At 46.5% G+C, this 60,948-nt stretch overlaps 3 protein-coding genes across 4 annotated transcripts in view; 1 reads left to right on the plus strand and 2 right to left on the minus strand.

The window, feature by feature from the left end:
• LOC136963796 (insulin-like growth factor-binding protein 2-B) overlaps positions 1–1,099 on the minus strand; it is an 11,335-nt gene extending 10,236 nt beyond the window's left edge. Inside the window, exon 1 of the mRNA XM_067257843.1 lies at positions 739–1,099. Coding sequence (XP_067113944.1) covers positions 739–1,099 — 361 coding nt within the window. The remainder of the gene's footprint in view (positions 1–738) is intronic.
• A 6,321-nt stretch (positions 1,100–7,420) lies between these two features.
• On the plus strand, positions 7,421–10,608 carry LOC136932971 (receptor activity-modifying protein 1-like). Its single transcript, XM_067228304.1, has 4 exons — positions 7,421–7,539; positions 8,252–8,312; positions 8,547–8,688; positions 9,481–10,608. Exons 2-4 carry the CDS (start codon positions 8,252–8,254, stop codon positions 9,734–9,736), a joined length of 459 nt encoding a protein of 152 aa, XP_067084405.1. The 5' UTR covers positions 7,421–7,539; the 3' UTR covers positions 9,737–10,608.
• A 3,018-nt stretch (positions 10,609–13,626) lies between these two features.
• slc4a3 (solute carrier family 4 member 3) lies at positions 13,627–39,387 on the minus strand. 2 transcript variants are annotated; one of them, XM_067228291.1, is made up of 22 exons: positions 39,334–39,387; positions 35,016–35,166; positions 34,246–34,490; positions 33,157–33,311; positions 31,570–31,796; positions 26,875–27,020; positions 24,434–24,614; positions 23,014–23,149; positions 20,766–20,934; positions 19,649–19,751; positions 18,981–19,165; positions 18,451–18,673; positions 17,814–18,029; positions 17,507–17,655; positions 17,084–17,278; positions 16,609–16,821; positions 16,014–16,103; positions 15,698–15,864; positions 15,049–15,302; positions 14,597–14,766; positions 14,116–14,289; positions 13,627–13,726 (listed from the first exon to the last, which is right to left on the minus strand). In XM_067228291.1, exons 1-22 carry the CDS (start codon positions 39,385–39,387, stop codon positions 13,649–13,651), a joined length of 3,681 nt encoding a protein of 1,226 aa, XP_067084392.1. In that variant the 3' UTR covers positions 13,627–13,648. The 2 variants fall into 2 exon arrangements, with proteins under 2 accessions (XP_067084392.1, XP_067084384.1); XM_067228283.1 differs by having other exon boundaries at positions 35,016–35,172.
• Positions 39,388–60,948: the final 21,561 nt, after the last annotated feature.

Here is a 60,948-nt window from a genome sequence, read left to right on the forward strand (position 1 = left end):
TCCACAGCTCAATAGCCTGCGTGTGGATGGTCCATGTTCACAGACCAATCCATTAAAGGAACATTCCAAGGATTGTGTCACTTTGAGCTTGATTTGGCCCTGTGTTCTGCTAACCTGGCCAGCACCGCTAAGTCCTGATGTCAGAGAGGCATGGAAACCCTCCTGTCGATGGTATGATGCAACGATGGCCTCAGCAGGCTGGATGTCCAAGCAGCAGCACTGCTGTATGACGTGTACCAGGTGAAAGATGGCTGACGTCGTAGAATAGGGTGTTTGGTGACAGGGAGGAAAGGATAGTTTCAGGAGAACTCAAGTTCCAAAACGCCCCGTTTCCTGTCAAAGTTTCAGGGATGGGTTTGTCTGATAGTAGACTCCAGGAGATGAGCTTGTTTGCATTGAGCTTATGGATGTGTACCCTGGCTGTGTTACCAGTTAGTTTAAAGAGACTTGTGTTTCATGGAAACTGCTTAAAATTATGTAATCTCAGACTGAATTATCCGAACTCTTTCTAGCATGGAATTATTTATTTGAATGAAGCATATCCTCCACCATTAAACACACAATTCAGTCCACATCCATGACATGACAACAGCCCATTCATCTATTGCAGATGGTCTTCAGTGCTGTTTCTGAGACATTTCCAAACGCCTTTTAAAATCTAAATTTAAACCTGTTTGTGTATTTATGGCATCTACGTGTGAAACATTTCTAAAAACATTACAAACCGATGCTACTCACCACTTGCGTCCAGGTATTCCTGACCCGCCGTTGGTTCCAGGTCCACTTTGCGCGAGCACCGGCCCAACCCTTTAACGAGCTGCTCCAACGGCAGCACCGAGTCGGCGCTAGGGTAGCACCTCAGCCCGGTGGAGCAGCGCGGCGTATAGACGCCGCACAGCTCCCCCTCAAGACGGGCACACACCGGACAGCAGCCGCAGCCCGGTTCACGCACGATCTCCACACAGCTAGCGACAAGCCTCGGACAGGCGGCCTGTCGCTCCGCCGTGCAGCTTGGACAGCGGAATATCAAGTCCCCCTGCTGGAGGCCAGGCAGCACCCAGCACGCGAGCAGAGCTACCCAGACGATGTGTAGCACCATTGTGTTGCTATGTTACGCTGACTGGGTGTTAATAGTTAAGTTAGCTCAGAGTTACTGATGTGAACTTCAGGTGGAAGGTTGTTACCGTTCATTCTGTCAACAAGGAGGTGAAAGCTGGACTGGGATCTGCAGGGTCCTATCGCCTAACATTTTGCTTTGTTTGTTTTTAAAGGCAGCTTTGCAATCGAGGGAATGTTAAATTTGTGTTGTGTCTGTGTGAGAAGAAAGATAAGGTACTTCTCTACATGGACTTTGGCTACAGGATGTAATTGGAAAGTACATTTTTGTAAAGGAACTTATCCTCAGTATAAGTTCAATAAGTATGACTTTCCTGAGGAGTTTCACAGCACATGCTGAGTGCTAGTGATGCGTTAATGTAATATTTCTGGCCTGCCCATTGACACTCCATGACATCTAGACACTTGGACAAATAGAGTTACTTTCAATCTACAAGCAGTCCAACAATGTCTAAAACGGTTTGTTCAGATGCTGTTCTTTCCCTGTGAAAAAAAGAAAAAATGCTCAGCTCTAAAGATAGCCTATCCGCTGTGAGAGCTTGACCTCACTTCTGGTCTGTTAAACAGCCGTAAAACAGCCCGTTAGATTATCTGATACTACTGACCGTGTGATGAGTTATACAATTGGAGAGACTTTGTTCCAAGATGATAATTTGAGTGTAGGAGATGCAATTTCATTGTATCGACTGTCCTCAGGATTGAACCTCATCAGCTGGCTAACTGTGCAGGGACTGCAGAGAGAGAGAAGCAGACTGTCGCCATCCCCTCCGGCCCCTGCCTTGCTGTCATTTACACCACGTTAAGGTGAACGTGAGCGGCTCTGAAGCAGCATCTCGTGTCCTGGTGTGAGCGTGAGCGGCTCTGAAGCAGCATCTCGTGTCCTGGTGTGAGCGTGAGCGGCTTTGAAGCAGCATCTCGTGTCCTGGTGTGAGCGTGAGCGGCTCTGAAGCAGCATCTCGTGTCCTGGTGTGAGCGGCTCTGAAGCAGCATCTCGTGTCCTGGTGTGAGCGTGAGCGGCTCTGAAGCAGCATCTCGTGTCCTGGTGTGAGCGTGAGCGGCTCTGAAGCAGCATCTCGTGTCCTGGTGTGAGCGTGTGTGGAGGCTTTCCTGCGTGCCACACTGGGAGACAGAGCCAACGGGAGACCTTTCCATTCCACACACTGTTCCACATCCTGTTTCTGACTCCAGGGTGCGTGCTGGGATAGCGTTGCCTCGTGGTGTCAAATCTGGTGTCAAGTCTCGGCGTGAAAAGTCTGGGCTGACGTGTGAGCCAACGCCTGCCGGGCCCCTCTCTCGTATCCATGACTGCCGTTACCAAGACGCTCGGACGAGCGCCATACTCAGACCCGGTCTGTCAGCTGGAAACAGTGCTGCTCAGGACAGCTGCTGCCTACTGAAGCTAACCTTTGGAACTGTTTTTGCTCTCAGTATGTCATGTGAGCTTCATTTGACCGCAGGTTATACATGACACTCAGTTTTTTTTTTTATTAGTTTGTGGACCTTTGCAGTTAATGCACGCGAATACAACCCTTTGAGCAGTTTCAAATCATTTTCTTATTTCATTTATTTACTTGTACTCACAATTGGAGGCCGTCACATGCAGTACACTTACACTGTGTACACAGACACACGCTGTGGTCCTGGCTCGGCGCCAGACGCTGGGATGAACACGGATCATGGGAAGCACATGCACCCTCCTAGAAACTGTGTCCAAACTCCTCAAAGCTCAAATTGATTTTCTTTCAAAGACAGAGCAATTTGTTTGGTGTCACTGAACTGTAGCATTTCTAAGAGCCTTTGAACTGAGAGCTGACCTATTCCGACCCTGATTCTGATGCCAAAATACACAGTTGTCTAACTGTGCCCAGATATAAATAATTTGAGATTGAGTGTGGACAGTCTAAAACGTTCTTCTACGGAATGTTTGAGTTTAGCCAAACTCTGAGTGTTTAGAGCAGCGCATGCCATAATTAACACACCCATCATGAGACAGACAGCCTAATTACAGGGAGACTGCATTCATCAACATCATTATCATTCTGTGGCTTCATGACCCCACAAAATAGCAATTTTGAATTGTTCAAATAACACAAATGATTTAAGATTAACAGAAGCTTTGGTGGAAGGTTAGAGATGTAAGACAAAACGTATTAGAAGGACAAAATCAGATGCCAAAACTTTAACTAAGTCAGTTTAGCAACCACTGTTTACCTTGGTTGGTTCTGGAAACTGCAAACCATTTATCACAAGTAGTTTCCCCATACATCAGTCTCTAACTACTTGTGTTAAAGCAGTTTGCTAAAAGTTTGTGCTGCTCAATTACACATAATATTTTGTTGGCTGAACTTATTTCCTTAAATTGATGGCCTCTTGCTGGATCTGTCAGGAAGAGCGTCCAGTCTGGGTGGATTTGATGGGTGAGTTGTCTGAACACTGTTGATTAGTGGGGTCCATGTATGGAAGTCTGATACTCCAGCTGTTCTCAAAGGCCTGGCTGTTCTCCTCACACTGCCTGCACAGATCTCTCACCTCAAGAGAAAGAAGTAGATGTTTAATTTGTTCAATTAGTCACATATAAATATATATCAGCTGTCAGCTTATCAGCTGTATTCTGGTTCCAGCTGTCCACATTTTTCTCACATTTCAAGGTTTAGTAAAACCATAGAACTCACCATGTCAGTGTAGCGAATCAGTGTTGGCTGGATCTCCATGTTGAGCAGCAGGTCTTCCAGCAGTATCCGCCTCTGGTAATTCTCCATCCTCAGCCTCTGTTCCACATCCACCGCTGGGTCCAGGAGACCCTCTGGAGACCCTGGGCTGCTCCCCGTCCTGTCGGCCTCTAGCTGGACTCCTCGTCCAGCCCTCAGCCTCTCCTGCCCCAGCTGGGCCTGGAGGTGCTGGATCCTGTCAGAGACCTCCGTCAGCCGAGCCTCCAGAGCCCGGACCTGCTTCTCCCTCCCTGTCGAGGCCAGGAGCTCGGCCTTGAGCTGGCTGAGCTTGGCCTGGGTCTGTTCCACAGGGTCCTCCCCTCTCCTTGTTAACGAGGACCCAGCCTGGGACTGTTCCACAGGGTCCTCCCCTCTCCTCGTTAATGACCCAGACGGCTCAGAAGTCCTTCTGCGTTCTCGTTCCCTGCTTGGAGAGCTCCCACAGCCATCCTTTCTACCTCTTTCCCACCGGTTCCCTCTTTGGTGCAGATCCACCCACTGATTAGCTAGCTGCACAGCCACAGAACTCTTATAAAGGATATCTGGAACAAGCCATTCAACTTTAGCAAACTTGCGTGACCCCGACTGAGCACACACACAAACGTTTTGCAGACTTATGTTCTCCTCCCTAATTGGACCGGGGAGAAGCATCAAAGCCCACCTGCGTCGCAGAGTGAAGAGGTCGCCGGCCACCTTGGAGACAGACGGCAGCTCTCTGGAGCTGCTCTGGCTCAGAGTCACCAGGCTTGTGCTGTCAGGGTCACCATGCTCCTCCAGGACATACAGGTTTTCACAGAGAGGGACCACCACTTGTTCATCGAAGGCATCCTTCATTGCTCTGAGATGCTGCATGAAAGACAGCAGCCAGGAAATGCAAGTTTTGATGTCGGAGCCCATGCAGTAAACACTGGCACCGACTGACTCTTTGGATTCCGCTTGAATGTCTGACACAAGCTCCTGTAGCTGTTCCAAACTGTCAATTTCACTTTTGTGTTTCACAGTCAAGGCTCGCAAGACCAAGCCAAGACTGTCCATGTCAAAGGAGTGTTTGCATTCCTCAACGTGGACCTGGAAGGCCGCTATCTCTCGCCTGAGGTATGAGTAGAGGTCATCCATCACCGGAGCTTTCCATTTCAGCACCTATCTGAGAGAACCCTTTCCATTACACCAATAAAAAGAACTATCCAAACAGCCCGTTCACTCCCTTTCACAAACAAGCCTTTTAACGTGAACATTGTGAGTCTCTAGTGTGTGTTTTGCTCTGTTGAGAACCGTGTTATGCCGGCGACTAAGTGAAGTGGAAATGTTTTCATATGACCAGTCCAGTACTTTCCTCCAGTCTCAAATGAACTATGATTATATTATGTGTATGTTGCTTAGCAACATTAGATGAATGGGCATTACCTGAAACATTACATTTTTTAGCACTTGTAAGGGAAAAAAAGAAAAGATGTGGCATGTGTGCAGAAAGGTATTTTCACAGGACTCATGACAGGTCTATCTTTCAGGTAGCTGTTAAGTGAACACTAATTAAATAACACACAACGGTTGTCATATTCTCCATGCTTCAGACATAAGCTTCAAGGCAGCTCAGAAGAAAATGGGACAAAAGTGTAAACCCTGACGAAAAAACAGCAATGTAGGAACGAGTAGAGATGAAAGGATTTGGGCGAACCTTTTTAATCGCTGCTGTAATTGCTGGTTGTATTGAAACTCAACTAGGGTGCCATCCTTGTGTGTCTTTGAGAAACAGTGAGTACTTCAACTAGCAGTTGCAAAGTTGGAAAAGCGCACATTGAGTCAGGACACATATTCAGTCAGGACACATATTCAGTCAGGACACATATTCAGTCAGGACACACTGAGTCAGGACACACTGAGTCAGGACACACATTCAGTCAGGACACACATTCAGTCAGGACACACATTCAGTCAGGACACACATTCAGTCAGGACACTGTATGCGTTATTCTCCTCAGCTTGGTGGGTCATCACTGGGAACCTGTCAGCTGACCGAAAACAATCCCTCCATGTAAGGGGACACTGAACACACTGTAATAACATTTAAAAATTACAATTCCATTAAATACAATAGTACACCTAAAACCAACCTGACTATGGCTCAGATCACATCTTTCTTTTATCCAGTGCATCCATTACCTGTATTTAGGAAAAGTATAGCAGTTTTTCACCACCTGGTGCCAGATGTGAAGCCAATTTATTCAGAAAACTTTGAACTGAAATTCATAATAAAACGTAGAAGCATACAGACCTTTGCGTTTTCATCGTGGCACATGCAAGTCCTGCAATGTTATGACTCTCTCTGGCAACCATAGGTTCAAACATGCAGTCTCCAAGGAATGCCTGGGGTGTGACAGCACACAGCACAGACAGTGTCCCTCCTCCTGCCTGTGCATTCAGAATGGAGCCTGCTTAAAGGACAGTCAGATGATCCGACTTCTAAAAGCTTCTGTTGTTTACACAAGGTTACTATCGTGTAGCTGTGTGTTGAATAGTGAGGACCCAGGCAGACACGCACAGACATAAACAGAAGCACAGAAGTGAATGGGAGTTGTACTGTTCTGTGTGGTTTCACACCACTGAGATCAAAGGCAAATAAGAAATTTTTCTAGGTTTTAAGAACACTTTGAAATTGAATCTTGTGTGACTGGTTCAAAAGATTTTTCTATTTTGGTTTAGAAATGTGCAATGATGTTGAATGATGTTTTAGATGTGGAATTAAATGTGGAAAAAGTTCGAGAGCAGGCAGACTTTTGCGGTTATGTTATGTCTTTTGTCCGATTACTTCCTTTTACAGGACTGCATTGAGAAGTTTACAAATAATTCTAGTTGTTTACTTGTTTTGGATCTACCAAGCCGACAGCGTGCTAAACTACATCCATCTCATCCTGTCTGAGTCTGTGTGTGTTCGCCCTCTCGGTGTCTTCTGCCCTGCTGGGCACAGGGACTCACAGGGTCAGGGACAGGTCTGTGCCAGCAGATGTATGTGATATAATTACACTGGAGATAGCAGGGGGACAGAACACTGCTCCCAGCACCACAGAGAGCTCTGGCCTCAGATCAATATCTCTCTCTCTCCTCCTCATAGGTCTGAGAAGCAGGTATACTACATGGCTCAAAGTGCTGAAATACATGGGCTTTCTCATCGGTTTGTGTGTGGCAGTTTTCTTTGCTGTTGTTGCATGCATGTACATCCGAGGCTGGTGAATGTCTACGTCTCTAGGCTTCAGAGAAAAAACATCTTCGACAACCCCCCCTCCCTCCTCCCTCCCCCTCCTCCCTCCCAACCTTTCTTCCTTGACCAGGGGTCAGCCTGTGTACTGTACGCACGGTTTAGACAACGCGGCCTGCTGATCCCTGGTCACCAGGGAATAGCGGGGAGCAGGGAGCTGGGTGCAAAAGCCTGGGAAAGAGGGGGCTTGGCCTGGGAAAGGAAGCTGCTTGTGCAGCGGTGCAGGGCTGCAGATTGCATAAGACAGCGCTCGTTCACACTGACAAGGCCATTGGATCACCGGAGGAGAGTAGCTTAGCTGTGCAGCTGTGGAGGGCTACTAGTTTCTCTGCTACTTGACATTCAGCTGGAACTTTTCACCTCAACTCTGTTCACTGTATTTTTCTTTGTTTAGTTTTTTTTTTAACTTTTTACTGGGACCAGTTCATCAGAACAGGAACTAAGCTACAGGTACAAATCAAGGTATGTCAGGGGAACGTTTTGTTATAACTACATTAAGGCTGTAGTTCCAGTATGTAGATTGTGAAGGAGGGTTTTACAGATATTGTTAAGATATGTTCTAGAATAAACCTGTTGGTGTTTACCCTGCCTTCACTTCAAGATGTCCTGCATACACTGGTCTGTCCATACCTACTCCTGAAGAGGTTTCTGGTTATGTGAATGGTTTTTCAGTACCAGTTTGGACAGTTGTTGAGGTTTGGGAGAGGACCCAGCATGTATCTGGATTGCATTCCTGCTGACATCTGTTTCTAGTGACTCCATCCCAGGAGACAGATTCAATCATTGAGAAAATGTTCAGGATGCAGCTGGACTTGACATTATAAGTACAGTAAACCTGTTTGTAAAATATAGAAAATGATATACAGTATGTAAAGGTTTTAGCATTTTGTGCGTACCGCAAGTTACTTCATCGTGTATATTTTGTATCCAAAACAGCTGTAAACAGACATACTCTCATTCTCTACGATGTACAAAACTAGTGTTCGTACTGGACACTATTATCATGCAGCAGCTCTCTGTGTTGTAGCCTACAGTTCAATGGACTGTGTTGAACGTGAATGTGGGCTATATAAACAAAGCTAAATTACTTAGATTTTAAATTGATTACATTGATTGTCTGTCTCCTCCTGGTACAAAAAAACACAATGTTTAAACTTTTGAAATTTCCTGATAGATGGAGGTTCAAGTGTCTTCCAATCAAGTGACAATTTGTGTGATTCTTCTGTTAATAACAGGTAAGCTGTTGATTTGATCTGTGGTCAGTCTGACTGGTTTACCTCACACAACTTTAACCTGGAGAAATGGGTTACTTTTCAAGCTACAATTTTGCATTTGTTTAAGTATACATTTATAAATTGGAAAAACAAATGAACTCTGTCTGGGGGAATCTTAAATGTTTGTGACAAAATATTTTCTAATAAATAGAGTGAAAATTAAACTGAACTTCTACATTCAACTCTCATTTCTAGGACTCGGCAAAGGAGATATAATTTCATCATGCAGCCGGCACAATTTCGACAGATTTGTCCAAGATTACTGTTTACCAGAATTTTACAACAATATGAAGAACAGCGGCTACCAAGACAGTTGCCCCTGGCCCCAGATGAAATGGTGTGTCTTCTCCTTACCTGCTGTCTTCTGGATTAGTCCTGTGTAGCCTGACCCCACTGTGACCCGCACTGTGACCCGCACTGTGACCCGCACTGTGACCCGCACTGTGACCCGCACTGTGACCCCCACTGTGACCCACTGTGACCCACACTGTGACCCACACTGTGACCCGCACTGTGACCCGCACTGCTCAGCAGTCCCTTGTGCTGATGGCTGCTTCCTGTTAAGGACCCTGGTAACAGCATGATGGCTGCTTCCTGTTAGGGAAGTGAAAACAGTGGAGGGGGAAGTTTGACGTTGCATTAGTCCACGTCTGTTGGAGACGTACCATGACCTTGAGTCGTTATGGAGACGTACCGTGACCTTGAGTCGTTATGGAGACGTACCGTGACCTTGAGTCGTTATGGAGACGTACCATGACCTTGAGTCATGGGAAAGTTCGATGTTTCTAGATCCCCTGGGTGTCTCTCATGGCTGCCCACTGTTCATTTGTCTTCATACTTCCAGATGTTACATGGTTGGCCCAGACTGTACATGTTGTGATACTACTCTGATTCCAGCTGAATGAGCTAGGTATGACTGGTCATGTCCCTGGGGCTGGTGCCCCTGGAGGGAGGAGATGGTCTGTTAGGGTGGAGTGTTCACACAGGGAACACGTCACCCCCCCACCTTCTGACAGACTGATGCTGTTTAGTGCCTGCAGCTTTTATGTCTTAATGTTCTCTCTTTCCCTCATATTCTCTCTCTCTCTTTCCTGCTTTTTCCCTCGTATTCTCTCTCTCTCTGCTCCAGGTCATACATCCAGCTGAAAACCTGCGTGGAGAAGGTGGCCAACATGGCGTGGTGTCCAGAGCCCTCTCTGAAGGATGAGATCTTCCTGTCGGTCCACAGGACCTACTTCTCCCTGTGCGCCTACAGGGAGGACCCCCCGCTGACCGTCCAGATCATGCTCATTGTCCCGGGCATCATCGCCACCCTCTTCCTGCCCCTGCTGTGGGTCCACCTGACCACCTGGAGCCCAGAGCTGCCGTGCTCGGTGGGGCTGTAGGACCACCACACACCCCCCGCGACGCCGATGTTCCTCGTTTAAATCGTGGCCGGACCGGGTCACCCCGGTAGCTCAGTTCCATGTAGGCTGAGGCCATGTCAGCAGTAGGGTCATAGGTTAGGATCTGGCTTTGGCCCTTTGCTGCATGTCTCCATGTCTCTCTTCACTTAAAACTCAGTTTACCTCACAAATCAAGGTTTCAGTAGAATGACAAAACTGTCATAATTGGCTCTTTGAAAAAAAGGGCCATCACGAGGTAAAACTACAAAACGTTCTGTCAACATACAAACATTAATAGGATTTCTGACAGTAACTTCATGTACATTACATTTACATTTAGTCATTTAGCAGACGCTCTTATCCAGAGCGACTTACAGTAAGTACAGGGACATTCCCCCCGAGGCAAGTAGGGTGAAGTGCCTTGCCCAAGGACACATTGTCATTTGGCACGGCCGGGAATCGAACTGGCAACCTTCAGATTACTAGTCCGATTCCCTAACCGCTCAGCCACCTGACTCCCTGACTGATGTACATGGTGAAGGTCTTACATTATTGTTTTTATCCCAAGACAATACATAACAACAATCCATTCACATTATTGAAATTGTAGTGCAGTGTACTTGTCAGTTACTTAGTGATTTATTGTGGAGTTATCTAAATGTTGTGAATAAAAACGTGATGCATACTTGAAACACATAATAAATATTTATTTTCAGACAAAAAATAACAATTTCTTGTTCAGTAGTTTTAAAACCTATTTATAATAATAGTAGGACTGCTATTCAAGTATTCACATGACACAAGTACTTTTCAGTATTGCTAATGCTAACTTAAGCTTAATTTACCGTAAAATAAACTCAAAAGAAAGATGTTTGCACATCTTCAAAACTGCCAGGCAACATGTTGTGTTGTGTTCATGTGTAACTGTACTGTCTGAGGAAGAAACATGGCATCCAGCATGTTTCTTCTCCACAGACACTGGCATGTACACATCATGCACATTCCTATGTAATTTGTCACCCATATGGAGACACAAGACATTTCCCCTCATAGAGAAAGTTTGTCTTCAGTGCACTGATGACAGGTTGGGTCATACAATAATATTGTGTTGGTATCTTAAAGGTTCAGAAGGATGACCTTCACGGAAAGTGAACTGTCCAAGCAAAGAGAGTGTTGACCTACTGTGTGGCAACTCTGATAGAAAATGCTGATTGAGAGGGTGACTGTTTCAACACTGTGAGCGACCTGTACAAGAGAAGAGTGAGTGAAACAGCGGAACAACAACAAAAGTCTGAAGGGAGATAACAATGCTAGCAACATTCCATGAGTGGAGAGATTAATGTCACGGACACATACACAGTTAATTATGGCATACATATCTGATTGTCTAGCTTTTTATCATTACAATCTGGCATACGACAGATGAGATCCATGTCAGGTACATGCTGTCAAAAGAAACGAAAAGATCTTTCGATTCACACCAAAAGGAGTCTAGCTAATGGTGGTTCAAAAGTAACACCTGTGGTCCTAGATGCAGGGGGTCTGCATATCTGGCATGTTGGTAGAAGGCGACGGAACCTGGTGAACTCTGACTGCCTACATGCCAGGCCCTTCCAAGGGTCCCCAATATTTACTTTTCGTCTCCTGGTTTCAAAGCCTAGTCCAGAGCAGAGTGGGTGGGCCAGCACCGTTGATCATCTTTAGTAATGCTCCACTTCCATTTCAGTTTGGCCTCAGAGACGTAAATGTTTTGCAGAGTGCACCCCCGAACACACTCCTATCCGGTTAGCTGTCAGCGCGCTGGCACGCTTGTATTCTCAAACAACAATGACCTTTGGACTTCCCTTAAAGGACAGAGAGCTCCCGTCTCTCCTTTTGACCCGGTGTGGGTGGAAGCAGCTCACACGTTCCCCTGTTGCTGCAACACTTCACACATGCTGACTGAACTAGCCTCAGAATACAGCCACTTCCGTCTGAGATGATGTTGACGCGACGCTACAGACCTTCATATTTAGACTGTGGTGGGTCAGGGTCATGGTGGTGAGGGCCTCGTTCAAGTGACACTGCTGAACCTTCCAGACACACAGTCTACTCTGACACCACCACCACTCTGACACCACCACCACCAGGGCAACAACCAAAATAACTCAAATATTACATTTCTCCGTCTGCTGGTAGGTTAAAAGCACTCAAGAACAGCATGTCACTTAGGATAAAAGAGTCTGCTAAATGAATATCAACTTAAAGATAAACGACAGTAGAACACAAAATGTTCGCTTCACTCAGCAAAGTCAACTACTTTATGTACACAAAGGGGACATCAAACGTAATTTCAGGGAAAAAGTTGTGTCTCAAGGGTCAATTTATTTTAAAATTTCCGGATCTGTTAATTCCAGAGTGTAGCCATATTGGTAGAATCTCTTTTGGATTTCAGCTCATTTAAAACCTACATCTGATAGTCAACATCTGTATGGAACGTCTGACACCTTCCTGAATGTCATAACCGTCAGAATGTGTGGAATGTGTGGTACACCCCCGAAGCCTAACGTTAGGAAGATAACACGTTCTCCTGAACCCACCTCCAACACCAGCACATGTCATTAACTGTCCTATGGTGACCATCTGAAAGTGACCATCACAACCTTCCTGAAACACAGCACAAACCAACGGTGACTGTGATGTAAAAGTTGGGTCAGAAAACCTGAAGCATTCCAGCAATATAGTTCCTCCCAGACATTTCTCTTAGCTTGTGCGGAACATTCTCAGACCTGGAAACGAGCCAACACTAGTTTCAATCAGTCTTGAGTTTAACCACCAAGCTGTTAGCAGAGAGAGAAAATGACCAGGAAACCTGTTCAGCACACAAAGCGAATGGCACAGTGAGAAATGAAACCCATATCATCCCACACATAAATATGGCTTCATACAAAACTGGCAGGATAATATTCCACTATAATACAGAGAAATCACAAGGAAATATAAAAGGGGTGACACTCCAGACTGTCAGGTTAAAGTAACAAATGACAATTGATGAAAGAAAAAAACATGTACAATTGAAATTAACTAGTGGAAAACAATGCAGATACAACTTGTACAGTTCAGCATTTAAAGTAATTGGACTGACTGCTTAGGTAGGACACAATTCCAACCTGAAATAGACATTTGTCTAAATCAGTCTTCAGTGGATTTCAGGGCACCATGAAGGCTCAATGTATCTATATTTTTCCATGGAACTGGTATGGCAGTGCAGTTCATTTGGGGTCAACATTTACAGTGATCTGAAAGGAATTGCACAGTAATCTGGCTAGTCAGGCTGTTCCCTTAACTAACGCCTTCACAGTAACAGGGGAGAAGGCAGTTCAAAATCTGAGGCAGTGAACTTGTCTGAGACAGCCAGAGCTGTTCTCTTCAAACCTGTCCTTTCAGAGCAGTCTACTTGGTAGCTGCAGTGTGGATGAGATCCGGTTCAACAAACACACTGCAGGGCTCGGAGGTCACTGTCGATGCACTCAAGCTCAGTCCCTGTTTAGAAGTTGACCTTTAAAGGGAAGAGAGCTAATCCCAGTAGGAGGCAGGTGTTGAGGAGAAGGTGGGTCTGGATTACAAGGTGCCTTGGTCCTTTTACACATCAGAATTCATCATGCTGATAAATAGTGGGACAGACAAAATAATAAACTCGATGGAGAAGGAAAAAATATAAATAATTACATAAATAGGGGTGTACGATTAGTGTGTTTGTAGATTCAAGGGGTAATGGAATATTCTGTATATACAAGGTTTTCTATTGGACAGATCCTTACTGAACTCTGACTTAGCTACCCAGACTTGTGGTTTTCGTCCAAACAGGCTGTAAATGGTCTGTGTAGGAGCCGCTCTACCGGGTCAGGAGAGAGTGTAGCAGACCGGACCTTACTAGACAAGCATGTGAATTTCATTATACTCATCCCGCCCATCCTCATCAAAGTTAGGGGAGTCCTCGTCGGAGTCAAGCTGTGGAGGGGGAAACACGAGATGAGACTGATCTGGACTCATGACTCAAACTACCATTTCTTTACCATGATCACATGTGATCTTCTTGGGTTCCTTGTCATATGAACTGGCATAGATTGTACTGTATACACAGAACAATAAAATTCTTGCATGCAAGTAGGCTCTCAAAAATGAGAAACAGGACTCATGTATAAAAAAATAAAATAATACCATCACAATGAAGAACCACACATGCACACTCACACACAGGAACTAATCTGCCTGTGTCGGAAATTTGAAGTTGGAAACTTATCACTGGTCTGGTCGGTCTGTCTCCACCTAGAATTGCAAGCAAGATGTTTGCTCTGCAAGTCCAAGAATAAAATTGAATTCCCGAGTTTTCCACATACCGCCTGGAGCTCTCGCTCCTCGAAGATCCTGGCGAGGACGAGGCGTCGGAGAGGCACGGTGAGGATGAGGATGAAGGGGAAGGCCAGCGAGGCCACGGTGGACTTCACCACCCACAGCAGCACGATGCACATCAGCTGGATGATGGTGAACATGTTCATACGCCAGGTCTTCACCTAGGGGTCAGAGAGCGTTCATACACACGTACACATGCACGCACACACACACACAAAACCTAAGGTTTAGAAGTATGTATGTAAAGGCTTAAGGGTAAATAAGTGAAGGGACAGTAAAACATGCTGTGGCTCTGAGCGTGACAGGCTTTGATCCTGTCCCAGTGAGGACTGGACGGGCTCTCCACGCGTTCCCCTGCCTGGGGATATCTGACATGCATCTAGCTCCCCCTAGTGGATGTTAAAGCCTTTATTCTTCATCCAAAGACGTTAGCGTGCCCTCTAACCCAGCCCCCCCCAGCCCTGTTACCTTGGTGACGTAGATGTGGTCGGGGTGGTGCTTGGCGGGAGTGACCATGAGGGTGATGCGCTCGTACAGCTGGATGCCTGTGAGCGACGTGACGCCCATGTACAGGAAGATGCCAAACAGTACAGCCAATGGGATGTGGCGGAGAAGATCAGTCATCACGATGGACATTCCTGGAGGAACAGGAAGTCAGTGGAGGGGAGTCAATGTTTGGCTGAACAGACTTAAAGAGCAGCTTTACAGAGAAGCACAGAAGATACGCATATTATTGCATTTTAATATAAAACAAATGGTTTCCACCCTGATTTAAGATTCCAACCTCTAAAATAACTGTAATTGCCTCTATTTCCCCAGACCTTCCCCAGATCAATTTCCAACTTCTAAATCCAGTTGGATACATGTTGTTTTGTAGAGTTTCTTCCAGTACATAAAAGCCTGTTTCCCAGCCTCCTTACCCACGAGCACGGACACGACCAGGCCCGTCACCCTCTGCTCCTTCACCTCCTGGATCATGGGCTTCTCCCCGGGCGCCGTGGCCTTGCTCATCACCGTCAGCGCATTGACGTGCGTGACGGAGCGGACCGTGGCGGCCGTCAGCCAGGGCAGGCCGAACATCGGGCAAACGGCCCCCAGGGTGACGATCAGGAGCAGGTCCAGGTGGAACCCCGAGCCTTTCACCAGGCGACGCTCCTTCTTACTGACGATCAGCCTGGCGGGGTGACACGCAGGTCAGGTGACATGCAGGTCGGGTGACACTCAGGTCAGGTGACACGCAGGTCAGGTGACACGCAGGGCGGGTGACACGCAGGTCAGGTGACACGCAGGTCAGGTGACACGCAGGGCGGGTGACACCCAGGTCAGGTGACATGAGAGGATGTTTGTTGTTATTAAGTGAGTTTCATGCTTTGTTTTGTTCTACGGATGATTAGGCATTACTGTTTTATCCAGTCATATGAAGGTTTTATCTAGTCATGTAAAGTTTGTATCTTGTCATGTAACAGTTTGTACACGGTTCACACAGAACGTTCCCCCCGGTGACCAGGAACACCACATCATATTTCTGTTGGAGTTGAAAGGCGTCACCACGGTTACTGAGCTACTCACGAGGTAATCTGCGTCTCCATGAAGATGAGGATGAAAACGAGCAGCGCAGGGATGATGGACGCCCCCATCATCCAGGCAGGGAACGGGTGTTTGTCTCCGAACGGACTGATGAACCAGCCGCGCTTGTCAGGAGACGTGACGGAGAAGCCAGAAGGCACGTTCAGCTTCTGCAGGAGAGGAGGGGAGAGGAGGGCAGGGCGGAGAAACAGGAGCAGGTCTCACTGTGTTCCCTCTCTGGGGGAGGCAGCTAGAATGTACTGATGTACCGATTACTACTCTGGAGCTACACCCAGACACAAACGCACAGTGTGTTTACCTGAGTATAAGTATCAGGAATGGAGTAATCAAGCAGGACAGAGAACAGGATGGAGATGGGAATTCCAAAATCCCCAATGATTCTTCTTGCCTACAAACAGAGAAGTCATAAAAGTATTTCTCAATTTAGAGTATTCAGCATTTACTTTCTAGGGGGTAGAGAGGGTTGTCTGTTAATCGCAAGGTTGGTGGTTCGATCCCCGACTCCTCCTAGGTCATGTGCCGAAGTATCCTTGAGCAAGACTCTGAACCCCAAGTTGCTCCCGATTGGCAGGCTGGCGCCTTGCATGGTAGCTCGCTGCCGTCGGTATGTGTGAGTGAGAGTATGAATGGGTGAATGAGAGGCAAACATTGTAAAGCGCTTTGAGTGCCGCTAAGGTAGAAAAGCGCTATATAAATGCAGTCCATTTCTATATAATCCAATACATTTTATTTTGTCACTCAAAATTCTTCCATGATAGCAAACAAAAATATGCGATGATTTAACAAGCCTTGCTCCTTTCCCCTTTTGTAAACCGCTAGACAAATATCACGTACTCCACATTCTGATTTAGGGGAAGATTTCACACAAATACGTTAATAATAAAACATGTCACCTTCCCGCCCAGGAAACGGCTGTTTCGGAGCTTCCTGAGAAAGAAAGCCACAAAGAAGGTTCCGAGCATGAGCACCAGGGAGAGCAGGGCGGTGTTGGGCTGGTTCAGGACCGGCCCCTCCTCGTGGAGCAGCCCCCCCAGCACGCTGGCCAGGTCAGGGAACCCCTGGTGGAACGGAGGGTAGTTCCTCATCAGAGGATGCTCCTGGAACACCTGCAACAGAACCACCCGAGAGTTCATCCTCAAAACAACCGTTCCACTCTTGATTTTACGAACAGCTTCCGTTATCTGAGGTGGAGGAAATGCCCTTTCTTATTCAGAGCTTTAGTTCTGTTCCTTCAAACCGGTGTTCAACCAACAGAGCTGATTCAAGAGGTAGCTAGCTCGGTCTTTGAGGGATTGTCATGACAACAACAGCAGCTTGTGGTTTTTAAACTAAAACACTGGCTTAGGCCCGACTTTAGATGTGCTTTACCTTGATGAGCTTCGAGAAGGTCTCGTAGATGAAGATAAGAGAGATGAGGAAGGCGAAAATCTCCTGGGTGAAGGGTGAGATGTAGCGCACCAGGAAACTGCCCTCAGCAGCAACCATCACCAGGACGATGAAGATGAGCCAGAACCCAATCCACACGCGGCCGGTCAGGTACTCAAAGCCCTGGGACTGGCAGAACTGGGGGGGGGGGGGGAGTAAGACAGAAGGAGAGAAAGAGGTGAAGGAGACTGAAGAAACTGGAGAAAATTTGTCAAACTGTTTGTATAATTAAAATGGAACTCGAGAGGGGTCGATTTGAATCACATTTTACACTGCTGTTACATGAATCACTGCTAAGTTTCATAATTGAATTATACAATCCATTTAATGGGGCTCTGGCCCAATTCTTCTTTATGGTTCAGGCACCTTGTAGAAGGCCTCCTCAAACACGAGCAGGGGTCCTGAGAAACCGATGATGAGGAGGGGTTGTCCCGCCAACAGAGAAAATAGAACACCCAGGGTAGCCGTGGAGATGATGAGCTCAGAAACTCCCATCATGCCTTCTGTTTTCTCTCCTGTACAGACAGGAAGAGGAAAGATGTTGACACAGGTTTGGCATTTTCCTGCTGTTGTACAAGGTTTTGCTCTGAGTCTCTATCGAAGAAGGACAAAACAATGTTTGATTTCTAATACTAGTAAAAAAATAATAAAAAAAAGTCAAAAAATTCCATACCCAGCAGTCCTCCAAAGGTGATGGTGGGCGACAGGGCAGCAAAGTAGATGAAGATGACAGCTGCGACACACTGGACGTCCACGGCGTCCTTGAGGTCGCTGACGTAGCGCGGGTAGCGCCGGCGGATGTCGTGAATCAGACCTCCGAAGGGAATCCCAGAGCGTTTTAGAGGGTCGACCTCCAACTCCTCCTCCTCCTGCTCATCCTGGCTCGCCTCTAGTCAAGGACAAACACAGTGAAGGTTTTTTTTTCTAAACCTTTTTTTCCCACGCACAACACAAATGTTACTTCCCATCTCTGCTCTAACTTATCATATTAGCAACCCCTTCTAATTAGTCAAATTCAGTTCAATATAACTGTGGATTGGCTGAAACCAAAAGGACTATAGTGGTCCAGGAACAAAGTTGTAAATGGAGTCAGGGAGTCAGGTGGCTGAGCGGTGATGGAATCGGACTAGTAATCAGAAGGTTGCTGGTTCGATCCCCGGCTCTGCCTAAATGACGTTGTGTCCTTGGGCAAGGCACTTCACCCTACTTGCCTCGGGGAGAATGTCCCTGTACTTACTGTAAGTCGCTCTGGATAAGAGCGTCTGCTAAAATGACTACATGTAAATGTAAATATCTGTTGCGACATGAACCTTTAGTATCCTGGTCGGCCCCCGGTGTGGTGATCTGGTGCTTCTTGATCTCCCGCTCCTTCCTCTTGCGTAACATCTGTTTCTGGAAGGAGGCCACGGTCTTCAGCAGGTCTTTACCCTCCACGTCCGACGGTGGGATGACAATGCTGCAGTCCAGGAACTCGTTGATGCCATTCAGAAGGTCCTGTCTGTCGTCTGCGAAGTACGCCACCTCGTGAAAGTTCTGGAAAAATACACAAGAAAAACTAAAGCAAAAACAACATTTAATATTTTCTAAATAAAGTTCATGTATACACTACCATGCTTCAGGAAACTATTCACAGCCCCGGTTATTGAATTAGTCCCTTTTTCTTTCAGAAAGAGATAAGCAGTTGCTTAGACATAACATCCCACAAATAAAAGACTACCATGGCTCATATGGATTGATATTTATTAATTTTTCATACTTTAGTTTGGCGGCCCACCTGTATTACCCTAGTGTATTACTATTGCTGCCTACAGGTTGGGAATCGCTGTTCAAGCGGCTATACCTTGTCAGACATGAGAGTAGAGAAGGAGCGTCCGATCTCGTGGTAGTCCAGGTTGGACTGGTTGGGCCCCAGCAGCACGAACAAGAAGCGGACCGGCACCGGTACTTCCAGAACCGACTCGAGGAGGACGGCCTCGTTCAGTCTGACGAAGGCCATCGCCGGCTGCTCCAGAAAGTCCACGCAACCTGGAGGGATGGCAAGAGATGGCTAACGTACAAACCTACGATGCTAGCAACGATAACGATAACATTGTTGCATACTAACTACGATCCTAGCAATGCTAAGGTGAATCATGCTAGAGCTAACAGTGTTAGCACTGCTACAGTAATAAATGAATTTGTACTACTTTAGCATTATGTAACATTATGTAACACTCCAGAGACTGATTGGTATGGCACTAGTGCAAGCATATTGGATTGTTACTATCTGCAAGCAGACGGTATGGTTTAAAAGCATTTCTATAAACAACTGGGTTGTGCAAAATGTGTCTTTTCCACCAACTGTACACAGTTCAAGAACAGCAGGAGTGTACTAGCCAGCAAACCCAGAACAGGAGAGTACATGCACAAACCTCCCTTCCTCCCCCCTTCCTCCCCCCCCCCTACCTCACCTCTTCACTAGCTAGCTACTGTTGTTTGTGAATCCAATGGGAATGTTTTGTTGCTCACCCACTAAGACCACAGTTGCTTCGGCATCCTTGGGGATTTTGGCCAGGAGTTTCATGGATCTGGCAACCTGATGGCTGTCGACAGGAATGGGGTGAAGGGATTTCTAATTGCACACACGGAAACATGTGTTGGTCAATACAATATTTCGTTTTACAGACACCAATGTGATCATGCTTAAGAACAGAGACACACTAGCATGGTGAAGCATCAAATATGACTTCAGTATACCCATATCCTCAACAGTCAGTCACCTAATGATATTAAGTTAGGTCGTATATACCCTTCTGTAAAGAAGTCAAACTATCTTCACTAACCCAGCTCCTATTGTTTTAGAGACTGGATGGAGCTTACAAATGCAAAGCTTTAGCAGACACAAACGAAGGCTTTTTTGCATGTGTTGGTCTGGAGAGTGTTGCATTTACACAGTTACAGTGGGAAAGTGACAGCAGAGGCCTGCTAATAAACCTCTATCATCACAAAATGACCAGAACATTTTATTTTTATAGGTTGGTTTAAATTTGCCAGCATTGCAAGCCACGGGGAACATTAATGCTTCACAGTTAATGCATGAGGAAGTTTTAACTGGGAGCACCTGTTAGCTGACTAAGAACATAATTCTTGTGGCAGCTAGTCTAGGCTTCTCACAATCCAAGCACCACTTGCGATTTGTTGCCTCGCTAAAAAAGTTCTGATCTTGTATCTCTAACACATATAGCAGAATGGACCGAAACCAAGGATGGAAATGGCCTTAAATACAAACAGGCGATTCCCTGATTGACCCTATGCCATGATGTCAGAGACCCTGGTACCAGAGCATGACTGACCCTGTGCCGTGATGTAAGAGACCCTGGTACCAGAGCATGACTGACCCTATGCCGTGAAGTCAGAGACCCTGGTACCAGAGCATGACTGACCCTATGCCGTGATGTCAGAGACCCTGGTACCAGAGCATGACTGACCCTATGCCGTGATGTCAGAGACCATGGTACCAGAGCATGACTGACCCTATGCTGTGATGTCAGAGACCCTGGTACCAGAGCATGCAATTCTAAACAGGAAAAGCAGAGGACATAAAACGATGACGGCCAAGCAGACTCACAAACAAGCTCACAAACACCTCTTTTTCATGCTCCCCTGCTTTGGTCTCGTGGAGGTCCACATGGTCCTCTGACACCAGGGGCAGGGCGGCGTCCGGGACGTGGTTGTGGTTGCGGTGGAAGCTGCTGTGAAGGCTGTTGGTGGAGTGGTTGCGGTGGAAGAGGCCCTCCTTTTCGTCGTTGGGATGGCTGGAGGGGTGAGTGTCAGAGAAAGGAGATGGACCAGGAGGGGTGAGGCCCGTGCTTAGGGGAGGGTTAGCCTGGCACACAACAACCCAGATCTTTCAGTCCCTTCACCCGATAGAACTATGTTTAGCTTAATTTGCCATGAAAGTCTATAAAAAAGCATTAGTCAGGGTTAAAGTGTTAGTAAGTTTAGAATCAAGATCATGATTTCCTCATATTAGTAGACACAGTGGAAGGATTCGCCTGATGTGTGCATTGTTGAATGTGTTGCGATATACGGTGCCTTGGTGCGTATGCTAGTAGGTTGTGTATAAGTGTGTGTGTGTGATCTAGAGCCTTCAACAGTTTCATCACACTCCTGTTGGGTCCAGCAGTGACATCACTTCTCATTAGGTCTGCAGAGTCCACTTCAGACCGGTGGAGTTGGAGACCAACGAGAACCCAAACAATGGAACAAGGTGAGGCACCACACCACCCTGCACAGAGGCAGCATCCAGGGGAACCTTAAACAGCACTGCGTAAGCGCTGAGCTCAATCCTACAGCACCTTGATGTATTACTTTCCACATCATAAATTCATATCTTGGACTGGGGAGGCCAATTAGAAGTGCTTTCTTCCTCATGGACAGCAGCTGGTGACATGCTAGGAAACACTGAAGAAAGATCCAGACTGAGGGAGTGTGTGGGACGGTCTGGTGGAGAAGTGTGAAGTGCCTGTCTAGGGTGTGTGTGTGTGTGCGTGTGTGTGTGAGAGACAGGGTGAGGACATGTCACACAGACACACACCACTAGTGAGATACTGTAGTGTTTCTGGGTGTGGGTGTTTGTTCTGGGTGTGGACGGTCTGTGTGCACGAGGATGTGTGTGCACAAGTATGAGTGTGCACGAGGATGAGTGTGCACGAGGATGTGTGTGCACGAGGATGTGTCAGTGTGGCTTTATCTTTACACTGTTGAGGATCAATAAAAGAGTATGGGAACATTCTGATCCTCTCTCATCAAAAGCTATGCATCTTGGGATACATTACTGTATGGTATCACTCCCTATTAGCCACTGCTATAGTGAAGTTAGAGTTGAGGTTGTAAAAAGTCTACAGTAATATGACACAATCCATAGCATGTTAATCTCCGATTGCAGTAATCACCAGTGTGTTTCTTATTAATCTCCACATCAATCTCTTGCGAACAGGATGGCTTCATCAAACAATGTGGCAGCCACCAGTGAATTCAGGGATGACCCAATGTTAGTGAAAGGATTTATTGACCGACTATTGATTCTTAGCAAACAGTTAGTGCCACCGCACACTTCTAGTCTCCATGCACAGTGATGGACAGTACCCGTCTGTCTTCATAGAAGGCCCAAGTAGGGTAGCGAGAACCTTAAAAGTGCTAAGTGTAGAAAACAAACAAAAGAGAAAGATCTGGTGAAACTGGGAGTGTGTTTGTGTGTGGTCCTAGATGAAGTTTTCCAAACTCTGTTCCAAGAAGCTGCATGATTGGTGGATGACCAGACACATATTACTATTAACATCTGCCTGGAACTGACTTAATGTTCCTGTTGACAGGTTTACTGCTGACTCTGCAGCCCCCAGCCTTGCTCAGCATACAACTACAATACCACATTTAACATTCATTAAAGCTCCTTTTCATTATACAACATTGGTTTAAATGTATCGCATGGCATGGTGCTTGTTGACCAATCGGTTCGTGTCAGTTTAGCCAACATGGCAAATCAATAGGAAATTCTAGCTGGAGGGATATTGTGTGTGTGTGTGCGTGCTTTGTAGCTGAATGTTTATATAAAAAAAAAAAAACTGACAATGTACAGTTTCCCCTCTGGGCTGCTGCTAAATGCTACTCTGCTCTATAGTCCTACATTAATGAACATCCCTGATCAACAGTTCTCCATCTCTGTGTTTGACACCATCACAGTGTATTTCTACACGTATTTAATCTATATACAATACATTTGTTTGTGTGATTGTTGATCTGCCCAGAAACACCTCTGACCTGTGTTTGAGGAGCAGAGCTCTCAGGATGTTCTGACCTGTGTTTGAGGAGCAGAGCTCTCGGTATGTCCTGACCTGTGTTTGAGGAGCAGAGCTCGGAGCACATTGGCACGGTCTTCAGCTCGTATCTGGTCTGAGATGATCATGGTCTCCACCACCAGGTGCGCGATGCCTGGTAGCGTGTTCTTCTCCAGGTCCAGCAGAATGGCTCCTGGAATCCCACAAACAGTCCAGGATGAGAGAATCTTTAGGTGTGTGACTGCACATGCAAACACTCCTGCTTGTCAAAGTAACTGTGCTTGAACAGCAAGTATACTCAAGAATACTTCAAGTAGGAAATACGTTATCACTCAAGTGTACCACTAGGATGTTAACACTCCAGTATTCAATACTCAATACTCGTCATGGAATAGTATAATCGAAAACTCATTCAATGATACTATTCAATGAACCTATTACTATTCAGTACTCTTCAGTGAACAGTATACCAGTGTTGGTTGTGTGCGGTGTGTGTGCAGTGTGTGTTGGGTGTGTGTTGGGTGTGTGTGCGGTGTGTGTACGGTGTGTACGGTGTGTTGGGTGTGTTGGGTGTGTGTGGGTGGGGGGATGGGGTGTGTGTTGGGTGTGTGTGCGGTGTGTGTTGGGTGTGTTGGGTGTGTGTTGGGTGTGTGCGGTGTGTGTTGGGTGTGTGTGCGGTGTGTTGGGTGTGTGTGCGGTGTGTGTGCGGTGTGTGTTGGGTGTGTGTGCGGTGTGTGTTGGGTGTGTGTTGGGTGTGTGCAGTGTGTGTTGGCTGTGTGCGGTGTGTGTTCAGTGTGTGTTGGGTGTGGGTGCGGTGTGTTGGGTGTGTGTTGGGTGTGTGTGCGGTGTGTGTACGGTGTGTTAGGTGTGTTGGGTGTGTTGGGTGTGTGTCGGATGTGTGTGTGGTGTGTGTGTGCGGTGTGTGTTGGGTGTGTGTGTTGGGTGTGTTGGGTGTGTGTTGGGTGTGTGCGGTGTGTGTTGGGTGTGTGTGCGGTGTGTTGGGTGTGTGTTGGGTGTGTGTGCGGTGTGTGTTGGGTGTGTGTGCGGTGTGTGTTGGGTGTGTGTGCGGTGTGTGTTGGGTGTGTGTTGGGTGTGTGTTGGGTGTGTGCGGTGTGTGTTGGGTGTGTGTGCGGTGTGTGTGCGGTGTGTTAGGTGTGTGTTGGGTGTGTGTGCGGTGTGTGTTGGGTGTGTGTGCGGTGTGTGTTGGGTGTGTGTGCGGTGTGTGTTGGGTGTGTGTTGGGTGTGTGCGGTGTGTGTTGGGTGTGTGTGCGGTGTGTGTGCGGTGTGTGTTGGGTGTGTGTGCGGTGTGTGTTGGGTGTGTGTGGTTGTGTGTTGGGTGTGTGCGGTGTGTGTTGGGTGTGTGCGGTGTGTGTTGGGTGTGTGTGCGGTGTGTGTGCGGTGTGTGTTGGGTGTGTGTTGGGTGTGTGTTGGGTGTGTGTGCGGTGTGTTGGGTGTGTGTTGGGCGGGCGAGCCTCACCGTGAGTGATGGTCCTGCGTAGCTCCAGCAGGCTCCTGAAGGACAGCGAGGCCACGTGAGGCTTCCCCCAGCGCTCTGTGTCCTCCTCCACGTCCTCCTCAAACTTGATCCAGCGAGCCGTCTCCTTCCAGCGCATGTCCTTGTTCTTATCCACGATCAGCTCGTTCAGCTCCACAAACACCTGGGGAGCCAGAGCACGTTTACAAACGGCTGATTCTCTGTACACAGAGGTTAGGATGTTGCTGAAAAAGTTGAACTAGAATGTGCTGCTGAACATTTACGAACCAATGTCATGTCCTCTCTCTCCTGGAACATTCTAATGTAACGGTAACCGTAGACATTCAAACAAATGTCATGTATCGATTAAATGGTTAATAGTTTGATAGGGATTCAAAAAGATTCAGCCAGCCCTTTGTTTAGACAGATACTAAACAGTTATTATATAGTATGCAGTTTTTTTTATTACTGTACAGGAAACTTACACTATAGCTCCCTTTGGTCCTATTCAGTTTGGTCAGTCTAATAGTTATGTACAAATCGAGTGTTTTGGGGAATCAGTAAAAGAGGAATGGTGTTTCATCGTTTTGAAGCAATGCTGTCAGCTAAGTTTTTGGATATGGTGGTCTGTTAAAAAGCACTCTATAAATAGTTCTTGATCAAGCTAAAATTATACCCAAGACTGCCCTCTTATGTAATTAAATTAAACTAAATGTAATTTAAACTGACATTTGGCAGAAATAATACTGTTTCAGCCAAGAGGACCTAACGTGCTAACTTACAGTATTTTTTGGAAATAAAGCCGCGGTTTATACCCCACGTTTTTATAACAAAACAACAGTAGAAACACGTTAATGCTATGTAACCCGTTAAGGAGTAGCGTGGCACATATGTGATTGTTCGAATGCGGGTCTCACAGCGGAACGTCGCACATATGCGATTTCGAACATTCCAACAGAATATTTTCCGATGGACAAAAACTATGCCCCAAACGCTTTAATTTGGCTTAAAAATGTACTAAGGAGAAGGGTAACAAGTAACACTAGCATGGTAGTAGCATTGCTACGAGTATTATGCTAGCTAACTTAGCCCAGAAGCTAACTAAAGCTAGCTACTCTTTCGAAAGAATAACTTATGCTTTGGGGGCCGTCCGAAATTCGTGTCCGAAATGTTCGCACGTTAAAAAAAAACACGACCTCACGTTATGTCAATTGCGCTTACACACTGCCTCCGAAACTTCGTCCGTCAAAAAAAAGTTCATATCGGGTTAGATTTTCTGTGTTTTTCGCATCCATAGCCAGCATTTTGATAGGTTTTTGGGCAATTCAGAATCACCGAATTTTGAGGCTGACGATTGCGAAGAAACGCATAAGAAAATTTCGCACTCAGTGTGCAAGGGCCTAAAGGTAAATAATAGGGTTAATTCCCGGGCAATAGAAAACATACATTACGCACTTACTTACTTTCGTTTTCAAAGTGTGTTACACAACGGCATGCTGTAAAATCGCCTATACTCGTGCATTGCTTGGAATTGTTCCCGTATCAAGTGCGGCATATATTCCAGTGCGGTTTATTTTCCGCCAAAAAATACGGTAATTGTGCGTTCAGTGCTCAAAAACACACCCTGAAATTGGAACCTAAATACTTGATGCTTGCGGTAGAACATCTTCAAGAATCATGAAAATTGTACTTCCAAATTGTTGTATTTAAACAGTAACCTTAACATGATGCTCAGCTTTCAGCAGTGAATAGTATTATTGATAATTCAATCATTCATAAACCATCTACACCTATGAGAGTCGTCGATAAATAACGTATACATACAGCAGACAATTTCAACCCCCCCCAAAAAACCTACAGAGCTGGATTTGAACCTGGTCTGCAGTCAAATGCTCTAGCCGCTGAGCTCCACCCTAATCCCAGAGCGTGAGGCTGATCCTCTGTGTCTCAGAGGAACGTGTCTCAGAGGAGCGTGTCTCAGAGCCGTGTGTCTCAGAGGAGCGTGTCTCAGAGCTGTGTGTCTCAGAGGAGCGTGTCTCAGAGCTGTGTGTCTCAGAGGAGCGTGTCTCAAATGAGCGTGTCTCAGAGGAGCGTGTCTCAGAGCCGTGTGTCTCAGAGGAGCGTGTCTCAGAGCCGTGTGTCTCAGAGCTGTGTGTCTCAGAGGAGCGTGTCTCAGAGCTGTGTGTCTCAGAGCTGTGTGTCTCAGAGCTGTGTGTCTCAGAGGAGCGTGTCTCAGAGCTGTGTGTCTCAGAGGAGCGTGTCTCAGAGCTGTGTGTCTCAGAGGAGCGTGTCTCAGAGCTGTGTGTCTCAGAGGAGTGTGTCTCAGAGCTGTGTGTCTCAGAGGAGCGTGTCTCAGAGCTGTGTGTCTCAGAGGAGCGTGTCTCAGAGCTGTGTGTCTCAGAGGAGCGTGTCTCAGAGCTGTGTATCTCAGAGGAGCGTGTCACCTCGTGGGTTTTCTTCTCTGACACCTTCCTCTTCTTCTTCAGGCTGGACAGCGGGAGGGAGCTGGTGCTGCTGTGGGGGAGCTGGCATCGCGACGACTTCTTCACCAGGTGACGCCTCACCCCTGGGTTGTCTTCGAACCTGTGACCTTCACAAAACAACAGGAGCTGCTGTTAAAACTGACCGAAGAAGATCCGAGCTGAAAGGTCATCTTTGTTCAGTTGAAGGCATTCAAGAAATCGTATCTAGTGATTGATAATCAAATTTCCATTTAATAAAATAAAAAAATTCCATTAACAAATTTGATAGTTTCAAAGGGGAAGGAAAAAAAAACTAAAGACTAAGGTTATTACTTGCTTGTGGTTTGCCCCATAAAACTTGAGGCTATAAAAGTATAATACAATTTTCAAACAATGCAGTCCACAAACCATGTTTTATTGAGTTATATGTAATTGAAGCAATGTACTCATTAGGAGGAACCTGGTTTTCATCACGTGGATGTTGAAGACAGACTAGACCTTCTACGGACAAGACATGGTGGTTAGATGTACGGTTGGTTTATATAGTGTGTGTATACACGTGTGTGTACACAAAGTACACAAAAACTGAATATTGATTAAACAAGATGATTCAGTTGAAGACATCTTCACATCCTCCTGAGGACACAGGGAGATCAGGTTTGGTTTCTCAGACTCGAAACTAAATCTATTAACTTTCCATCTTGCGAGCTCAGAGAGTGTAAATGCACCCTGGTAGGAAGTGTGGGAGTTCTCCCAGGACAGCTGTGTGTTGAACTGGGTAAGACCTTCTTTGGCTGTTCCTTGAACAGAGCTGACTGATGGCAGAGCTGCAGAGTGGATAAACTGTAGTCAAACTGTAGGAGCACGGGCCCTGCTCACCGGATAAGTGCCTGGCCCTTGTAGGCCGTCCTCCAGCCACCCGGGCTCAAATCAGGCCATGGCCCCCCTCTCTCTCCCCCTGCCTTTCCTGGCACACTTCACTTAAACAAAACAAAGCATGAAAAACGCCTATAACTATCTTGAAACTCTTCCATGTGAAGGGAGGAGGTCTCCTCTACATGTTGCTGTTTGTGTGCAGTGGGTCAGGGTCATGGTCACGGTTGCAGTTCATTTTACTCAAAACATCTTGATCAGAGACACAATCAGTTAAATCAACCACTGTCCATGAGAAAGTCAATGTCAGTTACATAATACAAAGTGCAAGTTCTAGTGTATCTTCTAGATTGACCATCGTATAGACAGTATCAGTGATATACCACAGATTTACAAGCTTTTTTTGTCATTATTGTACCGTCCGTATTTTGCCCATGTCTAAATCAGCAAAACAAATACAAGACAAGCTGTTTTGTAGTTGGGGACCTACAGATGGTCAAGGTACACCTTTATGAGCTCCTCATGGAAACAAACAACTTGTGTATTTCTACAAAGCTGACATCATCTTTACAGCACCGATGCCAGAGCCACTACCGGAGTGTCAAACATAGCTATGCCAGTTAGAAAACCAGCAGCGGTTTGTCGATGGAATGTGTTTCGGCTCCAGTGATGGAGAATCCTGTGGCCGAATGGGGGTCACCGATCTATAGAGAACCAGAGGCCAGGATGAGGGGGAGGGAGGGGACCAGGGCGAGGGGGAGGGAGGGAGGGAGAGGGGACCAGGGCGAGGGGGAGGGAGGGAGAGGAGGGGTCTATTCACTCCCTGAGAGCGCAGCAACGTTCTGATGGCCATAACATCATTTCCACGCCATCCACTGACACTAATTAGCTTGTGTTGCTTCATAGGATCAATGGGAACAACTCTGACTCCACATGGATCAATGGTGGGAGTCAGGCCCCGTCCACAGGAGGGTGAGGCGCTCGTTCGACTCGTCACTGCGAGGGTATGAACGGAAAAACTGATGTGGGTTAGTGGCATCATGTGATGTGCCATGCCTGGAAACCCTGACAACCAACAGTCCCATGTATAGAAATACCATGACATGCAAAAAAATCAATTTGCTATCCCCATTATTACATGTTCACTAGTACAGGAACACGTTCCAGAGAATGAAACACAAAATCTGTCAGGGTGTAACAAACCGTTACAACCATTAATACAACCAATGAATCTGTATGAGTTTTCTCTGTAAACGAAGTTGGCTCCCAACTTAGTTCCACGTACCAGTTTGCTATGTTTTGCTACCAAAATTAGTTGTTGGGCATTTGTCAAACCCTAAACTCTCTTAAGTAACATTCCATTTTGCCAATGCTCTCCTACCAACAAGCCCAAAACCAGGAGTTGCAGATTCTGTGTTTGTCGAGTATCCCTGTTCCTGCAGAACGACACCCTGTTCCTCCAGAACGACACCCTGTTCCTCCAGAACGACACCCTGTTCCTCCAGGGTCCTGCAAATCCCAGAAGTGTACTTACTGTCTGTTTCCTCCGGTGAGCCCAGATGTGAGTGGATAGACTCGAGGAGGTCATAGTCGTCGAAATCCAAAACAAATTCCTCAAAGTCCCCAAAGCCCTCCATGTAGCCTGACATGCGATGTGCCGGTGGTGGGTGGCGGGTGGAGATGTTGTGAGCGAGGGCGCCCGTGCCCCGCTGGGCCCCCGCGGGGGGCTCTGCTGCAGGGTTCTCCAGGGTGCGCTCCCCCTCCGAGGGACCCCCAGTGCCCTCCTGCACGTCTGGGTCTGTCATCTCCCCAGCCGGTTCCTCCACCTCCCCCTCGCTCTGCCCCCGGACCCCCAGCTCATCCAGGGCTCCCCGATCCTGCACGTCCTGGTTTGTGGTGGCTCACGGGTGGTGAGGCTTGGGTTCTGACATACAGGACCTGTGGTTCAGGTGTCTAGGTTAGGCTGCCAGAGGCAGTTTCACACTCCTGAGCTCGAGCTTCTAACAATGTCTTTGTTCACAAAGTAGGTGTCGTGGCCATGCCCGGCTGGGACGCCGGACAGAAGCTTTGGTGTGAAACGCAGAACAATCCGTCACGTCTCGTAATCCCTTCAGAAAACTCCTTCAAGCTCCTTCAAACTTTTCCAAGCAGGTCCACGGGCCAAGAAATTGAGCTGAAATAGCGACGAAAAAAACAGATAAATGGGATTCCAGAAAACTACGTGCTCGTCCACCCGATGATGAACCTCAACATGTGTCACAACGTTGTCGGATCCTCAGAATGCACATGGGTGGAGCTGGACAGTAATAGAAGCTACGAGCTACGAGCTAGCCCCTGGCAGGATGTCCATCTCAGCACCAGAGAAGCTATTCCAGTCATGATCCTTCCACAGCGACAGAGAGCCACTCTCTTCATACAACATTCCAGCAGAAAATATCGATACAGAGCATTCCAGTTTTTTTCGACCGCGAGTTAGTCACATCAGCTTCTCTCTGTTCCATGATGTATATGGATAGATAGTCCATTGATCACAACCCTGCTTGGTGGGGCAGGGTAAGCCTCATTTAAAGGGGTCACGCCCCTTCTGGGTTTCATGGCGGCCTCCTCTCCCTGTGCTCTCAGAGCTACCCTGCAGGAGAGATGCCCCGTCTGCAGAGAGAGACAACATGGTGCCGGGAAACTAGCCTCCTCTCCTTCACCCGTCTCCATGGAAACCGTGATTACCTTTAATGCTCTCGCGTCACTGGCTTCAGTTCAGTTCACTGACTCCCTGCCCATCAGGTTTTCAAAAGAACAGAAAGCTGCAGGTACTTCATCTCACCTGAGCCTTACAGACTACAGTCTGGTAACTGTGATACAATATCCTATTGAACTCGCTTACTGTAGTAAAACATCATGTGGCAAAGATGAACATAACCAAAACGGAACAGTTTAAAATAGACCTTCTACAACAGCCTGCCGACAGAAATCAATGACCCAGTTTGTGTAAAAACTACCATTCACATCCATCCCTCTATTCATCCACCCATCCCGCAAATGAATGAACGCAAAATATGGATTGAGTGAAACAGAAGTGGACAGGATATGAGAGGTGCTTCCTGTCTCCTGAGCCTGGTGGAGGCCTGGCCGGGCGGTGGAGGCCTGGCCGGGCGCTGGAGGCCTGGCCGCTCGATGGCTCCCTGTGATGTGAGAGCAGAAAGGGCCCAGGGCAGGGTCACTGCTGAAGGAGAATCGACTCCTCTTTGCCTCTGTGTTAATTATTGCCCCGGGTTTGTTTCAACTCGCCACACATGACCCCCCCTCTCTATCTCTCTCTCTCTCTCTCTCTCTCTCTGACACTGTCTCTCTCTTTTTCCCTGTCTCTCTATCTATCTCTCTCTGTCTGTCTCTCTCTGACACTGTCTCTCTCTCTGTCTCTCTCCTTCTGTCTCCCTCCCTCTTTCAGTCTCAGGTTCTGCTTTTCTGAAAAAAGTATTTTATTTCCTTAATTATACCCTTTTCTCACTGTGTAACCCTCTCCCTCTATATTTCTCTCTCTCCACTTGCTGAATACACCCTTTAAACTACTTAACTTTTAGCGTCAGTTGTCCCTGTACAGAGACACACTGTCACCAGCCTGGAAACATCCCAACACACCTAGTTAGGGGTCAGAGTTCATCAGAATGTTAGAGACTCTCTCTCCTGACCCTCACCCTCCTGACTCCTCCCAGTACCAAAATGCACATGTATACACACACGACACACACACAACCACACACACAACCATACTACCAGTAAATAACCGCTAACAGCAGCGGGCCTCACTCTTCATGTCATCCAGGTCGGCGCTGGCCAGCATCTGGGCCTCGGCCTCGTCGGTGGGAACCTTCTGGTAGACGGCCGTCTCCAGGGCGGTCATGCTGCCGATGCAGACGCGCTCTCGCAGGTCGTAGCTGGCCCGCTGCGCGCCGGCAGCCCGCTGGGGGGACGGCCTCCGGCGGAACCAGCCCAGCGTGGTCACGGCCGGACCCAGGTCGGCCGACGGCGGGAACCTGGAGCAGGGGAGAGGAGGGGCATGGTTGGATGGGTGGTCAGTGGTTGTTTAGAGATGCTGGGGGACTGGGGGGAGGGGTGGTTAGAAGGCTTGTGAGGCTGGGGTTTGAGCTGTGCTGACTGTTTCAGGCTGTGTGAGGTGGTATAGAAAGGCTTGTATTATCCGATTATTATATTTTTTTTACATGTGGAATGATTGTTTGGGATGAACAATTCGATCCATTGGGAGTACTGTTAAGCCGATTTTTCATTCACATTGTATCAAAAGGGAGTCAGATGGCTAAGCGGTTAGGGAATCGGGCTAGTAATCTGAAGGTTGTTGGTTCGATTCCGGGCCGTGCCACATGACGTTATGTCCTTGGGCAAGGCACTTCACCCTACTTGCCTTGGGGGAATGTCCCTGCACTTACTGTAAGTCACTCTGGATAAGAGCGTCTGCTAAATGACTAAATGTAAGAGTAAAAGAATTAGCGTGGAACTTTACATTTACATTTAGTCATTTAGCAGACACTCTTATCCAGAGCGACTTACAGTAAGTACAGGGACATTCCCCCTAGGCAAGTAGGGTGAAGTGCCTTGCCCAAGGACACAACGTCAGTTGGCTTGACCGGGAATCGAACTAGCAACCTTCGGATTACTAGCCCGATTCCCTCACCACTCAGCCACCTGACTCCCCAACTTTACAGATTGTAATTTAAGGATTCAAATACTGTGATACTCATAGAAAATTGGTTTCCATAGACTGACATGTCAAGTGCTAGAGACTGGGGGGAAAACCCCATTACAATCAAAACCTGTTTTACAATCTAAATCTAAAAGCTTCTTGACCATGCTAGTATGACATCAAATCAGGCTGTTAGCAGCAGTGTGGTCATCTGCCAACAGAGGGCGCTACATGCCAACACCACAGCCTCAACCTGCACTGCTGTCCTCAAAGCCATCAGTAGCTTTCATAAACAATAGCGTAAAATAACATGACATCGGCAAAATGTTTCTTTCAGCATTGCAGCAAACCCACTGGATGAAATGCTGAGGGGATGTTTCCCATCAGAGGGTTAGAGAACCTGGACCTCCATCCTGTCCTGCTCTCCCAGCATCTGATACATTATTCAAGGCATTACCAAATAATTAATGTTCTGGTGGATGTGTGTGTGTGTGTGTTTTGTTTGTCCTTTGACAGATCATATCTAGGTGAGAGTGCCTGCTACAAGCCATTAGACATGCACGCAGACACACGCACACACACACGCACACACACATATTTGTTTCAATCAGTTATGATGTCTTTCCTTCAATGAAGGAAGGGAAGGAAACAGAGGAAGGAAGAGAGGAACGATTTCCAACAGGACAAGGGCGCACCTGTTGGGTGACTCCTCCTCCACCTGCTCTGGTGTCACTCCTTCCTCCTCCTTCTCCTCTGCTGGAGCGCCCTCCGGAGGCTGTTCTCTCTCCAAGTGGAAGGTGGTGGTTGGCGGGAGGGGGGGTGCTAAGTCCTCCTCGCTCCCCAGACTGAACTGAGACGAAGAGGAGAGGAGGAAGTTAAGAGGGAGAAGAGAGGAGAGGAGGTTCAGGGACAGGAGAGTAAGGTGAGAGGAGAGAGGAGAGGAGGTTCGGGGACAGGAGAGTAAGGTGAGAGGGAGAGGAGAGAGGATAGGAGGTTCGGGGACAGGAGAGTAAGGTGAGAGGGAGAGGATAGGAGGTTCGGGGACAGGAGAGTAAGGTGAGAGGGAGAGGAGAGAGGATAGGAGGTTCAGGGACAGGAGAGTAAGGTAAGAGGGAGAGGAGTGGAAGTTGGTAACATTGGTTATTCAGTACATACTGTGACAGTAGGGAAGGAGAGGATTAGCACAACATATTTCTGTCTTGTCTGAGTTATTGTTCTCAACTTGCATGATTCTTGACACTAATTGGCGTTGACATGTCCGTAGCAGTTTGTCATCTGCACTTACTGTACAAATTACCTTGATGTAAAATATCCCACTTGGTGTTTGACACAAAATACTCTGTCAGAGCATACACATAACAATCAAGGTTAAAATAAATCCATCAGAATCCATTGAACTATATTCAATACTCAGATTTGTCAGTCTAGGACTAGAAAAAAAAATCTACATATAAATGTACTGTATAATAACTTTACCTTTTCAACTCCTGCTTCATTGTGAATATCAGCCCTCTCTCTCTTTTCGCTCTCTACCGGTATCTTTCTGTTCTCTCTCTCACTGTCATTCAGACACCTGTTAAACTAGTACTTAGAAAGATTTTCATCTTCCCTGTGTCAGCAACCTGCTCTTTCTCACAGGGCTCATCCGAGTGAAAGGCGTGCCCTGCCTTCTCTATCAAGAACTCTATTCTAAGACAAATGACAGTTCCTGTTTTCAAATATGATTTGAATGGACCAATAATAAAACAGATAAACGTGACTGGTCCTCAGGAACAGTCCCTCACCTGTGATTGGTCCTCAGGTATCTCCAAGGGTGTGGATGCAAGGCCTTCAGCCTCCTCCCCGGCCTCCTCCTCGTCCTCCTCCTGGATGGTGGGCGTGACCTCGGAGGGCGGCATGGACGTCTTCTTCTTCTTGCGCTTCTTCTTGCGGCGGCGGTCCATGCTCAGGGCCCTCCTGCGCAGGCGCTGGGGCGGGGGCAGGTGGGTGGACAGGGGGTGGTGGGTGTGATGAAAGGTGTGTCTGTGATCTGATGAGAGAGGTCAAACATGACAACCTCCGTTGAGGCTGTGTAACCCTCATTAGCAGACTGTTTCTAGAGCAGTGTGTTTCTAGAGAAGAGTGTTTCTAGAGCAGTGTGTTTCTAGAGCAGAGTGTTTCTAGAGCAGAGTGTTTCTGGATCAGAGTGTTTCAGAGCAGTGTGTTTCAGAACAGAGTGTTTCTAGAGCAGTGTGTTTCAGATTAGAGAGTTTCTAGAGCAGTGTGTTTCAGATTAGAGAGTTTCTAGAGCAGAGTGTTTCAGATTAGAGAGTTTCTAGAGCAGAGTGTTTCAGATTAGAGAGTTTCTAGAGCAGAGTGTTTCAGATTAGAGTGTTTCTAGAGCAGAGTGTTTCAGATTAGAGTGTTTCAGAGCAGTGTGTTTCAGAACAGAGTGTTTCTAGAGCAGTGTGTTTCAGAACAGAGTGTTTCTAGAGCAGAGTGTTTCAGAACAGAGTGTTTCTAGAGCAGAGTGTTTCAGAGCATCATGTCAGGATTCACGTTTGGCTCTGCTTACACTCAAAGTCCTTCTCGTTGTAGTTGCGCCCCATCTTCTCTCCACCACAGGAGGAGTCTGAGATGATGTCACCAAACCTCTCCACAGACAAAGCCTTCTCCCAGCTCCCCTCCTCCTCCTCCTCCTCCTCCTCCTCATCCTCCTCCACCACCTTTACCTGGGGAAAGAGAGGACAGAGAGGAGCCGGGATCGAGGGTGGAGAGAGAGGGGGAGGAAGGGAGAGAGAGGGAGGGAGATGGAAAGGGAGGAGGGAGTAGGGAGAGAGAGGGAGGGAGGAGGGAGTAGGGAGAGGGAGGGAGGGAGGAGGGAGTAGGGAGAGGGAGGGAGGGAGGAGGGAGAGAAAGGGAGGGAGGAGGGAGGAGGGAGAGAGAGGGAGGGAGGAGGGAGAGAAAGGGAGGGAGGAGGGAGGAGGGAGAGAGAGGGAGGGAGGAGGGAGTAGGGAGAGGGAGGGAGGGAGGAGGGAGAGAAAGGGAGGGAGGAGGGAGGAGGGAGAGAGAGGGAGGGAGGAGGGAGTAGGGAGAGGGAGGGAGGGTGGTGTTGTGAAACGATTGACAAGAGATAGGAGGAAAAGAGAAAGGTATGAGGATGAGAGAGAGAAGGGCAAGTGTAATAGGTTTATTTACAACATACAGCTTTCACAAGCTACTAAACAGTTAATAGTTCCACCGGCTCTGTCTCGTTGCTAGGAAACATCAATGAGACAATGTATACCCATTGTGGAGAAGAAACATCTACAGTGGTCATAGTATTTGTTCTTCTACTTCTGCTATATGACAGGATTTTACAAAAATAGCACGAAAACTGAACATTTATTTGCAGAGACGCCAGGTGCTGTGACTGTGAATGAATTTAGCTCGCTAATATTTAGCTGTGCACGCACATTTACACAGGGAGGTGGGCTGTTACTTAGTAACTAACTCCAGATCAGCCAATCAATACTACACACTGAGAAGTGGGGAAGGAGGCTAATGCTCTACAGGGTCCCTGTGGATCAGCCTAGCTGCTGGGCGTGTCTGGAGAGCATCTCTATCATCTGATAGGTCGTTAAGTTTAGGGTATGAAGCTGTCGCTGCATCTGATTGGTGCAGACATTATGGGACGCTGGTCAGTTCCTTGTTTTCTCAAATTACATCCCCCTCCCCCTTACAACCATAGACATATATATATGTCTATGCTTACAACCCCTCTGCTACATAATTAGCAGTAGTTTGAAGGGACCAGAAAGGTTTCTATCTGAATTGTGTTGCCGTACTCTGACGGTTTTCAGCTTAGTGTGGGCAGCTAGGAGATGAACGTGCGTTAGCATAGAAGGCACTATATCATGTTTCTATGTGCTTTATAAAGGGTTTTAACCAGAGCCTCTGTTGTGTAAGATCATATCATATGAGCTGAGGGGGGCAGGGGCTGAGGCAGGGGCTGAGGCAGGGGCTGGGGCAGGGGCTGAGGCAGGGGCTGAGGCAGGGGCTGGGGCAGGGGCTTGAGCAGGGGCTGGGGCAGGGGCTGAGGCAGGGGCTGGGGCTGGGGCTGAGGCAGGGGTCTGGGGCAGGGGCTGGTCACAGATGGGACCCCACCCTTCAGTCAAGACAGCTCTCCAGGCTTTCATGTTGCACTTTAAGGTACACACACACACACAGACTGTACACACATACACTGTACACACACATAGACACACACACAAGCACAAACATCAATCCATCATATCTATTTATCTAGCACGTTTTAAAAACAAGTGTCCACCAAAGTGCTGTAAATCAAACTAAAGGCAATGCCGTAGACATTGACTACACAGGACATAGCAATACGACACCACAGGAAAACGTCAACACACACACACACACACACACAGAACTACTGAGTCTGTAGGCTTTCGGATCCCATGCATGGATTATAGATAATATTTCATAGAGGTAGTACAGTAATGATGTCCTCATACTGCATGGTGAATAGATATGTGGGGCAGACACAGATATGTTTCTGTCACCAGTCCATGCTCTCATTAACATGCACTGTGAAAGAGAGAGAGTGGCAGACTTCTCCCTCCCTTTTATTGTGACGTTATTTAGTGGTGTTGCTTCTATTCCTGCGTTGTGTTTCTTGACTAAAGAGTCGAGGACAAAGTCGTATGAAGGACTTTAATCATTTATTACAGTTGCTGGCCAAGTCACCGTGCATCATAATGTTTCAGGCAGCCATGTCTTGTCTCTGTCTGTCTCTGTCTGTCTGTCTCTGTCTGTCTCTGTCTGTCTCTGTCTGTCTCTGTCTGTCTCTGTCTCTCTGTCTCTCTCCGTCTCTCTCCGTCTCTCTCCGTCTCTCTCCGTCTGTCTCCGTCTGTCTCCGTCTGTCTCTCTCTGTCTGTCTCTGTCTGTCTCTGTCTGTCTCTGTCTCTCTCTGTCTCTCTCTCTCTGTCTGTCTCTCTCTGTCTGTCTCTCTCTGTCTGTCTCTGTCTCTGTCTCAACTGCTCTTTCTTTAAGTTCACAAACAGGTTCAGACTCTACAGAGCGCACAGCTTAAACCAAAATGGGTCAATAATCCCTCTTTTTTTAAATAATTTTTTATGACGATGCCGGTGAAGCTGGAGTGAAGGGTATTTTAAACTGCTAAACTCAAACCCAATGTGCCAGCGTGTTTAGCCCAAACCTACACTCTGTTCCCACTCCCCTTTCCTCAACACGAGCACAATAAGCTCTAAACACAAACCCAGTTCGGAAACACACAGCATAGGAAAGCAGCCAGCCCTAAACCTGAGCATGGCATTGTAGTCGCAACACAATGGTGAGTGAACAGCCTGTCTGAACACTGGATCGTGTTACTCTGGGCTACGCATTTGATCTGCCCTTTAGTGGGCATGATAAATGTGGTCTTGAATGAGCAGGGTAAAGGGAGTGGGGTTCTTGTAGTGATGACAAAGGTGAGTCTCAAAAGTCTCCTGGTGGGTTTGTTCTGGTTATAGTGGTCGTGGTGTAGAGGGGGGTAGGTGTGTCACCTGTAGATTGGGGTGCTGGGGGGTTCTGGGAGGTAAAGCAGGCAGGCGAAGCTCGATGAAGCGGTACATGTGGACCAGCTGGTGTGACTGGACTGTAACACGTTACTTCTTGTGAAACCTGCAAATGTTTATTTTCTTTGCATGTAAGCCTCTAACCCCAGCCTCTAACCCCAGCCTCTAACCCTAACTCTAACCCCAGCCTCGAACCCTAAGGCAAGTTGTTTACTGTAGTAGCTGCTTTCAAACGTGTTAGCTGTAATACTCCACAAACATATTCTATATCAGCATCCCATCCTTTTATGAACAAACCAAATATGTCATGTTGTCTGCATGCACATGAACACACACACCCAAAACACACATGCACCAACACACACCCTCGTGACCACCCCCCCCTCCCCTCCCGCCCCCCTCCCCCAACCACTCAGACGGTGGTGCCACATCCGATACCCACTAGGGGGGCAGGGGGGGGCTGGGGGATGGGCAGAGTTAAGGGGGTTAGGGGGGCGGCGGAGTGTTTACATAAACCACCAGTACGCCAGTGGCAACACCGGGGGCCATCTGGGCCTGAGTCACTATGGCAACATCACCCTCCAGCTGCAGTCTCTACATCAGCCTTGCTGGAGAGAAACCATGGGGGTTAGAGGCTGGGGTCCTGAGGGCTAGGGAGGCTGTGGTCCTAGGGGTTAGGGAGGCTGTGGAGGCTGGGGTCCTGGGTTTATTATTATTTAACATAACGTTAATGTTATGTTTGGTAAATTGCCTCGACGACAACTCGTTTTCATGTATTCGTCACAATTTCCTCATTCCGCAGCACATTTTGAAGCATGTGAAGACGACTCCCTCCCATCAGTGCTGTGTGCACACACGGTTCATCATGAGCTGATTCAACACTCTGCTGCCGGGACCATCCAGACCCCTCCAGTCCCTCCCTCAGCCCTAACCCAGCAGCCATCCAGACCCCTCCAGTCCCTCCCTCAGCCCTAACCCAGCAGCCAGCCAGACCCCTCCAGTCCCTCCCTCAGCCCTAACCCAGCAGCCAGCCAGACCCCTCCAGTCCCTCCCTCAGCCCTAACCCAGCAGCCAGCCAGACCCCTCCAGTCCCTCCCTCAGCCCTAACCCAGCAGCCAGCCAGACCCCTCCAGTCCCTCCCTCAGCCCTAACCCAGCAGCCAGCCAGGCTGCCTCGCCTGCTCTCCAGAGAGCTGCTGGATGAGTCATCGGAGCTCTAAGCCATTTCATGACACATTCAACATTCAACTCCAGTAAATAGTACACTGGTGAGAGAGAGAGAAAAGTGCAAAAATGAAGGACAAGAACATGACGTGTGTCTTACCTGCTGCAGGTTAACCAACACATCTGTCTCAGAGGCCCCGCCTCCTGTAGCCATGGAGACGGAGGTGGCAGGTCTGGGGGGGGGGAGGGTGTGGGGAGGGGCTAGGACAGGACTGGGTGTGGCTGGGGGAGGAGAGGGGGAGTGGAGGGAGGGGGATGGTTGGGGGGTACAGCAGCAGGGGGTCAGGGATCAGCCCTTCTCTTTCTCCGTGGGGGTTCCTGGAAGCCCGGGGGGTGGCATAGCCTGCAGAGAGAGGGGGCGTGGAGGGGCTGCAGTTACTCATGTACCACACGCTCTCATCCACAGTCTCATGCAGGTCGTGCATATAGAAAGTACAGTACAAAATCAAGGATCACTAAGTGCACAGTTCCAACTGTGTTCCCTGAGCCATGGAACAGGCCGTATGTACCAGAAACATGGAGATGTAGCCACATGTCAGCTAGCACACATGGAGATGTAGCCACATCTCAGCTAGCACACATGGAGATGTAGCCACATCTCAGCTAGCACACGTGGAGATGTAGCCACATCTCAGCTAGCACACGTGGAGATGTAGCCACATCTCAGCTAGCACACGTGGAGATGTAACCACAACTCAGCTAGCACACATGGAAATGTAGCCACATCTCAGCTAGCACACATGGAGATGTAGCCACATCTCAGCTAGCACACATGGAGATGTAGCCACATCTCAGCTAGCACACGTGGAGATGTAGCCACATCTCAGCTAGCAGACATGGAGATGTAGCCACATCTCAGCTAGCACACGTGGAGATGTAGCCACATCTCAGCTAGCACACATGGAGATGTAGCCACATCTCAGCTAGCACACATGGAGATGTAGCCACATCTCAGCTAGCACACGTGGAGATGTAGCCACATCTCAGCTAGCACACGTGGAGATGTAGCCACATCTCAGCTAGCACACGTGGAGATGTAGCCACATCTCAGCTAGCACACGTGGAGATGTAGCCACATCTCAGATAGCACACATGGAGATGTAGCCACATCTCAGTTAGCACACATGGAGATGTAGCCACATCTCAGCTAGCACACATGGAGATGTAGCTATCTCAGCTAGCAGACATGGACCAGCAACACCTCACCTACTGCATCACATAGTACATGAACAGCCACACCAACATCCCACATCTGTCAATGAAACACGCATGCACATCCTAACACAATCCTGACCTTGACATGAGCAAGGGGAGAAACTGGACTGGACCTGTCTCATGTCTCAGGCTTTTTCAATGTTATATAAGACACACTGAACAAAAAAGAACCCAAAAGAATGTGTCAAAGCTTCCAGGATCCAAAGAGTCATATCTAAATCCAAGGCACTTGAGCTGTTTTATCTAAAATGACACAATGGAACTTGACTCACAGTAATAAAGTCAAATGAGAAGAAATCCACCTCAAGTTGAAAAACACATAATTCTCCTTCGGTCTAGATCACCTTCTGTCCACCACTACTGTTGTCAGCAACAAGGAACACTTGTTGTGCAGTTTGTCAGCTGGCAGGAAGGCCAGTGAGCACATGAACTTCTTGTGTTTATTTTTAAGTGTCTCATCGTAATTATGAATATGAATATCATATCGGTTGAACCTTCATCTCTAAATCTTTCCTCACTGAATTACAGCTAGTTAGATAAACCATCTATCAAGCCAGAGTATTCATAGTCAGGCTTTTGTTTTCATATGTTTTCTTGACCTTCTGTAATTGTCCTGAGGAAACGGAGAGTGTTGACAATGTGGACACACACAGACCGAGGGCACCTTGGGATCTCCTAATAATCCTGACGTTGCCAAAATAGACCCAGCTGATGGATTTCTGCTTTAGGGAGAGCAACAGGTGTCTGTCATCCGTGTAAACATGCCAGAGATGGTTGATCTGCAATTACCCCAGGCCCAGGACAGTGAGAGAGAGGGCATGGTCACACACACATACCGCGCACACACAAGTTTCATTTTGGTCAAAAGCTTGACCATTCGGTTTTTTTTTGCTCCAGCTTAAACTGAAGCCACAGCCACCCTCTGATGCCCTTGAGAATCCACTTCTCTGTAACTGGGTCGCCGGGCAGATAGAACAAAGACTTGGGATGGACACTACTGTAATCACCAAGCATGCATGCTGGGAGTTGGAGTTGAACAGTAAAATAAGCTAGCCTTGATTTTACACCAATAAAAACCTCTACACTTCAACGCTGTTATTTTTAAAGTGACATGGCTGTGTACCTAATTTAATCACGAGCATGCCTGATTAAAATAGACCCATTGATATCAAGCCAGTTGAGCAACAATACGAATGCGAGGCTTCCTACCTTCCTGTCTCTTTGATGTGCGAGATCACCTTCCTGGTTAGAAAGGGTAGCCACCTTAGTCACAGAGATCTTAACCTCCGACCCTAACCCCACAGGGTACATCCCTGCTCTGTAGCGTGAGAACCAGAGGGTCTACATCCTGCTGTGTAGTGTGAGAACCAGAGGGTTCTACATCCTGCTCTGTAGTGTGAGAACCAGAGGGTTCTACATCCTGCTCTGTAGTTTGAGAACCAGAGGGTCTACATCCTGCTCTGTAGTGTGAGAACCAGAGGGTTCTACATCCCTTCTCTGTAGTGTGAGAACCAGAGGGTTCTACATCCTGCTCTGTAGTGTAAGAACCAGAGGGGACAGATCAAAGTGAGAGGTAGTGATATTGAGTATTGAGAATGTGTGTGTTTGCACATGGGTTTTTGCCTGGCAGCTGAGGAATGCTAACAGGCATGCAGTGAACTGAGTGCTCTTTGCCAAACATGAGAATGGATGACAAGTAGTCCTGAGAGCCAGTTAGAAATACAGCACTGGGACTGTCTTCACTTGCCAACAATAATAACACAACACATACCGTTAAGTAAAGGAGGACATTGAACAAAGGCCAGTGTTCATGCTACATTATCTCTTTTGAGGTTCAAATATTATTTGCATTAGCAGACAGACTAATTTCAGGTATTTTCACTAACCACTTGCTTCTTTGACATACATTTACATTTAGTAGGCGCTTATCCAGAGCGACTTACAGTAAGTACAGGGACATTCCCCTGAGGCAAGTAGGGTGAAGTGCCTTGCCCAAGGACACAACGTCATTTTGCACAGCCAGGAATCGAACCAGCTAACTTCTGATTACTAGCCCGATTCCCTAACCACTCAGCCACCTGACTGAGCGGTGTATGGGGAGCCACCTGACGTCTTGTCTGTTCAGCCTCTGGTGAACACACCAGTACTCCCCATACACCATACACCAACAACTAGTAAGTTTGTTTGCAGACTGAATCTATTCATACAATTGTAAGACACTCCATGTAAGAAAACCTCTTACTTGCTTCAGCTGTTTGTATCCATTATTACCATTACTCACAAATTTACTGTGCTTGTAGGAAATGCTCCAAAAACTAGCAACTTTTACTCAACAACCCAAAATTGTCTTGTAAATTTCCTTACAAAGGTGAAGAACAATCTGTATACATACAGTAAGTACATATTTGAAATGGAATCATCCAAATTCAGAAAAGAGAACAAAGGGATAGCCGTAATCTGGTGGAGAGGAACTTATTACGTTGTGATATAGTGGCTGTGTTCCCTCCATTTGGTACCATTAGGTATTTGAAACTGTAGGTGTATATAGGTGTTATAGTTTTCATGTATGTTAGGTGAAAGTGAAATGAGGCCTTTGTGGATTTAGTTTCAAAAGGATTACTTAGCAGGAGCACACAGGAAATCCTGAAAAACGTGATGCAGTGCGGGGAAAGAAGTATTTCTGGACTTCTAGCGGTAAATAGCGCCATGTTATTCATGGGCACTGGACAGGTAACGACCGAGCCTCTGACTTTGAGATGTCTAAGCACTCCAGCCGAGTTTGAGCTCCTATGTGATGATGTGCAGATCTATAATTAGACAGGCGAGTGGGATGCAACCAGACTAACCAAAGTGGTTGGTTTGCTTTTAGCACAGGCAACAGTGCATTTTCAGAAAGTCAGAAATACCTACTAATGTCCATCAGAATGTTAATTTTCTAACTAATCTAACCTTTAGATTTCATTGTTAGTTTACATTATGGCTCTGTGTGTTGGTAGCCTATATCAGACACCCAACAAGAATTAAACTGAATAATTATTGGCATTGCACAAGAAAACAAAGTTATAATCATTTCAACTCACTCACTGTAATCATTAACAAGTCTGTACGACAGGTTGCACCGATTTTAGATCAATATATTTAATTATAATTCAACTAATATTGGAAAATGGAAGACAGTCACTGGTATATGTTGTATAAAGTCTAGCCTACTGTCCATTTTCAGAATATATCGGGTAAAAAAAAATATTTGTTCGATGAAATGTAAGAGTTAAGAAAGACAAATCCATAACAGGAGTCATCCAGATCTAGTTCAAGTCTAACAACTTAAGAAACTGCACGTCCGATACTGTAATAGCCTTAGCTTTGTGTGTCGTTAGTTGAGTGTACGCAATGCATCATAAATACATAATTAATCAATTCATCATTGTCATTGTAATGCACTGACTCAAAGCATTCACTTCTTCTGGTTAACGTCGGCCTCGTAGGGAAAACGACGAATGCAAACCCGTTCTCAGACGCGCATTAAAACGCAATAACAACTCCACGGCAACACATGCTTTACATGCACACATACATCGGCACCGTTTTACGATTTCTGTAAGCTTCCAAAGATTAGAAGATTCAAAAGATTATTTCTGATAAATGGATGGATTAGTTACATATTAGTGAGTCTTTTGTTGAATTCGGACTAGGATAAAACACCTTGGAAATAGCGCTTCTTAGGGGAGGCGGTGTCTCCTACCAACATCGTTGACGCAAAACCATGACAGATACACAATAATTTTCTTTTCTGTAGGACTATTCTACTGTTTGGTGCTACCTTACCTGTGATTTTGTTGATCTGTACACTTAGGTAAAATAGGTAATAGACTTTCGATCAGGTAGCGCGGATGTTGCGGTTTTTCATAGTGAAAACATGCCACTACCGAGCCAATTGCGAGTGATTCTGCTTTAGAAAAACCACGTGATGCAAGAAGCCAACCTTCTGAACATCTGAGGCCGTTGAAGCACTTACAACTATAAACGCAAAAGCATTGTGTGTATTCTATTCACAGTAATTAATAATGTTAACCTGGAAGCACTGATGGTTCATATTTTATCAAAATAAACAACTGAAAGGTTTTGGTTGAATTTTCACTCAAAAAGCATAACTTGCGTGATCCTCCATAATGCTTCCACCTCTAGTTCTCGAGCCGATCAAAATGTGTCCGTTATGTACAGTAGATGCGTTGACTGGTAAACAAGAGCGGGTGGTGTCATTTGGGTTTTCACATAAACACCAGAAACTACAGTACACAATGTAATTACAATGCTTTATTGATATACCGACATTCCTTTAATGATCTTAGTTAATTAGCCTACTCATGATTATCACATTAAATTGACTATTCAACAGAAAGCCAGTTTTTTATTTTTTATTTAATTATATTCTGTAGCAAACTACCCGCTCGACCTTTACAGCATTTAAGACATTCTGCTAATACATGTTAGTTAACACAGTAAAAAAGGACGATCCACTCATCATCTTTACAATTATTAATATTAATCGATTTTCAGACAGTCAGAACCTGGAGCTGTCAGGCCCAGATATGTTGTAAGCAGACTGGTAAAGCTAAAGAAAAGAAAATAACACTACATAGGATGCACATGGATTTGGTATCTCGAACCATACCAGTTTTGAGAAACTTATGATTAGATAACTAATAAATGACAAAACAATAACTAAGTATTGACACATTTAGATTATGAGTCATACTGTACACAACACTGCGTGGTGGTGCTGCATGTTATCCAACATACTTTAACTGTGCACCAACTTAAGAATCTCCAAGAAAAACAAATGATGCATAGCTGGAAAAATCTTTATGGTCACCTAATAGGTCCTCTCCACTACCAAAGAGATTTGTGAGCACAATATTCCGCTCAACCAACGGATCTTGCGCTTTCCCAATTTCCCCGAAGCCGTAAAATTTCTTAAACCCAATGTAGCATCGGTGTTCATTATTAACAATGTTAAATAAGTCTTTGCACATTTTTAAAATTTCAGTTGTACAAGAAGAGAATGTTTTTGGTTTCAGGCAGGGTGAGAGCTGTGTAAACAGATACATATCATCTGCGTTTGTATCTAATGGTAGAATTTTCTTAGACTTAAATCTGTTAATCATTTGTTTCTCTGTGTGAATATATGATCCTAATGTAGCATGGTCAATGTGTTTTATACTTCCGTCCGTATTATAAGCATACATATAAGCATGCTGTTTTGTAAATAAATTATCTCTTACTCCGTCTTTGTTCTTTAAATCTGATTCCATTGATTTAAAAACGTCCCTGACATTTTGTTCTGGCGTTACTTTTATTAAAAGGCTGTTAATGGTTTTGTCATCTATGTTTTTGTATTTTTTTTTCAATATTCTCGTCTAACGTATATTTTTTGTTTATCGAATTTTCAATTTTTTATTGGTTTTGCTTCTCGTCCATTGGTTGTTGTTTTGACTGCTGTGTATTGGCTGTTTTTGTTTCAGTATCACATGTAGCCAACATCCGTTTACACCTAACAACTTTCTTACCCTTCTGAGCATTTATTTCATCAAGTTGTTTAATTTTCCGTTCAGCCTTGGAGGCTAATTCATCACGCATTGCTTTCAGTTTATTTCCCAGAGCTTTAGACTTTGCTTTGAAGTTTCTACCCAGTTTCATAGTAACACGTTTGAAATGTATCTTTGTAAACTTTTTTTGCGATGATTTGAAAGCTTGCTTCATTGACACCTTCCTTAGCCTTTTCACCACTTCTGATCCTAAGTGGTAGCTTTTGGTGGAAAGTTTTGTAATTCCTTTGGCTGTGTTGACTGTAAGGTGCTTCAAAGATTTTACTGTGTTTTTAATTGATTTTACAGAGCTTTTGATGACATACTTTCCTGCATTTTTTAATCCTTTTTTAACACCTTGTTTTAAGACAGTTTTTAGTGTGGTTTTTAGTGAATACATTCCAACTTTGGATGTGGCCTTCAATGCTGTACTTAATGCCTTCAAACCCACTTTAAAGCCAAATTTAGAACCTGCTTTTAATGCAAATGCCGCTGAAGTACCTACACCAACAGTTGCTACAGTAATGACAGCAATGCCAATATCCATAGCTACATCAATAGTTGCATCCTTAAGACTCTCCAAAGCTTCATCCTTGCATCCCTTTCCTGCATAAACCGTTGAACGTAACACATTGTAAATGGTTGAGAGGCAAGGAATGAAACCAATTACTTGAGCGGCCATCTCTTCTTTTCTGTCATAGCATCGTGAGCATCGTGCAACCAGATTATGATCCTTAGTAACATCGGTGTAGTTGTACCAGGTCCACTGCTCTTTACTGAGTCCTTCTGGATGCTGCAGAAACAATTCTTGCCCACTGGATGCCAAGACCAGTGTTTTGTCCTGGAGGTAAGAATGCACGAGTTCACCATCCTTCTCCCACATTTGAAAGGACTCGTAGCTAAACTTCATCTGTAGTGACACATAGCCAAATTTGTTGTTCTTGAGGTCTTTGGCACTAAGAACCAGATCATTGTCCGTATTAACAATGTGCCGTCCCTCTTGGAACCATTGTTGCAGGTGACTGTGTTCCTCGCTAAACTCATGCAATACAACTCGTCCACATTCCATCTGGGTAAGCAAGTGACAGGGATCTTGCTCATTCTTCATCACAAAAGGTGTGATGTGGGTGCGGTTTGGTGCACAGTTCAGGAGATTAGTTCTGTTCAGACCCTTCTCCTCCAACACCAGAGTCCACAGTTGGCTGTTCATGTCTGATTTGCTGGAGAGGACCACTGTAGAACCAGAAAGGTCAAAAACTAAGCCTGTTCTTACTGACTGGATGTATTCTTTCTCCTCATGGGCCATCTCCCATTTTTGGCGATACCAGTTAGGGCGTTTCTCTGACAGCCTCACAGTGTTGTCGTTCATAGATGTGTGCAGAACCAATTGACTGTCCTTATTGACTAGATACGGCCCATCCCAGTACCACAGCTGTGGAAGGGAAGAGTCTCGTGGACGCAGCCTGACTGCTTCTCCCTCGTCGAATGCTGTGAGAAGCTCACAGGGCTGGAGATTATTCTTGATGAAATATGAACACACTATAGCTTCCAGATTAGTAATTTTTTCATCGAAAATAACTTTTTTCCAGAGTGTGGGTTTTTTGTCCGTGAACTTAGATGTTTCTGTCGTAGCTTCTCCTTGAGGTGAAGTGACAAGACTACAGTCTTGTTTGTTCAGACAGACAATTTGGTCTTTGTTTTCTTGCCATTTCTGCTTATTGGTGAAAGCCGCCATCGGCCAAAGACCTGCAGGCTCTCCTTGTTGTAGGGCAAGACCTGTGCCTGCGTTCACCAGGTGGGCATCATGCCAAAACCACAGCAGATCTCCCAGTAGATCTTCATCAAAGGTTTGGAAGCCTACATGTTCACCTCCTTTTAAGGCAGACAGAAGTTCACAAGGCCTAGCCTGGTTTTTCAGGAAGAATGTAGAAGGGTCTTTTGGCAAAACTGCGCAGGAAAGTATGTCTGTGTTTTCATGTGCCTTATTCATTTCCACAAATGTCCATTGTTGTGTTATTTTTCTAGTTCTTCTACTGACTTTGATTTTTCCATCATCATCTACGTTCACATCCAGAAAGCGTCCAGGTTCAGATACAGGACTGACATGAGCGTCACGATACGTCCACAGCTGAGTGGCGTTCTGTCCTGCGTGAGGCAGTAAAGTGATGTGATCTGATCCTTCCTGGTCGAGCACAAGACCAGTTTTCATGTTAGTGATATGCTGTCCATTCCAGTACCACAACTGGTTTTCCAGGAGATCTTCCATTAAAGGCCGCAGAAGAACTGGATTCCCCTCCGAATAGCCAGTCATGTATTCACAGGATTCATGTTGATTCCTAATGAAATAGAGGCAGACTACATCCTCCAAGTTGCTGGAAGACTCCTTGAAGCCCACGTACTCCCAGCGCTGCTTATCAGCGCCCTCTCCTTGGGCACAGGTTACTCTGTTATTGTCCGCAATTAGCACACATTTGCCCTCACTGTTTGAGAGGATGCTGTCCACTTCATTCCATTTTTGCTGCCTAGCAAAAGCATATCTGTCCCATAGAATTACTGATGTCAAGCTGTTGTTGTATTACTGTAAATGAATGGCCAAGTTAGTACCGGCATTTATGATATGGGGGCCATCTTTGTACCACAGCTGTAAGTTTATCAAACTGTCATCAAAGACCTGGAAAGTGGGGCTTTCTCCTTTGGTTGTGGCAGTTAACAGTTGGCAAGGATTGGCAGAATTTTTTATGAAGAACATGTTCTGAATGTTTTGTGCTTCGCAGTGCAGAATCTGTGAATTTGTCAGTGCATCGTCCTTTAAGATTTCTTTGTTGATAAGTTTCCATTGTTCCATGCGAGTTTGACTTAACAAATTAGGAGAAAGCATAACAACTCCATCATTATTAATGTCAAAGGTTAATGTTCTATTCTGAGATGTTATTTGCGTGTCATGATAAATCCAGGTGTCACTGCTGTTTGCATCTAACAGAGTAACCGCTCCATGGTGGTTGTGGTCATGAGACAGACCTAGTTTCAGTCCTGTCATTGTGTGAATCAGGTGACTGCCATCCCAGTACCACAGTTGGGAGTCCACCAGCTCATCAGTGACTGGGCGAAGCTTGGCCGTCTTACTGACAGGGTCAGCAGTAAGTACTTCGCATGGCAAATGCTGGTTCTGGATGAAATAAAAGCAAACTATGTTATCGGAGTTCTCCCCTACATCTCTTGCATCAATGAATTGCCACTGAGGCTCATGTGATTGGGAGCAGGCCAGTGTCATTTCCGGATCCTGAACCACACAACAGGATTTATTTAATGATGAACTTAGAACTCCCCCGTCCAGGTTCCACCTTTGCCTCTTTTCAAAAGCAGACATTGCAGACATCACAACATCTCCAGAGTCTGTAAGATGCAATGCCAACCCAGAGCGTAGATTTACCAAAGTATGGGCCAGGCCCCAATACCAGAGCTGTGCTGCATTAGAGTCATAGCGTTTAAATTCTATGCTTTCTCCTTCAGAAGCACCCGTTAGAAGCAGACAAGGGGTGTGGACATTTTTGATAAAGAAATAGCTGTGGTTATGAGGATTGCAGTTGAATAAGTCTGTGTGTTTTGCAGCTTCATGACTTTCGATAAACTGCCATCCTTGGAAGGTTTGTTCAGTAACGTTATGCAGGTATACAAGTCCATTCTCTTCCTCCACAGTGACCACACTGGCGTTGTGAGACACAGGGTAAATAATTCCATCTCTACTCGTCCAGAACTGTGTGTCTGGCACTTTGAGACTGCTCAGTGTTAATTCTTCCTGCATCTTGCTGCCGTTTGAATGTGTAAGATACAGCCCGCTAGCTGTGTTAATAAGGTATTGTCCTTCCCAGTGCCACAGTTGTTCAAGAAAAGTTTGTTCAGTCACAGGTCTGACCTGTAGTATTCCACTGTCAGGATATCCTGTGAGAACTTCACACGAAGGGTGGTCACTTCTGATGAAGTAATGACACTGGATTCTGTCCATGTTAGTCAAGCCTTTACCAAATGGAACAAGCTCCCATTGGTGATATGATGTTTCTATGTCAGAACTGCAATCTACTTGAACCCTATTATCAATGGCATCAACATTGAGTAGACAGTCTGGATCCCACCTAGAGGTGATAAATGTATCAAAGTCCCATGTCTGCATGTCCGGAAAATCATGAAGTGTTTGTACTTCTGCTCTAATTGGTCTGCTGTTATTTATTGCTTGGAAACCCAGTGCTAAGTTGCTCTCCACATTAATAAGCCGTCCTCCTCTGATAAACCAGAGCTGTTGAAGTACAGTAGAGCTATCGTAATGTTTCATTAGTGGCTCTGTTTCTGCTTCCTGGGCTGTGAGCAAATGACAGGGCAAAGCCTCAACTTTCACAAAGTACATCTGAACACAGCCTGTCACTTCAATCTGGTTTTCTTTCTTTAGAGCATCGAGCAAAGACCATACTGCACCTGAAGTGTTTGACAAGTAAACAGCGAAGTCTCCGTCTTCCTGGGGAATGTGGAGGTGCAGGTCTGGTCCCAGGGCAGACTGGAGGGCAGTCCCGTTCATCTTCCAGAGTTGATTGCTGAATCGTGTGTCATCTCTGTCCCTTGGAGGCTCCAGTGTGATGTAGAACATGGTGTTGGACACTGCCTCCAGAGCCAGTCCTGAGAAGAAATTGATGATGCGGCCTTTGCTCCAGAACCACAGTTGTGTCTCTGGATAGTCCAGGTCATATGCTTCTGCAATGACTTGATATCCTTCCTCGTCAGTGAGAAGACGGCAGGGGAAAGAGTGCAGCTTCATGAAGAAGGGGCAGACAACGTCTTGAAGGTGGTCCTCATCCTCTGAGAACGGAACAAACTGCCAGAATAAATCAGATTCCACCTTTTCAGAGATCTGACATGAAATGGACTCTTGCTCAAGAACAACAACACAGTCCTTGGTTGGTAATGCCAGGAGCCGTCCATCCTCTGATGCACAGTGAGTAGGAAAGGATCCACTGCTGGATGAGGAAATGGGGAACTGAAAGTGACTTGTTTTGCACTGAATGGACCTGATTGAGACTGATACATTAGTGTGTTGATTTAGGAGAACAGTCCCGTTGTTCCACTCCCATAGTTGCTTCCATATGTGATCATCGCTGTACTCCTCTGCTTCTGGCAGGCTACTGCTGTTCTCACTGGTAAGAAGTTTGCACTCTCCTGACATTTTGAGGAAGAAAAGAGGAGAGGTGGTGTTTATCGAAAGATCGCGCGCTTGTGGGTTCATACGTCTGTAGATTAATCGGTTAACGTCCTGGTTTGTGTTCGAGTCAAAAAATGAGTTGTTTCGAGAATCTCCTTCTTCTGAAGTGTCATGCAGACTGTGGTTTGAGTTCCTTAGTGACTGATTGCTGCCTTCATGTCCTAGCAAGGGCTCGTGGGCAACACACTCCTGCCGTTTCCCCTCGGCAGCCTGAAGCAGGATGCGTGAGAAATGATGAAGCAGATGCACTTGACTTAAGAACAAAAGATGGTTTACATCATCATCCTCATCTTCGAAGCTTTCTGCATGGACAGCAGCTTTTGCGACGGATGCGAGCAGAGCATTGGATACAGATTCAGTCTTTATGAGGTTTGGAAGGACAACTTCCTGGATGTAACCTTTGTCCAGTACGAAAGGAAACAGCTCCCATGTCTTCCCAGAAGTTGAATTTGACCAAAGTAGATCTGAAATATATGCTGTGCTGAGAGTGATACCACAGTCTTTTGTTGGGAGAGCTAAAAATTGTTTGTCTCCTGATGAGCAATTTGAAGGAAATGAGCCACCACCATGAGAGGAGGGGGAGTTCAGAATCCGGCTGGTTTTGCACTGGATGGAGGTGATGGAGACAGTTGCATTTGTGTCTTTGTTCTACAAGGTGGTGCTGTTCTTCAAGACCCATTTTTGACTCTCCAGCAGTTTAGCACTGTACTCTTGTCTGACACTGAAACTGCCATTGCTCTCACTAGTTAGGAGACCACAACCTCCAGCCACCTTCAGTAAAAACGTAAGAGGTCTCGTGTTGACTTGATTGTGATGGACTTCCTGGGAGTTAATGTGATGAACAGCTTTTGTAGACTGGACTTTGGAGGAGGAGGATTTAGCTTCTCGTTTGTGTCTGGATGTAGACTTGTTGTAGACCAGATGTTGTGCCATCTTGACCTTAACTTTCTTCTGTGAAATGTCTTTTGACATTTGTGTGGGATAGGGAATAATAGCTCTTTTGGTCCGAATCTGAGAAATATTTAAGCTCTTTTCAGGAATAAAAGTTGAATTCTGGACATCTTTATCTGTGTTTTCCGGGCCATCACAATGAATGCTGGACATCATAAAGTGTTGTTCCACAGCCAGAGATTCTTTCATGGAATTAGTCAACTGAATAAGAGCCTTCTTCACCTGCTCCTTCTCAGACTCTACTGTGGCTAAGGAATATGCCTGAACAAGATTATTGAACTCACCCAAGTTCATGATGTTTTTTTGAAGGATTGTCATTTTAATCTCCAGTTTATCTTGCTCATTTGGATCATCGTTAGTGTGAGCGGCGCTGGGATAACAGCTTCCTGCATTTGTGTTTGTAGAGTCACTATCTGTACCGTTGGCGGAGTCTGGCTCGCTGATGTTGTCATTGTCCTCCAGGATGTCCAGGAGGAAATGTAAAGCTTGCTCCGTCAGGTCACAGCCAAGCTCCTCTTCTGCTTCCTCCAGACGCTCGGCCACCTCTCCAGGGCATCCCACCACAGGGCATCCCACCATCCCACCACCCCACCCCAGTGGCATCCAGTGCCTGGATGCCACTGGGCATCCAGGCAAGAATCTTGACTACGCTGTCATTGTACTGCTCCTTGAGAACTGTGGCCACATCCAAAGTGAGGTTTTGGAGCAGTTGACCGGTGCACTCGGTAACATTCTCTTGATTCTCATCATCAGGAGCTTGTGTAACATTTTTATGGTTCATTACTTCAGCTTCAAGTTTATAATCTATTAAATCACTAAATATAAATGTATAATCATACTCTTCATGTTCATCCGGGTGGTCATAGTCGATCCCGAAGCCATGGGGTTGCAGTAAAACAACGTGAAACTGCTGCAGAAGAAGACAGAGGCTCCAGAGAGCAGCAAAGCGCTGCTTGCCTCGGTCAACAAGCTTCACCTGCTTTGTGAACTCTCTGTCTGTGACACCTCGGACAAGCTTACTCTTTTATACCTCTCGTATGACTGGACACGAGTAAACTGCCCAATCTAACTTCCTTAAAAAAGTTTCGTTATAACTATTCAGAAACATTTTGTGTCCAATTATGCTTTTTTCCCCAAACAATTATATTTATGTTCGATACTTCGATACTCATTTCTACAGTTTCACAATGAGAAGTATGCAGTTGTGTGTGCTGGCACAGCACAAATCCTTCATTCTATTGAGGAGTCGAGTTTTTGTAATGGCTCAGACCCTGTATTCAGAAACATAGAAAGCTCCTCAAGAAGAAGTCATGTGGATGACAGGTGTAGCTCACTGGTAGAGCATATGACTGCAGATTGAGAGGATGCAGAGATGCAGGTTCAAACCCCCCCATACGTTTAGATAACAGTATGTGAGCTGAGGCAGCTGCCTGAGTTTGAACCCAGCCTTAGCCCTTTGCTGCATCTCTTCCCCTCTCTCTCTCTCCATGCCTTTTCTGTCACACTTCACTTAAAACTGTACAACAAAGCATGAAAAAGTGCCCAAACATCTTTAAAATGTGCTACAGCAATACAGTATATAAAATATGAGTTTCCACATTCTAATTGTAGTAAACTCTTCACGGGTCTCCACAGTGTGTTTCATCCGAGTCAGGTTTGAGGCTTTCTCTTCCAGTAACTAGTTACCAATAAGTCCAACAGCAATGGAAACAGAGAAATGTGTAAATGACAGGCACCAGAGTAGTATGTTTGTCAAAATGGGTAATATGTTGTTCTCTAGGTCTCCAGGCACTACCCTCACATAGATCATGAATGTGCTGAAGCTCAAAGCCACTGTAAACAATAACCCCTCATTTCACAAACATTGTTGGCCTGATATACTGCAATAGTTTTTGCTGTTCCTTGTAATAATGTACATTGCATAAAATATTGCTATATGTTCATGGATTTGAGCATTTTACAACTTATTCCCCCACCCCCCAGAAAATTCCTCTTACTTTTTAAAAATCTTGTTGCTTTCTGGCCTAAACAAACAGCTCAGCAGGGGTCAAAGATTCAGAAAACTGAGAACTCAGTTCCTAGAAGGTTTAGGGAAATACAAAAAAAGTTAAACTAACACCTTGGACAAGCTTACTTCTCTTGTATGACTGGAAACAAGTATACTGCTCAATATAACAAAACAAATAGTTTATTAACTGTTCAGAGACCTACAGTATGTCTAACAATACTCCCTCAACATTGCTGCCTTGCTATAGTGCACTTGTTTTTACTATGTTCCTCTTATTATTGTATGATGCATAAAATAATGTTGCATGGATTTAAGCATTTTACCACTTATTCAAAAAATTATATTTGTCCTCTTACTCTTTTTAATCTGGTTGGTTTTCCGCTTAAACAAACAGTTCAGCAGGGGTCAAAGATTCTGAAAACTTTGAACTGAGAACTAAGTTCCTAGAAGGTTTATGGAAATACAATACCCAGGACATGTTACCACAGACCCATGGTAAAATGCTGATCAAACTATTTGAAACCTAAAGTAATACTTTCCTTATTTTCTTTATACTGAGAGAGGCAAGATGTAGATGAAATGTCATTGGATGCAACTTCTACATTATTCAGTGGTTTTTGTCTTGATCATTATTGACCCATCACACTTCCACCATCAGGTACAGTGCTCTTTCCCAATAGTTGAGTGCACATTTTAGCCCACCAGATGGGGAACTATCATCAAAAGTAAAATTACTCAATCTTTCTCCCAAGTCACTTATGCTTGGTAGCTGTTGATGTGAAAACATTCAACTCTCATTTTCATCAAAAAGCATAAACATCTTAAGATATCAAAAACATGCAACATCCTTGTGATGTCATTAGGACAGGGACTAGGACACTCTGAATGGATGGTTACATAGAATAGTGTTCCTCCACTCTGCCAGCAGGTGGTGACCCAGCACCTTGGTATGTCTGTCTGGATCATAGCCTGATGTCTGAGCAGTTCTAAACATGGGGGGGGGGGGGGGGGGGGGGGTGTCTGGAAGACAACTGTGGCAGCTCAGATGTGTCCTTCACACTAACACTGGCCAGGTGGTGGTAACATGACAGACTGCCTGGAAATGTAAATACATCGTTATTCGTTTATTTTTATTTTTTTCAATCAGGTTGATGACAAACTAAGAAGAATCCTCTGAGGCCGAACCAGCACTCTCCCCGTCACAAACCTGCTCTTAACTTTGTGTCCCAGAACGTGGCCAGCATCCCTCTGCCTTCCTACGACGCCAACCAAGACGTGTTGACAAAAGCAAAAGATTCTAACCATGTCAGATGAAGAAGAAGGTGGTGCTAGTGGACTGGGCGTGGACGAGTCCTGTTAGTATTCAACAAGTGCCTCTCGGTACTAAGAATTGTGCTTACTGTAAGCACACTGTATCAAGTTGAAACAAGCTTTTGAATTTCGAAAAGGAAGCAACAAGTTATGAAGTTCTGTGTGCACCTTGAAACCCATGCATTTTCATAGTTCTTTATTCTGGATCCTCAATAGTTGACAATTATATTTTAGCTTGCATTGTGAGTGGGAATGTTTCCCATACCTTTATATTAAAATGGGATGCTCATACCATTTCTGTAACTTTGCCCACAAGGCCAACACTTTCTCTGGTGATGACAGGCTTCCCAGAGGTTCACGCTGCTCGGCAGACGAGCAGAGCAGGCGTGTGAAGAGGTAATGTACTAGAGCAGGAAATCTCTTTAGCACAACACAATATTCTCATGTGTCTTCTGTCTATTCTCTTGTTGATCTGGCTGTTACCTTTGTTTCTAGAGTGTGTTATCTACTAGACATTAAGAAAAGGTCCCCTAGTTTACACCTTACATTTCATTAGGAAAAATCTAGTGCAGTAGGGTGGTAGTAATTTATTTCCAATAAAAAAAGTATAGATAATACTGTGACTGCTCTCCAAAGAGCTGTGAGTTATTTGCTTGGGAAGATAATGCCGTACAAGTCTGTGCTGGAACAACACACAAAGAAACCAAGGCAGACATTTTGAAGGGAAGTTGGCAAGAGCGAGGCCAATGTGCAGATGATGAAAAACATGCCCCTTGGGATCTCTGTTCAACTACATAGTTACATGAAACTGTTCTGTACGAGTGGATGGACTTGTGCATGTCAGTTTAGTTTTTAAGGAAAGTTTAAAGGAAGTTGATGGTGGTGACAATGTGTGGCAATGCAATGACTGTATTGTGTGTCCTTATATATTGATAGGTTGGAATCAAAAGTTACATTACATTTAGCATACGCTCTTATCCAGAGCGACTTACAGTAAGTACAGGGACATTCCCCCCGAGGCAAATAGGGTGAAGTGCCTTGCCCAAGGACACAGTGTCATTTGAAAACGGCCTTGAATCGAACAAGCAACCTTCTGATTAAAAGCCCGATTCCCTAACCGCTCAGCCATCTGACCCCCTCCATCTGATCTTCAGATTTGGTGCAACAGAAGAACATACCTTTTAATGAAAAGACATAGTAAGTCCTTTCACTGCAAGTCAGGACAGTAACGGAGGCCCTGTGTATGAAGAGCAAACAGAGAGGCAGACGAGGCAGTGAAACAGAGAGGCAGACGAGACAGTGAAACAGAGAGGCAGACGAGGCAGTGAAACAGAGAGGCAGACGAGGCAATGAAACAGAGAGGCAGACGAGGCAGTGAAACAGAGGCAGATGAGGCAGTGAAACAGAGGCAGACGACGCAGTGAAACAGAGGCAGACGAGGCAGTGAAACAGAGAGGCAGACGAGGCAGTGAAACAGAGGCAGATGAGACAGTGAAACAGAAAAGGAAACAACCACAAAAAAACGGTGTTACCGAGGGAGACATGGGAGGAAGCCACACAAAGCAAGGAGCAGAACCCTAGAAAAACCACAACATTACAAACGACATCTTCAGATAGAAATGGAGACTTTGTTTAGGACGTAAGAGCTAACTATTACACCACCTAAACAACAAATTGTTCTAGACACAGAATTTTTTCAGCCATGACAACCAGGAGGAAAGTCGTCTCAAGAAGAAACCGAAGCATTTTCTAATCCGAAACATTGACTGTTTCTTGAAAGAGTTTTGTTGTGGCATGTGGGTCCCATACATCAAGGTGTCTGGTCCTTTCTGCTGGATTCTTCTCTTTATTGGGATGGTGGTTTTAGGCTCCAACCGCTGTGTAAACACAGACCCAGACACATGTCCACACAGAGGAAAACACATGACCTGTGTCAGGACAGACCTGTATAAACACAAGGAAACTGCCCCATCCAAACTATCTGGTGTGTGAGTGTGTGTGGAGTGGTGGATGAAATGTACAATCTGTGTATTCTCTCTCTCACACATAAAACATTTTGATATTTCTCTGTTCAACCTTTTGCCAGAACTTTGATCTCCAAATATAAAAGATTGCAATGACAATTGTGTACAAAACAACAATTGTGGTGTGTTTAAACACAGAAAACAAGCTGGCATCTTAGATGAGGCTTTATGTAACTAGGTACAATAACTCATCTCACGTGGATCTAACCTCAACTCCAGAGGGGAACGTGAAGAATGACTAAATATTTCTGTCCAACGGCCAGGGGTTACAGGCTGCCACCACATGCAGTGGTTACAGGCTGCCCCACATGCAGGGGTGCAGGCTGCCCCACATGCAGGGGTGCAGGCTGCCCCACATGCAGGGGTTACAGGCTGCCCCACATGCAGGGGTGCAGGCTGCCCCACATGCAGGGGTGCAGGCTGCCCCACATGCAGGGGTGCAGGCTGCCCCACATGCAGGGGTTACAGGCTGCCACCACATGCAGTGGTTACAGGCTGCCCCACATGCAGGGGTGCAGGCTGCCCCACATGCAGGGGTTACAGGCTGCCACCACATGCAGTGGTTACAGGCTGCCCCACATGCAGGGGTGCAGGCTGCCCCACATGCAGGGGTGCAGGCTGCCCCACATGCAGGGGTTACAGGCTGCCACCACATGCAGGGGTCCAACTGGAAAAGTGAAACTATTTGCACTCCATGACCCACTCCACCCTCCTCTGACACACACACACACACACACACACACACACACACACATGCACACTTACAAAAATATACTTTCAAACATTACAAAAGTGGAATCACTGTTTCAGAGCCACCCTGTGGAGCCCAGTGTCACCACCACTAGAGCAGCCCAGTGTCACCACCACTAGAGCAGCCCAGTGTCACCACCACTAGAGCAGCCCAGTGTCACCACCACTAGAGCAGCCCAGTGTCACCACCACTAGAGCAGCCCAGTGTCACCACCACTAGAGCAGCCCAGTGTCACCACCACTAGAGCAGCCCAGTGTCACCACCACTAGAGCAGCCCAGTGTCACCACCACTAGAGCAGCCCAGTGTCACCACCACTAGAGCAGCCCAGTGTCACCACCACTAGAGCAGCCCAGTGTCACCACCACTAGAGCAGCCCAGTGTCACCACCACTAGAGCAGCCCAGTCGGGGCCTCAGCCCCTCCAGGAAACCGGGTGATTAGTTCAGCATCTCTGGCCTGATATGGCAAACAGATCCCAGGGCTGAGGTCATCATTGTTCTCCCCTCCCATTCCCCAGCACTCCTCCCAGCAAACAGGAGGCCCTCCCAGCAAACAGGAGGCCCTCCCAGCACACAGGAGGTCCTCCCAGCAAACAGGAGGCCCTCCCAGCACACAGGAGGCCCTCCCAGCACACAGGAGGTCCTCCCAGCAAACAGGAGGCCCTCCCAGCACACAGGAGGCCCTCCCAGCACACAGGAGGTCCTCCCAGCACACAGGAGGCCCTCCCAGCACACAGGAGGCCCTCCCAGCACACAGGAGGCCCTCCCAGCAAACAGGAGGCCCTCCCAGCACACAGGAGGCCCTCCCAGCACACAGGAGGCCCTCCCAGCACACAGGAGGCCCTCCCAGCAAACAGGAGGCCCTCCCAGCACACAGGAGGTCCTCCCAGCACACAGGAGGCCCTCCCAGCACACAGGAGGCCCTCCCAGCACACAGGAGGCCCTCCCAGCACACAGGAGGCCCTCCCAGCACACAGGAGGTCCTCCCAGCACACAGGAGGTCCTCCCAGCACACAGGAGGCCCTCCCAGCACACAGGAGGCCCTCCCAGCACACAGGAGGCCCTCCCAGCACACAGGAGGCCCTCCCAGCACACAGGAGGCCCTCTCAGCACACAGGAGGCCCTCCCAGCACACAGGAGGCCCTCCCAGCACACAGGAGGCCCTCCCAGCACACAGGAGGCCCTCCCAGCACACAGGAGGTCCTCCCAGCACACAGGAGGCCCTCCCAGCACACAGGAGGCCCTCCCAGCAAACAGGAGGCCCTCCCAGCACACAGGAGGTCCTCCCAGCACACAGGAGGCCCTCCCAGCACACAGGAGGCCCTCCCAGCACACAGGAGGTCCTCCCAGCACACAGGAGGCCCTCCCAGCACACAGGAGGTCCTCCCAGCACACAGGAGGCCCTCCCAGCACACAGGAGGTCCTCCCAGCACACAGGAGGTCCTCCCAGCACACAGGAGGTCCTCCCAGCACACAGGAGGCCCTCCCATCCCCTCCTCTTCTGCTCACTGAGTACAGGCACAGCTTCCACAGCGCCGCAAAATGGAGCAGGGAGGACGTAGAGACAGGTTCCTCTCCTGGAGAGGCCAACTTCTCCGGTACTGTAACAGTTCAGTGTCTGAATTTGAGTGGACAGTTGAGAGAGCTTTCAGAGTTCATTATTTAATTACCTTTGATAAAAGACTGCAATCAAAACCATATTAAAAGCAATTTGAAACACTTAAAACGCAAATGACCTAGAACTGTTACAGCTCATGCATTGCTTTGATTGAACGTTGCTTTGATTATACATCAACATGAATGTGATTGTAGTCACTGACAGTACAAACACTCACTGTCTTTTCCTTCGTGGATTTTACATTTACAGAAATGAACCAAGTCTCACATTGAGCAATCCTACATGCCAGCTGAGAGCTGGATTCTACTGCTTGTGAGAGAGTGTAACATAACACTTTCATAACTAAGATCAAGCAAACAACTACAAATGAAAAAACTACATTGGGTGTGGTTCAGTTTCATCAGTTGTGTTCAACATGGCCCACCAATCAACAGCCCTCCACTACGGCGCTAAAGCTAATAAAAGACAACTAACAGATCTCTGCAAGCACAGCAAACACTCTACCTGCAGCAACTGTGGCCAGGCATGGCTGTGTAAATAACGTTCTGCACAACTGTCATTACTCATATATCAGCTATTTGTAACTCAACCTGCCCCGGGCTCCTTTTCCTCTGCATCAATCAGCTCTTCAGCGGCTCGACACGGTGGCGTTCAGCTCCAGACTGCTTTTACATACGTTACGAGAGTCTTTGTAGAGACACGCAGCCGAGCGGTGACGCTGCGATGAATTCTCCCGAAGCAACAGAGCTGAGCGATGACCTGGGTGTCAAGGGAGGTCAGGGTGATGACAGGAGCGCCCTGTATCGTTCATGCTAGCTCCCCAGATCTATTGTAAATGTACACAGTATTCAGTGTTATAGTTTGTATAAGGGGTTGCTCCAAATGCTGCAGTAACCAACGTTTTCATGCTGTAAAATGTATGGCCTTGCTAATAAAAATCGTAATGGAATCTTTTTGCTGGGATTTATCGTAACATGGTTGTTACTTTTTCCACAGGAAATAATACAT

The sequence above is a fragment of the Osmerus mordax genome, chromosome 2 (assembly GCF_038355195.1).
Source record: "Osmerus mordax isolate fOsmMor3 chromosome 2, fOsmMor3.pri, whole genome shotgun sequence".
Lineage (NCBI taxonomy): Eukaryota > Metazoa > Chordata > Actinopteri > Osmeriformes > Osmeridae > Osmerus > Osmerus mordax.

Bases quoted from the DNA above. Each gene is read 5' to 3' on its own strand.
- LOC136932971 (XM_067228304.1), top strand. From the start codon at position 8,252: ATGGAGGTTCAAGTGTCTTCCAATCAAGTGACAATTTGTGTGATTCTT. The intron at 8,313-8,546 runs GTAAGCTGTTGA...TCTCATTTCTAG, and splicing joins GATTCTTCTGTTAATAACAG to GACTCGGCAAAGGAGATATA. The intron at 8,689-9,480 runs GTGTGTCTTCTC...TCTCTGCTCCAG, and splicing joins CCCTGGCCCCAGATGAAATG to GTCATACATCCAGCTGAAAA.
- slc4a3 (XM_067228283.1), bottom strand. From the start codon at position 39,387: ATGGCTACAGGAGGCGGGGCCTCTGAGACAGATGTGTTGGTTAACCTG. The intron at 23,150-24,433 runs GTGAGGCTCGCC...GTGGGATTCCAG, and splicing joins ACGCAGGACCATCACTCACG to GAGCCATTCTGCTGGACCTG. The intron at 14,767-15,048 runs GTAAGGAGGCTG...CTGTTCCTCCAG, and splicing joins GGTCGTGTCCGTGCTCGTGG to GAATGTCCATCGTGATGACT.